This window comes from Spermophilus citellus (genome assembly GCF_964194105.1).
Source record: "Spermophilus citellus genome assembly, contig: SCAFFOLD_251, whole genome shotgun sequence".
Classification (NCBI taxonomy): Eukaryota; Metazoa; Chordata; class Mammalia; order Rodentia; family Sciuridae; genus Spermophilus; species Spermophilus citellus.
In genome coordinates, this window is record NW_027672798.1 from 192,993 (window position 1) to 265,081 (window position 72,089).

The window sequence follows — 72,089 nt, forward strand, 5'->3', positions numbered from 1 at the left end:
GAAATAAAAAGTGTAAAATATACAATATTATTAAAGAAAAAAAAACAACGAGGACTGAAAACCTACTAACAGATTTAAAAGTGTCATCGTCAACAATGCATTGTGACTTCAGATTATCATAAATGTGCTTGACACAAATTAGACAACTTACAGAAACTGGACCATTTCTTTGAGAGAGACAATCTCCTACAACTTACACACAAGGGGAAATACACAAAACAGATGAGCCCATGGCTGCTGAGAAAAACAGACTCAATAACTAATTACTTCCTAAAAAGGCAAGGCAAGGCTCTGACATCTCAAACAGGCTTCCATGAGACACATAAGAACTGCCACCAGTTTTCTACGTTTTTTCCAAAACATAAAAGCTGAGTTAACACCTCCTAAGTCTTCCTGAGGCATAAGTTACCATATTATCCAAATTAAATAGATGAAGAAAAGTATTAAATAGAAAAGACGACTATGAATGATGCTCATAATCATAAATGCAAAATTTAATCATAAATGCAAAAAACTGTACAATTAAGTCATCACACTCCAGGTGTCTACGCAAATGATGTGAAAATTATGAGCACAGGAACCCTCACTGCAGTGACTACAGCAGCCATATCCAGAACTGCCCAAAGCTAGATGCAAGGAAGATGCATCTTTCAATACTGAATGGACAAGCTGAAGTTAAACCACACCAAAGAGCATCACTCAGAAAATGAGCTCTGCAGCCTGGAAAGACAGCACCCTTAAAGGCAGACTGGTAAGTGAGAGAAGCCAGTTTGAAATGGCCAAGTGCAGCAAGATTCCAAGTCAAGAACATTCTGAAAAAGACAACATTATAGATGCAATAGCAGAACTGATGGGTGCCAGGTACTTAGGGAGCAGAGAGGGAGGAAGGAATGAGGAGGAGTGATGAACAGGTGGAACATTGGATTCCCAGAGCAGTGAAACTCTTCTGTATGACATTATCTTGTATATGATGTGACACACACAATCACATCAGAAGGAAGAGGAACCCTAAAGTAAAGGATGAACTTTGGCTTATCCTAAATGTTGCTTCATCCATTCTCTTTATCAAATGTTCAACACTGGTTTCGTAACTAACAAACACCCTACACCAATGCAATATGTTGAAAACAGTGGAGACTATCAGCTGGAGAGAAGGGGTATTTGATACTATGTGTAATGGCACATTTAATTGTCACCTTGATTGGATTAAAGGATGCCGATGATTAATGAGCTTCTGTGTGTGTCCATGAGGGTGTGTCTACAAATGATGGGCATATGGGATAGTGAGCCAAACTGGAGAACCTCCTTAAGCTAGGCAGCACCATCCAATAGGATGGTGTCTTGGGTGGAACAAAATTCTTCACTCTCCCAAAGTGGACTCTGCCAGTGATTCTCTAGTGAGTTTCCAGAATCTTTGGTCTGGACTAGGGCAGCACCATTGATCCCCCTTGTTCTGAGGCTTCAGCCTCTGGGACTCTGCAGCTACTACTTCTCAAGCTCTCCAGCCTGCAGATGGCCACTGTGGACATCCACCTTCGGGTCAAGTAGGCCAATCTAATGAATCCCCTTTGATAATCATACTTCCTCTTGATACTTTTCCTCTAGAGAACACTGACTAAAACTATGTAAGCCTAAAATTGCTCATAAAAACAAAGTTTATCTAATAAAGAAGTAAATAAACTACCAAGCCATGAAGTTTTAAAAATGTATACATAAGAAACAATATGATATGCTAAATAACTTTTTCATAATAATGCAAAAAATAAAGCAAAGAGGAAGAGTCATAGTTACAAATTTCAAAAGTATGAACAAAAACAAGAAAACTGATTTTCAATACTATTTTCATCTGGAAAGAAATTGGATGATAAGTCTTCAAAACTCATTCCAACTGCTGGTGTAGTGGTGTGCTCCTGTAATTTCAGCCACTAGGGAGGTCAAGGCAGGGAAATGGCAAAAGTTTGAGGCCTGTCTCAGCAACATAGCAAGACACTCAGAAATTTAGTGAGACTGGTCTTCATTAAAAATAAAAAGGGGATCTGGGACTGTAGCTGAGTGACAGACCACTTGCTAACATGTGTGAAGCACTGGGTATGATCCTCAGCATCACAGAAAAATAAATAAAATAAAGGTATTCTATCCATCTACAACTATACAAAATTTAAAAAAAAAGATAAATAAATAAATAAATAAGAAGGGCTGAGGATGTGCTCAGTGGTCAAGTGCCTGTAGGTTTATTCCCCAGTAAAACACCTGCCCACCTCCAGAACGTTGCTCAGAAATTGAAATTCATTTCTGGGAGCTAACTAAGCATGAGCAAGTCCATGGCATCAATTCCCAGCACTCAATAAGTAAGCAAATAAATAAACAACAGTCTACAATACTAATTCTCTTGGGCTGGAGAGTGGTGCTTGGTAAAATACATGTAATGAGAGATAAAAATGATTATAATACAAAAGGTACAGAATTAGAGGCATAAAAACACAACAATATCAGTGGAAAGACACCACACTTTCTCACAAAGAAGATTGAATGTTCCCATGATCTAAACTCTCTGAAAAAACACAGAGTGTTTCAGTAAATTCTGTGAAATTTAGGGCATGGTTTACTGTATTTTGGAGGTAAACTTAAGAAAAACTACATCTAAAAATGTAAATAGTTGGGTTGGGATTCTGGCTCAGCAGTAGAGTACTTGCCTAGCACATGAGAGGCCCTAGGTTTGATCCTCCGCACCACATAAAAATAAATAAATAGATATTGTGTCCAACTACAGCCACAACAAAAAATACTCTTCAAAAAATTGGAAAAGTAAACTGTATCTAAGACCAGCCAAAATGTTGTACAAGACAGAGAGAATAGAGAGAGCATTTATGTTACTCCCAAGTTTCATAAGATAAAAGGCTAGCTCCCAAAGTGGTGGCCCTATGAGGAGGCAGTTGGGAGGGAACAGGAATTAGGTGACATGGTGAGGGGATCAGCACCCTTATTTAGACACATGGATCTCTCTTTTGCAGAAAACAGGTGTCATTTACTCTTTCACTGATATTCAGTGATTAAATGATTACAGTTGGGTATTCAAGGTATTTCCAAAATTGTCCTTAAAATTTACAATGAGACAGGTGCGATGGTGCATACCTGTAACCCCAGCGGTTCAGGAGTCTGAGGCCCTAGAAGATGTAGCAAGACTCTGTCTCAAAACAAAGAATGTAAAAGGGGCTGGTGGTTAAGCACCTCTGGGTTCCATTCCTGATAACAAAAAACCACACAGTTAGCATGAACCTGCCAAGTTCAGACAACAATGGTGAAAAACTGTCGTCCTCTGTCAAATTCATCACCTTGTGAAGGACAGATACAAGTTTCATGAAATCACATTCATAAATTTATCCACCACTATTTTTGTAAAATTGGACTCAAATTCTGCAGCAATAATGCAAGACAGAGTTTCTCTGTATCTTATGTGGTATTTTGGAATCGAGGGTTGGATTTCAATTTGAAACCACTGAAAAGACAAATCTGAATCTTACAAACTTTCTAAACATACTCAGGGGTAGCAAAAGGTAAATTAGGCAATTAGATGTTTTCTTTTTCTTTATTTCTTTTTTGTTTGATGCCCCCGAGATTAAACCCAGAGATATTACTACTGAGCCACATCCCCAGTCATTTTTATATTTTATTTTGAGATGCAGTCTCACAAGGTTGCATAAGGCCTCGCTAAGTTGCTAAGGCTGTCCTCAAATTTGCAACACTCCTGTCTCAGCCTCTGGAGCAGGAAGGATCACAGGTGTGCACCACTGTACCTGGCTGTAAGCAGGGATTTTTAACAACAACAACCAAAAAAAAGGTGGATTTTAATCCGCCTCTCTCTTGCCTCTTTACTAATAAATGGCTCTGAATAAATAAACCTGGGCCTCAGATAAGTGAGCACATCATTTCAAAGTGATACACAGAAAGCTTTGGTGCTGAGGGAGCACAGATGTGTCAGGCTCAAGGGGCAGGGAAGGTCCCTGACAGCTGGGACATGCTTCCTCCTGGTCTTGCTCATGGAAAGCATCCAGGATCACCCTCCCAGGCACCTGGACCATGACTCCAGTCTATAAGGCTTTTCAGGTTTGCACAGCTCTGCACTGGGGTGGGTGGTCCTTATATTCTGGGAGAGGTTTTGCTCCTTCACACTGTGAGAGACTAAAAGGGCAGGAGTCACTGCTCACCTGGCCCCTTAGCACCAGCATCCACAGGCTGACTGTCCACCTGTCTCCAAGAAATGGGAACAGAGCTTCGGGAAAACTAGGTCCCAAGGAAGTAGCTGTTTAGATGAGGCCTTTTCCAGGATATTCCTCAGCCCAGGGCCCCTAGCAGCTTCCCTGAGAGGCTGTACCCCACACCTCAGGCTGTCCTCTGGGAGCAGCTGACCCAGGGCCTGAAATTCTGTTCACCCTGCAAGGCACAGGGCAGCTGTGGGCACTTTGTGGCAGCTCCAGGAGAGGACAGTGGCTGAGGACATGGGACTCTGTGAGGTGTCCAAAGGGAACCTCTGTCCAAGAAATTTGATATGGTGTCTACATCTAAAAAAGATAAAAGAAAAAGCACAAGATTTTTACAGCTGTGAACTCAAGTTCTCTATACAGTTGCATCTACATAAAAGAACCTTCAGAGTACTTGACTTTGGCTAACTAGACTACCATGAGGGTGGAAAGGCAGGGTTCTGTATGGAGAGCAAACATTATCTCGGGCTATCTTAAGCCCTTTAATAGTCAATCATCTTAATTTCTGTATCAGACCACAATCTCAAAACTTCTCAGAATATATCACTAACTGGACCAGATGTCTCCAAAATCCATCAAAGCTCAGAATGCAATAACAGACATACAGAAGAATTTTTTTTTTATTTTTTTTTTCTGTACCCCACCAATCTGATGTTCCTACCAATGCAGTGATACACAGTTTCTTTTATAAAAGTTCATGGAGGCCAGGCACAGTGGCACACAACTGTAATCCCAGCAGCTTGAGAGGCTAAGATAAGAGGATTGCTAAATTCAAAGCCAGACTCAGCAACTTAGTGAGACCATCATGAACTTAGTGACATGATGTCTGAAAATACAATATAAAAAGGACTTGGAATGTGGATCAGTGTTTACGTGCCCCTGGGTTCAATCCCTGGTATATTTAAGAAAGAAAGAAAGAAAGAAAGAAAGAAAGAAAGAAAGAAAGGGAGGAAGGAAGGAAGGAAGGAAGGAAGGAAGGAAGGAAGGAAAGAAGAAAGAAGTGATGCAATCTCTTCCAAGCAGGGTCACACACATCATTCAGGGTAACTTGAATCCATGTTTCTTAGTATGATAATTAATATTTGGGTTAAAATGAACTATTTTCTGTAGCTGGGGTTGTTGATGCCTTTAAACCCAACAGATTGGGAAGCTGAGGCAGGAGGATCACAACTTTCAGGCCAGGCTGGGCACCATAGCCAGATCCTTTCTGAAAATCATACTGAAAAAAGCTAGGGATGAAGGACAGTCAATGAATCAGACATTATGGTAGTGGCATCCCCTTTTTTCACAGAAAATTGTAACTGGGTTTCTCCAGAAATCTTCACCATGGCTAATTTTAGGACTGTCAACAAAAGAGTGTCCACAAAAAAGTTCAGTGTAGATAAACTTCCTATTTTTGTGTTGCCCTATTTTACTGGGCTGCTAGTCTGGAAGAAATCAACACTCCTGGGCTGGGGATGTGGCTCAAGTGGTAGCGCGTTCTCCTGGCATGCGTGCGGCCCGGGTTTGATCCTCAGCACCACATACAAACAAAGATGTTGTGTCTGCCGAGAATTAAAAAATAAATATTAAAAAAAATCTCTCTCTCTCTCTCTCTCTCTCTCTCTCTCTAAAACAAAAATTAAAAAAAAAAAAAAGAAATCAGCACTCCAGGTGCTGGACTCCCCCTTACTAATTTTTTACACACTTGTATCCAGTATAGTAGTTTGTAGAAATGTGCAAACAAGGCCTCTGGCCTTGAGCTGGGTTTCAGAGAAGTCACCAACTGGGCTCCATGGTAACAGCTGGTGGGGGAGGAAAGAAAGGGGAGAAGCTCTCCCCTCCTCAGGTGCTGTCCTTGAAGGGTTAACTTGGCCAGAACAGAGAAAGAAAAAGCTGCTTTTATGTGTGTGATGTGACAACTTGACTATGGTGACTCCACTTTGTGAACTCAGCCATGACACTCAAAAAGCTCATGACTGGGGCAGTTTGTAATCTTTTGTTCATGAAAATTCCCCAAAAACACAGAATGATCTATGGGGCCAACTGGAGACTAACTGACCACAACTTTCAGGCTTGCTTATGTTGCCTGAACCCCCAAACTTCCCTTTTGTGGTTTTTGTGCTTAAATATGGAGCCAACTGAAGGCAGGGGCACCACTCTGACCATCTCATTCTTTCAAGAGCAGAGTGTCTGACACTGGCCAGCAATAAAGGCTTAACTGGAATGAGACTGTGTGGTCTGAGAGTTATTTGGGGGTCCCGGTATTACAATGTGAACTTCTGAGCCCCTCCCCTTACATGGTGGGTATAAAATTCTGAAACCACCTGAACTCGGGGTTCAGGGGATGGATGGATTGATTACAGCAAAACAGTGCCCTCTGAGATGGGCTGCAGCCAGATAAAACTGTTTCCAGCTACCTTCAGTGCCTTGCCTCCTTCATCCCTACATCATTATTACCCTGTGTGCTTACCTAACTACAGGACTGGTGTGACTCTACATCATGGACTCTCAGAAAATGTAGCACTTATACTCTATTGATGTAGCCCAGAATTCCATATCCCTGGGATCTATAAACAACCCCCTTATTCCCTTTAAAGCAGTTATTTTGACCAAACACAAGGAAGTGTTAAGTGATCATTCTTTCCCCTCAAGGATAATATTCACAAATAGAAAAAAAAATGCTTTCAAAAGTGTTCTTCTTGCCAGGGACATTGGCACAGGCCTGTAACCCCAGTTAAGCGGGAGGCTGAAGCAGGAGGATCACAAATTGGAGGCCAGCCCAGATTCCAACACAAGGGGAAGGGAGGAAGGGAGGGGAGAAGGGAGGGGGGAAGGGAGATTGATCGATTCTTTTCAATATTTCACTAAGCGATAATGACAATTAGCAGACGGTGTCTATTTGAAACGAGTGGGAAGAAGGAATGTCTGGCTGAGCTGTGAGGTGGAGGGAAGGTGGCCTTTTAGAAGGCAGGAGGCGCCTGCAATTTGGAGGACCTCCACTGGGTGGAGCTCCACTGAAAAAAGGAAGGTGCGTTTATGGTCCTGCTTCCTACACGTTGGGAAAAGTGAGTGTGGGCCACCGGTAGGGATCAAAGGGGACACCTGGGACCTGAGCCTCCCTTCCAAACCCAGGAAACCAGGGGATAAGGCCCAGGGATACCCGACAGCGGCAACTCCACGCGCCACTCAGCACCTCACCCGCGCGCCGGGCCCCAAGGCAGGTGCTGACCGCCTACCTTCAGCGAACTCACCATTTTTGGCTTCTCTGGTAACTTGGCGTCCTCTGGAGGAACCTCCGGGAACACGGGCAGCGCAGTCACCTGAGTCCCTGGAGCAGAGAACACGGGGCCAGGAGCAGGAGTAGCCCTGTCAGTGAGGAAGAAAACCCCCCGAAGTTGTGGAAGCCCACCCTTCCCCTCCCTCTGCGGAAGCCCACCCTTCCCCTCCCTCTGCGCACTGATTGGACAGTTCCGCCCAGCGACCCGGATGGATGGCCTCCAGGCCCGCCTCTGAATCGTGACTGACGGCTAACATCATCCAATCACTGGCTGAAATTGGGTAGAGTGACAGATTCTTGGCCCCAGCCCTTTTCAGGAGGAGCTTCCTGGCTGTGCTGGGAATGAATCCAGGTGGGAAGCCTTGGCTTAGCCTCTGCGACAGAAGTGACACCTGCCGCTGAGCTGGGCTTCAGCCATAGAGTGCTTTCTGAGCATGGTGAGGCCCTGGGTTTAACCTTAACACAAAAACAAAGCACAGCTTCTCCAGGAGGCAGAGGCTGGAGGAGCCCAAGGTCAGGTCTGCATCTGCAAACAGTGAGACCCTGTCTTAAAATAAAATGAAAAGGGTGGGGATGGAGCTCAGAGGACAGGGTCAAGCCCCTTTGGGTTTATTCCCCAGTACCTTAAAAAAGAAAGAACGATATTATATTCTATATTATATATAATATATATTTTATATATTTTTGTATATATAAAATATATATCATATATATTTTATAAAATATATATAATATATTATATATTTTTCTATAAAATATGTATTTTATATAATATAGTCTATGTATATAAAATATATATTTTATATATAAAATATATATTTTATATAATATATTCTATATATAAAATATATATTTTATATATTAAATATGTATTTTATATAATATATTCTATATATAAAATATATACTTTATATAATATATTTTATATATAAAATATATATTTATATATTTAAATACATATTTTTATATACTTAAAATATATAATATATATATTAAATATATATTTTTACATATATAAATATATATTTATATATATAATATATATATATATATATATTTCTCACACCAAGTACATCTAATCAGAATATTATATATAATATATATTATATATAATATATTATATATATAATATATATGTAAAATGTAAATATATTTTTCCCCCAGCTGATGTGACCTCAAGTGACTTAGAAAGACATGGTCTCCAAATTTTTGAAACACTTTTTAAAGATATCATATATATGACCCATATATAATATCTAAAAATGAAAACAATTTGAAAACTATTCAGTAATTCTCCTCACCTCCTGGCCTCTGTTGCTTTGAGGAGGCTCCTGATCTATGAAAGGAAGCAACTGGGGTTGGCTCTGATGCCCAAGGCTCCCTCCCCAGCAGAAAGGGTGGGGGAGGAAGGAAGGCGATCCTCTAGGGCAGCAATGTGCTGTGGAAATAAAATGGGTGCTTTGGGCTTAGTGTCGATGTTCTACTTCGACTGTTAGGAAGTCTTCTGCAGAGACGTGACTCTGTCAACCGCACAGGTCTGGTCAGGTGTTCACCCAAAACCAAACAGAAAAGGTTATGATTCAAAGCAGGAAAGAAACTTTGACCAGTGCAGCTACACCAGGAAGACAAGGAAACCCTGTCCTTACCCTGTCTTCAGATGCTGACAAGGACTTTGAGGTTTTGTAGAATGGGTAATCATAGGCATGTATGGATAGGGGAAATCGTATCTAGATTTAGTATTATCTGTAGGATTTAAGCTTCAGGCATCTGTGGTCTTATAACTTGTCTGTGAGCTCACACTCACTTGCCCCCTGGATGCATGTCACTCTATTGCAAAGACTGACCTCACTTTGTCAGGAGGAAGTCCCCCTCCAGTGTATTCTTTCCATGTCAAGGTTTTCAAGAAAAGCCACAAGCCCTAGGAAGCAACATACCCCCAGTAGCTGACCCAGCACTCTCAGCATCCTGGGTTTCAACTGATAGTCCAACCAGAAAGAAACCAAATCCCTGCTTCACTGGGCCCATTAACTCTGCATATAAACCATAAAAAATTGCCACTTGGGGCCAATACTGCCTGTCATGTCTATCCCCCTCTTGGAAATTAAGTACAACTTTATTCTCTACTCTTAAGTTGGGCTTTGTGAAGTCTTTCACATCCTGCTCACTGGCCCAAGTTCATTCTACCTAACAATATTGTCCAAGGCCAAGGGGGCTATTGGGTAAAAAGTCATATTTCCACAGGTGTGGAAAAGTGGACACATAGCTGCCCAGGGCTGAGAATTGAATTCCAGGTGCCTTTATTGTCCCCCATGGTAGAGATTGAATTGTGGGCAGGGGCACTTTGCCACTGAGCATCCCTTTTATTGTGATTCAAAGAAGGTAGGTGTGAGCATAACTGTAATGGGCCTGAGAGAATAACTCCAGATGGTGACTCCAACCTACTATCAATCCAATGAAGAAGTTGACAAATCAGAGGGTGAGACCAAGCATAGTTGTTCATGCCTGTAATCCCAGAGGCTCAGGAGGCCGAGACATGAGGATTGCTAGTTCGAATCTAGCCATCAGCAAAAATGAGGTGCTAAGCAACTCAATGAGAGCCTGACTCCAAATAAAATACCAAACATGGCTGGGTATGAGAATATAGAATTTTGCATTAAATGTACAATTGAGATGTAAGAAAGGCAACCTGAGGGCAAGGAAAGCAAAATGGAGAGTCACGTGTACAGCCCCAGACTGTGGATGTGGCAGATCCCGAGTCCGTGCACCTGAACCACCCTGGACCCACAGGAGGTCGGGGAGGGGTCATCCTGACCAAGAGAGAAAGAAACAGTGTTAATTCAGGTAAAGTCAGAAGTGTCTAGGTCCAAGATGCACTCAATACAAGAAGACTTTTCTGGCACAAAAGGACAAAGGGAGTTGGGGACAACTAAGGGTGTATTGCTTTATATACAAATATGTGGGTGTTTTGATACCAGGGATTTGACTGAGTGCTGCCTAACCACTGAGCCAAACTTCCAGCTCTTTTTTACTTTCACACAGGGTCTGGCTAAGTGGCTTAGGGCCTCCCTAAGCTGCAGAAGCTGGCTTCCAACTTGCAGTTTTCCTGCATTAACCTCCCAAACCACTGGGATTTCAGGCATGTGCCACTCTGCCCTGCAGCATGCTTCTTTAAACAGCCCAGTGGGACACAGTGAAACACAGGTGAAGATCTGAAAGATGGTGCACCCCATAGTACTTTGCCAAAGAGGAACTGGGGTGGGAAGTGGGCACCCTTGTGAACCAGAGGATAGAATGCTGACTGCAACTTGCCTGCTCACCCAGATATTCCATCCTGAAAGACTGTCAGCAAAAGCTGTGCTTTTTCTGTACCTGTGTCTCTTAGTCTTTTAGGGGACACATGCAAGAATGGTGGGAACAGACGGTTAAGACAATAATCCTGTAAAATGGGCCCACCGTGCTGACCTGAACTTGCATTCTTTTCCAAACAGCAATTTACCTGCAACTCTGCCTGGCCCAAGTGGACAGGAGATGTCACATTCCTCAGCAAACTACCTGTGATCTGCATGAGAAATGCAGGCAAGAAACCCCCTAAGAGAAACCTAAGTGACTATGCAGGGACAGACTTTGTGACTCTTTCCACAGACCAGATTTTGGAAGAAAGGATAATTCTTTGCATAAGGATCCAATTAGAATGGCTCAGCGTGGGCCAAGGTGACATAGAGTTGCCATGATCGTGGAGACTTGAAAGTATGATGTCACCCTGCTGTCAAAAGTCCAAAAGTGCACCTGGGCAGGACTCTCTGGAAATTTCCCAGGGACTCCAATAAAACTAGAGTGCAGAAGAGGCACAGGGTCCGTCTGCTTTCTGACAGGACCCACTCTCGCCCTTGAGGATGTCCCCTTCCCCTTCAAGAAGTTCATGCCTGTTACAGGGTGACATGTCTGAAAACTTTCTGATGCAATTGCAAAAATCAAGGGTTCAAGGGGGTCTTTTCACTGCCTCAGTTTCTCAGGAGGTCCCAGCTCTATAGTGAGTTCATTCTCTTAAAAAAAATCAGAAACCTTCATTAACAAACAGCAAAACAAAACAAACAAAAATAGATCAGTAACCTGCTAGAGCAGCCTCAGCAATTTAGCTTCACTGTTTCTCAAAATCAAACTTGCAATAGAGATGTAGTTCAGGGCATATAGTTCAGAGGGCCGGGCATGGTGTCGCACACTTCAAGTCACAGCAGCTTGTGAGGCTGAGGCAGGAGGACCGTGAGTTCAAAGCCAGCCTCAGCCATGGTGAGGTCCTAAGCAATTTGGCGAGACCCTTTCTCTAAATAAAATACAAAATAGGGCTGGGGATGGGGCTCAGTGGTTGAGTGCCCCTGTGTTCAATCCCCAGTCCTCACCCCCCTCAAAAAACACATAAGAAAATAGAATGTAAAAGGGCAGATATAAATCTAACGACATCAACATGGTTAGGGTGAAGCCCACAGTACATACAGGCTTGAAGAGTCAGAAAACTGGACAGGGACCATGTCTGCATCACTGGCTGCTGGTTCCTCACACTAAAACACTCAGGGTCACTCCAGGGGAACTGGGCTGCAGGAAATAACCACACAAGAGACACAGATACCTTTTTCTTTGGGTTCTGTAATGGCTCCTCTGACCTTAAGGGTTCACAGAAATTGAGAGAGAGAGAGAGAGAGAGAGAGAGAGAGAGAGAGAGAGAGAGAGAGAGAGAGAGAGAGAGAGAGAGAGAGTTTCAGGGGTTGATGTAGTGATCCGTCAGAGCCTCTTGCTTCAGGACTGGAAGGCGGGGGGTCATTCAGAGTGGCTCCCCACATATTTCCTCTTCCTTAATATTTGAAGGCAATTGGGAAATTGTATCTTTCAGTCACTGGATTCTTGGTCCGAGGTCATCATGATGTACTATAGAAACACAAAAGGCATTAGTAGAAAACATACTAACTCTGGGACATAACCAACTTGGAAGATCCAGGTTGTTGTTGTTGTTGTTGTTGTTATTATTATTATTATTATTATTATTATTATTATTATTCTGCCAAACACTCATCAGAAGATTCTTCATCTTTTTTCGATTTTATTGGGAAGACTTGCTCTTGGCAATGGTAACATAGACATTGTCATTTGGCATGGCGCTTCAGCCTCTCCACAAACCACGGAGCAGAGGGCTCAGTCACAATATTTATCACAGTGGCCTTTTAGAGCATTTTAACTCAGTTCTAATTTTTCCATCAGCATTTATCTGACTAGGAAACCTCTTGGAAGGAATTTAAGTCCAATGTTAAGAGAATCCCTATGTTGTAAGTTTGAAACAGAGCCATAAAGTCTGTGTCATAGAAGCAAGGAATAATATTTAAAGTAGTCACTTCAAAGATCCTGAGACCAGGAGCTGGCCTAGGTCTGGTTAACTGGCATGCACCTGTTTCAGACCTGAACCTTAACTTCAACAGAGTGTAGCTCTGAAATATCAGCTGATAATAACTAAGATGAGTTGTATTCATACAGGCTACAGGATAGTCATCATCCTTTCTCTTAATTCTCACATTTAAGGAATTAGGTCTGTCAGTGAGGTAGATATTCTGAAGGCAGAAGACAAACATCCTAACATCCTTTTGGATGCCATCTCATGAGGGTTAGAGTATTACCAATAAAACCTCCAGGTGACAGGCATCCTCCTGTAATTGTTCTTGTCCATTCTAGGAGACCAGCCTAAATGCATCCACTATTTCTAGACCTCTTGTGTGGTCGTGACTAGACATTTGCATAATACTTAGGAATACTCAGGAATAATACTTAGGAAAGGTGCCAATTTCTATTGTAGAATGATCAGGGCAACCCTACATTGGTGGATACCTTGTGTAAATAACTGGCCTGTAGAGAAAAATTCTATTTCAACAATCTTTCTATTTGGACAACTGTCCAGATAAGTAGTCTTAATTTCTAAGGGCAGCATGATTGTCTGGTTTAGGTTTCTCATATAGTGTCTATTCCTCAAATAGAATCCCAGACATCCTGTTTGCCATAGGATCAACATATAACTGACCACTACAGTCAGTAAGATTAATCTAGTTTCATGGGTGGGCTTTCCAGTCCACACTACAATGTACATTAAAAATGGATCTGAGGGCTGAGTTGGTGGCTCGGTGGTGGAGCGCTCACCTAGCACATGCGAGGCCCTGGGTTTGATCCTCAGCACCACATGAGAAAATAAACAAAATAAAGGTATTGTTTCCATCTACAAGTAAAAAAACAAATTTAAAAAAATAGATCTGAGAATGGGTCCATAGAAGTCTCTTCATAATTTTTACTTACCTGACAAGTTCATGAAGCTGTGTGGTTGTAAACTCTGCAGTTGGAAGATTTACCTTCCTGTGTCAGGTTTTTTGGTCATTTTCATGATGACAGGTTTAAATTCTATCTTTTCAAATCTGATTTAATTTACTGAATCATATTCAGCAGCAGTGAACATGATTCAGTAAATTCAGCAGAGGTCTCAATTTTTTTTTTTTTGATGGTGCTGGGGAATGAACCCAGGGCCTTGTGCATGTGAGCAAAGCACCCTACCAACTGGCCTATATCCCCTGAGATTATCAATATTACAATTAAGAAAAAAAATAAATATTTTGTAAGATCTACTGTGTGCCTCTGGGGTCCTGTGTTCCCCCGTTTCTTTATTTAATAAAATTGAGTAAAGTCTTGGCATAAGCCATAGTATCATCAGTTTAAGTTATGGATAGTAGTACAAGTATTTAAATGATCAGATTTACCTTGAATTGATTATTGTAATTTCCCAATATATACACTAGTTGATCCATCCTAACAATTTAAAAGGAATCCTCAATCTCTTTCTGAGAGAAGGTCTCAACATATCTTTATGTCTCAGAATATTATCCTTTAAATAGGTGTCTCTCAATTGTCTTTTTAAAAATATGACTAAGCAGTATACAAATCCTACCATATTTTTATGGATAATAGGTCCAGTCAGAGAACTTCTATAATGTCCATGAATTTTCAACAAGGTTTGCAACTTTTATTGCTCAAAACTAACATACAACTTTAATTTGGAGAACCTCAGTCCTAATAAAATTCCCAGATCTCAAAATGATTCAACAAACAAAACATGCAAGAATGGACAGTCTTTGAATCAATCAAATTTAGTCTCCAAGAAGAATTGTAAAAAGTAGAATATAAGTCAGCAGTTTAATGTATTTAGTGTTTAATCAAGGATGTGAATTTATTCACCCAAATTAATCCTTGCCTTAAACAATAAGAATCATTAGGCAATAAAGACCTTGCTTAAAGACATTAAACTTAATATTTTAATAGGTCTTTATCATGTCAAAATATGAACAAAAATATTAGCTCAGTGTCAGCATAGAGAATAAAATCAGGGAAATAGCCTGAAATATCCTTGAATTAATCAGTTAAAACTTTTAGTCAGTCCAGTACATATAAATCTGTTTTTACCTGTCTATATTATCTGTCTAATTAATAATATGAAAATATTTCTATTTAGGAAAAATATTTTTATCATAAAAATCTAGAATATAGGGCTGGGGATGTGGCTCAAGCGGTAGCGCGCTCGCCTGGCATGCATGCGGCCCGTGTTCGATCCTCAGCACCACATACAAAACAAAGATGTTGTGTACGCCGAAAACTAAAAAATTAAAAATATTTTTAAAAAATCTAGAATATAAAGATCTTGGTTTACCCAAAAATGATTTCTTTCTTCTTAGGACCTCCAATGTGTGCTTCTCCTCTGTTGAAATTCCTTTTAGAATTTTTCCTGGTTACACTTTGAAATAATTTCTGAAAATAATTTCTGAAAAATAATTATCTTTGTACCTTGAAAAAAAGAAATATCAATGAGGGCTGCGGTTGGGGCTCAGTGGTAGCACGCTTGCCTGGCATGCATGAGGCACTGGGTTTGATTATTGGCACCACGTACAAACAAATAAAAAAAGTAAAGGCCCATCAACAACTTACAAAATATATATTTAAAAAAAAGAAAAGAAATATCAATGAAAATATAGTTAAAATCCTTGGATATTTCTGTAGATAAGGGCATAACCTATAATTAATACAGTAGGATTGATTAACTTTATGTAACCACGTGGTTCTTAAGATATTTTGGATCCATTTCAATTTGTTTTTAACTAGGAGTGCACGCCTGCATGTGACATCACGCAATGTAGCTGATGATCCTTGTGTATACATTTATTTCTTTCTTGTAATTTATATAGTCAGGAACAAGAATAAGGATTTTGGGGGTCATCCCAGGAACATGGATGGCTTTGTTTCTGCGATAAGCAAATGCATCCCCGAGTTACAACCATCTGATCCAGTAGGAGGTTTAGAAAATACACACACACACACACACACACACACACACACACACACACACAGGCTGAACACTTTTATTGTTGAGAAGCCATTCAAATGAGGCCAGGGGTCAGGTTTCAGGGGGCTGAGTCTAGCTTCCTAATGTCTGCTGTCAGCAGGTTGACTGATATCTAGGAAGGCCACACCCAAGGACAAAGCAATAGAAGGGGACACACAAAGGTAGTTTCCATGGAACTTTCTATCCGAAATGGGGCAAAGGAGTAGGATTACAGAAGAATAGGTGAGTGTGGCTCCACCCCACGGGTGATGCGTCTACATCTGAAGACATATCTGAGTTCATGAGCTGGGATATGCCCATGTGATTGGTCAGACCCTCTTGCTTCAGGACTGGAAGGCGTGGGTCATTCAGAGTGACTCCCCACAAATGGCCCCTGTGATGAGTGGGTCTCCCAAGAGGCTTGGTTTGAGCTTTGGAGTTGTTCTGTATCCTCACTTGCAGGGAAAGCATGAATGAGAGTCAGACCCCATCATTCCTCTTCCAATTAAAAAGTCCTGCAGGAGAAGGGTGAAGTGTGTGGGAAGGGCGCCCCCTGCCTATCTCTTGCAGGAACACACGGCTGCAGAGTTCTTAGGGTCCCTGTTAGCCTCAGATTGTGTCACCTGAGCAGCAAGTGGAGACATACTCTAAGATCCCCCGGATTTCAGAGGTGGGGGTATTTGCACAGAGCATATCAATAACCTTTGGAAAAACAGGTGAGTTAAAATAACACTGAGGAACCCTGTTCTCATCCAGGACAGGGGCAGCCTTACGGTAGGATCATCCCCATACTCATGACCAAAGGTTGACAATCTTCATTTTGAACTTCATCCTCAGGGAACACTATCAAACCAATAGCCATATTCAGGGTTTCACGATTCTGAACTCATTTTTTAATTGATCAACTGCCATTTAATTATGAACTCACTAGAGTTTGCTATAATCTAGACACTAGAAAGAAACTAATCATATATGTAATTTGAAATAGTGTCTCCCTGTTCAGCAGCTTTTTTAAAAAAGTATTTTCACATTAGAATTATTTGTATAATTATAACTTAAAACATTCATTAGTGGAGGGGAGGGAGGATAGTAGGGGATAGGAATGGTAGCAGAATACAACAGTCACTAATATGCCATTATGTAAAAATGTGAGTGTGTAACCGATGTGATTCTGCAATTTGTATTTGGGGTAAAAATGGGAGTTCAAAACCCAATTGAGTCAAATGTATGAAAGATGATATATCATGAGCTCTGTAATGTTTTGAACAATCAATAAAAAAAAACATTCATTAGTAAAATGATGTTATATTGATGTATGCATAGATTTTGGAATGCTTCAATCTAGAGACTGTTTTCACATTCCTTATGGTGTTTGAAGAGAAAATTTTTATCAATTTGATGAGGTACTCTTTATCAAATTTTCTTTTCTTGCTGGTGTAGTGATTCATGCCTGTCATCCCAGCAGCTCAGGAGGCTGGCGCAGGAGGATTGTGAGTTTCAAACCAGCCTTGGCAACTTAGTGAGGCCTGAAGCAACTCAGTGAGATCCTGTCTCTAAATAAAATATAAAGAAGAGCTGGGCATGTGGATCAGTAGTTAAGTGCCCATAGATTCAATCCTCCATACCAAGAAAATAAAATAAAAAATAAAAAAATATTTAAAAGTGGTTTCTGATTGAAACTTCAGTCTAATTCTAAGACATCTTTCCTCTCTCAAGATCACCAAAATTCCCTCTTGTTTTTTGCCCTGATAATTCGAGTAATTTCAGTATTTGCATTTCTGTGTGTTCCATGACACTAGAGTATATTTGGACACTTTATACATGCATGGAGTGTAACTTATTCTGATTAGGATCCCAGTCTTTTGGTTGTACATTATGTGGAGTTACCCTGGTCTGTAGTTATATATGAACATAAAAATGTGTCCCATTCAATTTACTCTCTTTCCTTACCATTCCCCTCCCTTCCCATAATTTCCCTTTATCTAATCCAATAGACTTTTATTTTTCCCCTCCCCATTCTGTGTGTGTGTGTGTGTGTGTGTGTGTTTGTGTGTGTATCACATTTTCTTTCTCCATTCATCTGTTGAAGGGCAACTAGGCTGATTGCATAGTTGAGCTATTGTGAATTGAGTTGCTATAAACATTTTTGTGGCTGAGTCACTGTAGTGTGCTGATTTTTAAGTCCTTTGGATATAAATCAATAAGTGGCATAGCTGGGTCAAATGGTGGTTCCATTTCAAGTTTTCTAAGGAATCTCCATACTGCTTTCCAGAGTGGTTGCACCAATCTGCAGTCCCACCAACAGTGGGTGAGTGAACCTTTTCCTCACCTACTCGCCAAGATTTAATGATACTTGTATTCCTGAGAATTGCCCTCCTGACTGGAGTGAGAGGGAATAGATTTAACTTGCATTTCTCTAATTTCTAGAGATATTGAACTTTTTTTTCATATATGTTAACCATGGATAACTGTATGTTTAATGTGTGACTGGTGCTGGGGCTGCAGCTTCATCATTCTGCAGGACAACTTTTGAATTTTCCAGAATCATTTTAGAAACACTTCTATCCTCATTGAAGTTCTTAGTCCATTTATTATAATGAATTGTTCACAATTGTGTGCATCATTCCATCTTCAAATACTCCCATATGTTTATAAGAATCCAATCTCAGGCTAGAACTTTGTGGTTTGTTCACTGTAGTTTTTCAGTAAGAATTGATGTCACTGTGCTGAACCACAGAGTTTTGTCATGTATTTGAAAGAGTGGGTCATAGTTTTGGTTTTCTTCACAAATTCATGTGGGTTTTACGGAACTTGTCAATTTCTCTCCAAGTGAGGAGAATACAGTGAATCCTTTGTCAATTTGTGGTGTACTGTTTTCTTTTACTTATTTGGAAATTTAAAAATATATTTATAAAAATTTATTTGACTTTTACAAAACAATTATAGAATTCACAAAGATTTATCAAAATTCAAGCCCAATTATAATTTATTGCAATAATCTTTCCTAGACTTGTTAGGCTCGAATTCGGGACCCCCAAAAGACCACCAGAGACCAAGATCCATGTAAGCAGAAAAGAGGTGTTTATTGAGAGCTAGCTCGGTCCTGAATGTGCACCCAGCAACGGGTGATGCTGAGAGGCCCCTAGCCCAGGGTTTGCAGCAGTTTTATACACTCTTTGGGAAAGGCAGGGATCCCAACATACATCATAGCATCTCTTGGCAAATCATCACACACCGCGGGAAAATTATAAAACAACACTTAAACATGATTAGCACATTCACTGGTGGGAACTGGTGGGTAGGGGTGATTTATTAGTACAGAGGGGGATTCACTTGAACTGTTTGGTTTGGGCCACGGGGGTTGTAGGTGCTGAACTACATGGTTTCCCAACATGTCATCAACCACCATAAACTACAGGGAGGGTCATCTGGAATCCCAGGTATTTCCCTGTCTCATGCTGATTGGTGGCTGCTAGGGGGTTGCTATGGGTCCCCACCTAGACTGAGTCAGAGACACCTGGCACAGCAGATATCTCCTGTTATTTGCAGACAAACAACTCAGCAGGGTGGGTTTATGCCTAGGAGTGCTCTGTGGGTCTTTTCAAGGACAAGGGTCATGCCCCTTCCTTGGACAGGCTTTGCTCTGAGGTAGAGGCTCATCTTTCAGACTCAATGGCATTTTGTAACAAAGGTCGGAGGATCTCTGATCCCTGTGCCCTTCAACAGATGAATGGATAAAGAAATTTTGGTATATATATATATATATACAGAATGGAATACTATGCAGCCTAAAAGAAGAACAAAATGATGGCATTTACCAGCAAATAGATGGAAATAGAGAATATCATGGTAAGCAAAATAAGCCAGTCCCAAGAAATCAGAGGCCAAATGTCTTCTCAGATATGCAGATCTAATTCACAATAAGGGTGAGGTTCTTGGGAAGAATAGAGGAACTTTGGATTAGACAGAGGGAAGTGAAAAAAGGGGAGGGGTTATGGAGGTAGATTGAAAGTAAAATAAATCAGACGTCATTACCCTCTGTACATATACGACTTCATGACCAGTGAAACTCTATATCATGTGCAACCAGAATAATGAGTAGTTATAATCCACCTATGTAAAATGTGACAAAATGCATTCAGCTGTCCTGTGTAACTAATTAGAATCCATAAAAAATATTTTCAAAAGTTTATTGTACATTTTTGTATAAAAACAGTATCAAGTACTTGGGAAATAATTCCCAAGTATTTAAATGAAATCATGAAGATTCATAGAAGGACATTTAGCAAGCAGAAAGCAGTTAAGATTATAATGTGTGTCTTTAATCAGTCATCACTCCTAGCAAATTAAATGTAGAAAACAATAATAACAGAAAGAAAATAATTCAGAATCCAAGTAGGAAATAGGAGTCACATCCTGAATGTGAACTTGGACTCTGGGAGTTCAGCTTTCCGTCAAAGCACTGCCTCACCCTGCCCAGCCACAGGGTGCATTTGTGAATGGGATGAAAACTCTTCTTATTTTCTGTGTTTCCCAGGATTTCTGCTGAATGCTGTGACTAACATTTAACCACTTGTCCTCAAATTCCACTTCAGATCTATTTCTGAAGAAAACGTTTCTCCTCCCACATGAAGAATGATATAAACATTTCAATGGCTTAAATATGTTTAATTACCCCCACACTCAAATCTCACTGCCTTGCTAACCCGTGTCCAATGAACAAGTCACTTTCTGGGCTTTTTTAAACTTCTTGACTCTTGCAAGCACATGTACCTCTTCCTTGCTCCTCTTCATCCTCACATTGTAGGAAACTCCGTGGAGACTTGGGACAGTCTCCCTTCGCCTGTGGGCTAAGGCCAATGATTTGCTTGTATTCATGAGGGTGTCTCTGGGACCTGGACCAAGGAGACCTCATCAGTGACACAAAACAGCCCAGGCCCAGGTTGAGGAGTGAGGTTCAGCATGATATTGAACTGTTTTCAAGACATGTCAAGGGGCGACATGGTGCACGGAGAAACAATCATATTCACTGAGATTGTCTCAGTATATTACTCTTGAAAGGGTAAAGCTTCTAAACTGCAAAGCATGGGTTAAATTCCTGAGGCAGTTAGGACAAGACCCCACTGGCCATTTAGTTGAATTATGGCCTGGAGTCCTGTGCAATTCCTCACGTAGATATTCAGGGTCCGAACCAACCAGTTTAAATGTAACCCCCTCCTTAGGAATGACCTATTACTCCAGCCAGCCCTGTTCCCGCCAATGAATGTACTAATCAAGTCTAAAAATTATTGTTTGATTTTCCCGCGGTGTAAGGTGATTTGTTAAAGGAGGCTGTGATGTATGCAAAGCCCACCCTCCCCCGTCCTCCCCAAAAGGTGTACTTAAGCATTGTTCAACCCCTGCTCTGGGCTCTGGGCTGCTCTCCCTGAACCCCCTTTTGCCAATTGCATGGAGCTAGTCTCTTGTGGTCTCTTCCTCTGACGTTCGCCAGTCCCTTACACTCTGTCCCTATTTTTTTTTAAGAGAGAGAGAGAGAGAGAGAGAGAGAGAGAGAGAGAGAGAGAAAGAGAGATAATTTTTTTAATATTTATTTTTTAGTTTTTGGCAGACACAAAATCTTTGTTTGTATGTGGTGCTGAGGATGGAACCCGGGCCGCACGCATGCCAGGCAAGTGCGCTACAGCTTGAGCCACATCCCCAGCCTGTCCCTATTTTTTAATTTTTAAAAAATTTTTAGGTGTAGTTGGCCACAATACCTTTATTTAATTTTTATTTATTTTTATGTGGTGCTGAAGGACAGCAGGTTGCAAGTTCTGAGCAGCCTTCAAAAGGAATCTACTGCCCTTAGGGGGGCCTTTATTTTTATATCATTTTTGCAGATATCTTTCCAGGTAGTTAATAAATAGTCTCAAAGCCCCAAACTTATTTGATGTCCATACTTTTCAAGAGTCACAACCTTTTCTGACATATTGATTACCTGAGATATATTGAGGACATGGTTTAGAATATTTTCCTGTAACCTTTGCCAATCATGATTAAGCTTTTACATTATCACCTTAATCACTAGGTGCACACTGTTGTTTGTCAGGTCACTCAGAAAACACACCAATTCCCAGTTCTGTCCAAATGGACAGAATTTAGCTGGCCAGCCAGGGACAGCTCCCTGCAGGACCCATAACTGTCTCTACAAGGAATAGCCCCAAGCCTGAGCAGGAGAGAAGCATTTCTTACATGATGTTAAGTCTCAGGATAAAATGGAGTCTGCTTGGTCATTGCCCATACAACCTGGCCCATAACACTATACTACACAACTTGACTACATGTCTCCTGTTCTATTATTAACTTTTAACTTTAAATCATACATATCAATTATTTCATTAACCTTTAACTTTAAAGCACACCTATAATTATTAGTAAGCTTTCTTACTTTTAATCTAAAGTGACAGTAAAACACACTTAAAATAGTGAAAGCCTATTATTCCGAAGTGACTCTAAAATATATCTATATTAATTTTACATTATTCTATTTTTAATTTCCATTTTTTTTATATGACTTATTTTACTGCTCTCTTAAAGTTTCCTTGATCCTTGGTCAAAGCAGATCACATCTTGTGTCTTTTTAATCTTTTAACTAAAGGGCAGGTTCTGCACCTCAACCCATTTGCCATTAATATTAACTATGTGTTTTCCACTTTCGTCATGAATTCCTGTGTGAGGCAGAGGAGGGTGTGTTAATGGGGGGAATGTATTTTTATTAGCCTCTTGTCTTCCAGGGGAATACTATAATCTTCCTTTAATTAATCAAGTTACATAGGGTGGTCCTTGTACAGTTGGCACAACTATTGTTTTTCTGTAACTAGGCTATTGCACAGGTTGTGGCTTTAGAAGGGAGGGGAACATTAGTGTACATTGTTAACCCTGGGATAAACATTTCTTGTGTATTAGGCTTTTCTTGGGAACTTTGATTGGTAATCATTTTCCTGTGAATTTCTTAAGGAATAACACTATTTTTTGTCTCCTGAGAGATATTGAAACACACCTTGGGGCCTGTCTCAATTGTGTCCTTGGTCTCATTCTGGAAAATTTCCTGCATTCTCAGGGAACACGTACTTTTATTATTTATTGATAGATGCTCTGTTCTCCATATCATGAGGATCATAAAAAAAAAAAACTTAACATTCCCCATGTTTTCAGATTCCAGATGGTGTGGCCCTGCCACAGCATCTCCCACACTGTGACCCTGTCAGACAGCAGATTACAGGAACCCCTTCACCAACTCCTGATTGTGAAAAACCCCAGGAAAAAAGGAGAAATTTAATTTAAAAAAAAAAAAAAGAACTGGGAAGTAGCTTCAGCAGAACCCAACATGCCTGCTCTGTACTGAACAGGTGATTGATAGCTTCCTAGGCAGGGAAGCCCTTCACCCCAATCTTGAAGAGTGGCAGCTGCACTAACTGCACTTAAGCATTAAGAGCTCCGTAGGACCTCCAAATATGATACCATGGTTACTGGTGAGGAGTTCTGCTTTCCCACATGTTGAAGTTTGAACATTAGAGAAGCACACCTAAGCAAGCATATAAAGCAGGGTTTATTTTAAAAAGGGGAACACAAACTTCTGGAAGGGAGAAGAGGCCAAGGCTGGTTTCCTGGTATCCCAAGAAGCAAAGTGTTCTGCCCTTTTTATATGTCCTAGGCTTCCTTGGGTCTCCAGCCCTCTTCCCCTTATCTCTCTCCTTCCTGCAAACGTGACTAGGCACAGGATGCTCCCAAGCTGGTCAAAAGGTGGGAACCAGAAGAGCTGAAGGGGGAAGGACAGGATGGAGCAGCCAAGGACACATTAATCAAAAACCTTGTAGCTCCCTGCAGGGAGGGGCAATTCCTGGGACATGCTATTTTAACAGCAGATTGGCTCAAGGGCAGATTGGCTCAAGGGTGGAGGAAGGGTTCTGAAGGAACTGACATTTCAATCTCTCAGGGAACAGTCTCCAACTTGCCAGACTCATCAAAATTGTTCTCACTCCATTTCCCTGCCGGTTTAATTCTGGCTTCAACCCAGGCCCTGCGTGCACAAAGGAGCAAGAGTCCAGCACCCTAGAGATTCCCAAAGCGGAGCCTGGTGGAGCTGAATTTGCACCAATTCTATGAGAGGGGTTGGGCTGTCCCAAGACCCTTGGAAGGAATAAAAAAAAAAATCCCTAAACTGCCTTGGCTGCCTGGGGAGTCACCCTGCTTGTGCCCCATCCAGATTAAGCAGATGCAGAAGCCCCAGCTTCACTGGTGGTGGGGACCTGGGAGAACTTGTTTCCAGGAGCCACTCCCTAGGCCTAGAGTAGGAAGGTTAATGGGATTAAGTGAGCCACCTGGGTCCAGGAGCAGCCTGGTGGGCGGAGACACCAGCCCCGGCAGGATGGCGCCCAGATCTGGGGTCAAGGTACTTCCCTGGCGCCAGTGCGCAGCCATGGAATCCACGCCGAGGTGCACTCACAGGCCCAGGGGACGCGCCTCGGCCACCGTCAGGTGCGCGGGATCCCGGGACTCGCAGCCACTCAGGCCTGGGGAGGGGAAGAACCCGAGACCCTGGAAAGGAAGGTGAGGTGCTAGGAAATGGTGAGTCACCGAAACCCAGTCCCAGGCTCATTCTCTGCGGGGGCCCAGAGAGCAGCGCTGGGGTGGGGGCAGAGGGAGGTGGGGGCATCCCCCCCCCGAGCAGGAGGGGGGGCTGGGTTGAGCCGCAGAAATTGCTCCCGCAACGCTTGCGGGGCCGCTCCAGGATCGAGAGGGATGACACTCTTCACCTCAATGCCTCGGAGACTCGACTCCCCACTCTCCCCACTCTCGGGTCTCCGAACCCCTCCAAGACCTGCCCCCTGCCCCCTCATGGCCTGTGTCCCCCACATCAGGTCGGCACAGATGCGGTGGAGTTTCCCCCCACTAAGACCCGCTCTGCCCCTCCCATTCGGAGCCGGGACCCCTCCCCAGGGCCAAGTCCTACAATCTCTATAAGGCACGTCCCCTGCCCCACCCTGACACGGCTGTGACACCCTCCACACTCATTTTTTTTAAGACTTGCAGGCCGTTGCCCGAGTTCTCCCCAATAAACTCGAAGCCCTTCATGTCCCATCCTGGTCCCCACACGCAGCCATGGCCTGTCACACATTCTAAGTCACAATCCTGTCCCACCCCCAACACGGTCTTGACCCCAGCTGATCCTCCTGTGCGGTCCTCTCCCCATATGGCCTTCTCACCCTATCACTTCCCTAAAACCACCTGGTCCCGACTTGGGGCCCTGCATGAGTGCCCCCCCCCCGCACACCCCGCGCCCCCTCCCTGCTGCTGCTGGGGAGTCCCCAGGAACAGTCTAAGCCACTGCTGTCCCTCCCCCGGGGCCTCTCTCCCCTCCCCCCCAGCACTGAGGGTCCCTCCAACACTAGGGCCGCCACTGGACCCCTGCGCCGCCCCTTCCCCTCCTAAGTCACTCCCCAGTTCGCTCCTGGGACCAAGTGTCCACTCTGGGGCAGCTCCGCAGTGCCCAACACTAAGGCCCGCCCCTGTCCCGCCCCCAGCATGTCCAGCCCCCCATCCTAAGGCAGGCACCTTTCACCACCCCACCTTAAGGCCTAGTCTCCCCCTAGACAGGCCCTGGTGGGTTCCTGGGAGTGTCCCCTTCCAGCCTCAGCTGTGTGTTGCTGCTCACACTGAGGCACGCCCCTTGCCTCACCCCCAGCACATCCCCCCTCTAGGATACGCCCCTTGCTCAGCCTCCTGAAGTCCATTGCGCACTTTAGAACACGCCCTTGCATTGCCCTCCACCCTGTGTCCCCCTAGGAAGGCCCCATCCAGCTCCTGGGCACGTCCCCCTCGCAGCCCCAGCTCCGCAGTGCCCAATAATCAGGCCTGTCCCTGGCCCACCTCCAGCACACCCACACCCCCCACTCTAGGAGACGCCCCGCCCTGCTCCTGGCCCCCAAGTCCCCCATCCTGCCCCAGCGCAGCTGTGCACAGCCTTATGACCTCCCCCCCACACACACACACCGCTCACTAAAAACCGCAGGGTGCAGACCCTTGACTTTTCCTCCATCCCCGCCCCGCCGCCACAGCTGGGTCCTCCTCCCAGCGCTAGGACACCCCAGTCCGCTCTGGGTCCTCCAGTCTGCCCACTGTGCCTTCTGGTGTCCCTGTCCCTCCAGCAGTAGGATCATCCTCCAGTCCCCCACCTTCAGGGCGCACAAGATCTATACCAGTCCCCGCCCCTTCCCTCCAGCTACCCTCCCCCCACACTGTGACTCCGCCCACCTGCCCTCCCTGGTTGCCCCACCCCCAGCACATCTTGGACAGCTGAGTACCTCTGGGTCCTGGGGCAGGTGGAGCCCAGGACACCACTGAAGCTCCTAGTAGCCTCTAGGGCAGTGGGGCGCCTGGCCCCCTGTTCAGATGCTCAGGGACTCTCTCCTCTGCCTGCTGTTGTGTCTCTGGGGTTGCTTTGAATCCCCCATCTGTGGTTTAAAATCCTAGTGTCCCTGCAGGTCTGGTCCTCCTAGTGCCCTGTCTGATGCTTGGCGCAGCCTTGGAGCACCTCGCACTGTGGACCAAGGCGCCTGCCAACCATCAGCCACCTCCTGACCCGCTGAGGACCCCAAGTGGCAGGCCTCAGGCTCTGGACCCCACGTTCGCCCCCGCTTTACTGAGAGTTGAGCTCAAATGACCTTAACCCAGAGGACCCATTTAGTGACAAAACAAATTCAAAGAGACCATGACTTGCACAACAAGAAAGGGTGTTTCCAGGGTCACCCTGGGATGTTGGTAGCGACAAATGTCACCACAAATGCACTCAGAAATCTCCCAGGATTCAGTTGCCCGATGTCCAAAAATAAACAAGGAAAAAAACAGAAAGTGAAAAACTTGTAAGTCAGGCATTTGTCACAGCACATTGTTACAACTGTTTTGTTATCATTTGCCACCGTTAATCCTTTGCTATGCCTAGATTATAAATTATACATTATGACAGGCATCTATATATACTGAAAAAGTATAGTCTATATAGGGTTAGGTACTAGCTGAACTTTCAACATCCTCTGAGATTTTTGGAATGTGTCCCCAGAGGATAAAGAGGGGACCTCTGTGCTGTTCGCATGGGGTTAAAGTGGAGGGAACTTTCTTATGAGGGCTCAGTTTCTGATTGCTTGCTGAGAATCTCCAGTTTGGGTGCAGGGAGAAAATGGGCCTCTCTCAGCATTAGTCTTGATTGGCCATTAGCAGTAGGGATTCCACCCTGGTTATTTTGGGCTGTTGGACTCCATGCAAAACCAGAGGTTTCCCACAGCTGGATAATTCTCTTGGGGCTCAGTTGGCATTATAGGAGTTCAGTTCAAGCCCTCACCAGAAGCCTGACATCTACATATGCATGGTGTAAACTTTGCATGCCAAATCCTGTACATTTATTTCCTCTGCAGAGACTGTGCTGCTTTTGCTCCTTGTATGTTGGCTTCTGCAGACCTGTGAGCAGAAACCACCTAACGCTTCCAAGCCAAACATCCTGCTGATCTTGGCAGATGATCTGGGCATCTGGGATGTTTGTTGCTATGGGAACCTTACACTGAGGTAGAGTGTAGTTTGGGTGGTGGGGTTGTGCCTTGTGTGCAGTTTAGTGGAATAATTCACTTAAAATTGACCAGTGCAAATGAAATTTCTTAGTGCTGCAGAATTCAGCACCAAAAATGATTATTCTCCAAGAGTAAAAATGGGGTCTTAGCCCTCTCAAACAACTTGATGCCCTGCTGAGTTTATAAGGGTTTTTCTGCGGCTGCTGTAATAAATAACCATAAACACAGAGACTTAAATGTAATCCAGGAACCACCACCTCTCCCCCAGCCCTGGAGGGCAGAAGCTGAGACCAGAGTCCCAGGCTGAGCTCCCTCCATGGGCTCCAGGGAGGCTCCTCCTGACTCTCCAGCTCCTGGGGCTCCAGGTGGTCTTTTGCAGAACAATATAGTGGCCCCTCAAAAGCTTAAGATTGAATCATGATATGACCCAGCAATGCCACAACTGGGTTCAGACCCAAAGGATTTGAAAGCAGTGATTCCAAAAGATACTGGCATATCCTGTGTTCACAGATATGGATGGATGGTTGGCTGCATCAGAAGCCCTGATCCCCAGTATGACTGGAGACTAGGGCAAAAAGCATATCTTAGTGGGGTGGGGGGGAGCTAGGGCCAAAAATGGGGCCAAGGAAAAGGTCTGAATGGGGGTCTTTGGAGGCCAGAGGATCTTAGAGAGTGTGGGATATTTTCTTATTTTGGCTAAACTGTGTAGAGGATTTCACACAGGCTTGTAAAATTGTACTCTGTTCTGAGTCCTTTATTCTCAGAATTAGCAAATCACTAGAATTTTACCCCAAATCCATCATTTATGTATCCATTTATGAATGAGCCATTCCTCCACCCACCCATCTGTCCATGTTTTCATCCAGGCATCATCCATTTGTCTATCTGCCCATCCATCCATGGTGGATGGATAGATGGATGGGTAGGTAGATAGATGGATGAATAGATGGGTAGATGGATAGATGGTGGCCTGGATGGATGGATAGATGGTTGCCTGGATGGATGCATAAATGGGTGGATGGGTGGATAGGTGGGTGGGTGGATGGATGGATAGATCGATGGATGAGTGGATGGATGGACGGATGGGTGGGTGGGTTGATGGATAGATGGATGGATGGATGGATAGATGGTTGCCTGGATGGATGGGTGGATGGGTGGGTGGATGGATGGATGGGTGGGCAGATGGGTGGTTGGCAAATTGGTATATGGGTGGATGGATGGATGGGTGGGTAGATGTGTGGGCAGATAGGTGGTTGGCAAATTGGTAGATGGGTGGATGGGTGGATCGATGGAAGGGTGGGTGGGTGGATGGGCAGACAGATGTTTGGGTGAATGGGCAAATGGGTAAATGGGTGAATGAATGAATGGATGGATGGATGGTTGAATGGTGGATGAATGGGTGGGTGGGTGAGTGGATGGATGAATGGATGGATGGATGGGCAGATGGATGGTTGGCTGGATGGGTGCATGGGTGGTGGGCTGGCTGGCTGGCTGGAAGGACTGACAAGGTTCTTTAACCTTGGTCCTACTGGTACACTGGCCCAGATCACTCTGTGATGGGCCCATCCTGTGCTTTGTAGGATGTTGAACAACATTTCTGGTCTCCACCTGCTGCTCACCAATAGCACCACATCCCAAAGTGGGACACCTCCAGTGTCTCTGCACTTTTCCAGTTGTCCTCAGGGAAGCAAAACTTTTCTTACGGGGGGCCACTGAGGTGGTCAGCTTTAGGCGCATGAAGAACAAGGTCTGAGCTTTTATAGCTTAGCTTCCACCAGATGCAGCCTCCTCCAAGGGAGAAGGGAAGAGACTAGCACCTGTCATCTGACAGTCCATGGGGAATTCCGTGAGCTCTAGGGGCTGGGTCACTGCCTTTGGGATGCCTATCTATAGTGAGATTCTCAATCTATTTTTGCACGTCTGACTGCAAAAGATCTTAGGTGAAGTGTTTCATCTTCTCTTTGAATTTTGCACCTGAGAAACCTGGTAGGAAACTCAGGGTGCACCCTTCGTGGATGCTGGTGGGATATTTAAGGCACACAAGCCCCCTGGGTTGCATACCCCCCCCGAAAAAATAAGAAAAAGCCAAAAATGTAATTTTGTTGGGGTCCATCTTCCTCTAAGAAGCCCTGTGATGTAACCACAGAGTTATTGTGACAAGAGGTTCCCATAACCCACCCTAAGAGGAGAATGTCACTACGCAGATGTGCATTTCATACCCCGAACCCACCCAAGGTCCTGAATGAGCCCAGACTGCCTGGGCTCAGAACCCACGGCATTCCCCAGCTGGACAAAAGCTTCTCTCACAGCCCGTGTTTATACTCACTGTGCAACATCATCACCCCCAGAAAGTGAAACGGGCAAGGTGTCTGTGTGCCAGCCCCCCAGGCCAAAGCCAAAATTCAAAATCTGGGGTGCCCTTTGTAGCTTTGGCAACAGCTGAGGTGGGGGGAGGGCTGTAGGAGGAACCACCCAGGGTGAGCCTCATCTGTCCTTTGCAAACTTAGAGAAGTGGGCGCACTAAGACAGGTGCCACGCAGCCCCAGGAAGTTCCATGCAGGCCTCGTCTGAGGCCCAGAGCATTCCCAACCCTTTCCCAAGTGATATTCATCTAATTTTCTCAGGACCCCCAATATCGACCGGCTGGTGGAGGAGGGCATAAGACTCACCCAGCACCTGGCGGCCCCCCGTTCTGCACCCCGAGCAGAGCCACTCGGATCAGGTGGGTGTTGTGGGGACCCTGTACAGCAGCTCCCGGCTGCAGCCTGGACCCTATCGCCACTCTAGCTGGGTAGTGATCCCGCAGAGACTGGGAAATTGAAAGCTAATGTGCCCTCCTGTCACCTTCCTGCAGTGTGTGCTCCGAACAGGGCCTCGTATGCCCTCACCCCTCAGGACCCTTAGCCCCGTGGGTGTTAAAACCCACGCACAATGCCGGACGCGGTGGCGCACGCCTGTCATCCCAGCGGTTGGGAGGCTGAGGCAGGAGGATCACGAGTTCAAAGCCAGCCTCTGCCAAAAGGAGGCCCTAAGCAACTCAGTGAGACCCTGTCTCTAGGTAAAATGCAAAATAGGGCTACAGATGGGGCTCAGGGGTTAGGTACCCCTGGGTTAATCAAATGGGAGTCACAGATAACCACACACCTCTTCCTGAGGTCAAAATCATCCCTAGCTGATCTGGGACACAGCACGCTGCAGATTCTGCGTGAATCGTGCTGATACTCAGAGAAAAAAAATTGCTCAGGGAAAAAACACTCAACACAAATGTCTGTGCACGTCTGGTACTAGAGAAACGTTCTTTTCCTTCTGGTATTTTCCACATACCAGCTCTTGTCTCATCAAATTGCCAGGTAGGTGCCCTTGGTAGGCTGTGTGGAGGGAGCCTTCTGGGACGGGATGACCACCATCATTGGTGGATGAGAAGCAGAAATACAGTCATTGACAGGTGAGATACAATGCTCCATAGATGATGATGGTGATACTGTCAATGAAGGAAGATGGATTAATGATGCTCAATTGATAGCAATCCTGTCAATAGATAATAGAGGAACAGGTGATAGCTAATGATGGGTTATAGAGGTATATAAAGGTGACAGATGCATAATGCACATACAGGTGACAGATAAATGATGTGTGGATAGAAAGGGGATAGATGCAACATAATGGTACCTGGAAGATAGGTAATGATTGATAGATAGATAGATAGATTGATAGATAGATAGATATATTGAGTTGGTCCTCATGATAGGCAAGGTGTGTCCAACTTATGCAGCTGACATTGGGGCAGATGATTCTCAGTGGTGGGGTCATGCTGTGCACAATAGCACATTTAACAACCTCTCTGATCTGCACCCACTCCCTACCCAGAGCACCACCTCCCCACCTTCCCCAAGTGCTGACAGCCAGATTCTTGCCCACTGTCCCCTGGTGCCCAGAATCCCTTTGCTAAGACCTGTTCCTGGCAAAGGGAACATGAACCTTGCTCTGCTGTGGGATCCGCAGGAATGGACAACGATGAGTACCTGGTCCTCTACTGGAACGCAGGCTCAGGCGGGCTTCCTGCCAACGAAACCACTTTTGCAAAAATCCCAAAGGAGCAAGGCTATACCACCAGCCTTGTAGGTATTCGAACACCTGATTCCCCTCCCATCCAATTGTCAAGGGACCAATTTCCTCTGGAGGAAAAAAAAAAAACTTTCATCCTTCTCCACCTCCCGAGTTGGTATCTGGTTCCACTCCGGCCCTCTCAGATGGTTTTCAGTTCAGAAGTTCTCCTCATTGCAGAGGTTTGGGGTTCTTTGATATATATTTTGCCTTCTTTCCTTCTATGAACCTGTCTATCTTCTTCAGCCCCAAGGAATCAGAAAGCTCTTCAGAGCCTGGCTCCACCACCTGTAATTCCAGTAGCTTGGGAGGCTGAGGCAGGAGGACCGCAAGTTAGAGGCCCACCTCAGCAGTTTAGCAAGGCCCCAAGTAACTCAGCGAGACTCTGTCTCTAAATAAAACACAAAAAGGGCCGGGGATGGGGCTCGGGGGTCGAGTGGCCCTGAGTTCAATCCCTGGTACCCCAAACCAAAAGCAAGTCTTGGTTGAGGTCACTCATAGCCTCTGCTGATTCAGGATCTGCTCTTTGGAGGTTTTCTTTCCCCTGACCACATCCAAATGGCCCCGGGGTTCTTTGTCCCAGGCAACAGCGTGTGCCCTTGGTGTGGCTGACCACCCACCCCCACTTGCAGGAAAGTGGCACCAGGGCGTGAGCTGCGCGTCCCGCGGGGACCACTGCCACCACCCACTGAACCACAGCTTCCACTACTTCTACGGACTGCCCTTCACCCTGATCAACGACTGCGACCCTGACAGGCCCCCAGAGCTGGGGGTCACAGTGGCTGCCCGGTTCAGCCGCTACACCCGCATCCTGGCTCTGGGCGTCCTCACGCTCACGGCTGCCAAACTCAGTGGCCTCCTCTCGGATCCCTGGACCGCAGTCGGGTGCAGGGCCAGCCTCGTCTTCACCACGTGGTTCTCCAGCTGTGGGTTCCTGTGACTCTGGAAAACTGTGTGCTCATGCGGAACCACCAGGTCACCAAGCAGCCCATTGATGTGGGAAGCACCACCAGACGGATGCTGCAGGAAGCCACGGCCTACATTCAAAGGTGGGGACCCTCACGATCTGGGGTGGGGGGCAGGTTCTGAGCCGTGAGCTACCCTGGGGTCCCATAGCAGCAGGTGCATTGAAAAGGTCCAAATTCACACTTCATTCACAAATGAAAGGAAGCTATCCTTCTTCATCGCTACATAGTATTCCACAGTGTATTTGCGGAAGGATTTCTTTATGGAGTCACTTTGCCCACGTCTGTCATCCTAGCAGGTGGGGAGGCTGAGGCAGGAGGATGGCAAGTAGGAGGCTAGCCTCAGCAACTGAGAGAGGCCATAAGAGACTCAGTGAGACTCTGTCTGTAAATAAAATATCAAAAGGACTGGGGAAGTGACTCAGTGGTGAAGCACCCCTGGATTCCATCTCTGGTGCTAAAAAAAAAGAAGAAAAAGGAAAGGCCCAACCTCTTCATATGAATTGGTTTCCACACTCGGATCTCTGCTTTGAGTTACCGGGTTGCACTGGAAAGTATCCAAGTAGTGGTCGTGCATCAGGGACTCCTTCCAAGGCCCAGGGAATGCCTGAGACCCCAGAGAGTACCCAACCATTTATATATAAGTAATAAATAAATATTCATACATTTACTACAATATATAGCTATTTCCCTATGCGTACATACCTATGAAGATATTTAATTTATAAATTAGGGAAAGCCAGAAATTAGCAGCACCTAATAATAAAATAATAATGATGGCAATGTTCTGTAACACAGGGTACATGGGTGGGGTGTCCCGTCCCTCCCTCTCAAAATATCTTCCTGTACTATACTGACCATGGATGTTGTTTTACTCAGACAAAATTGCCACTGTGACCAAAAGTCCCAAGAAGAACATTTGGAGGAGGAAGAGTTTATTTGGGGCTCATGGTTTCCAAGGTTCAGTCCATGGTTGGCCGACTGACTCCATGGCTCTGGCTCAAGGGGAACAGAACAAAATGGCAGAAGGGTCTGGAGGAGGAGAGCAGCTCAGGACAGGGCACCAGGAGGCAGAGAGAGCTCTGCTCAGCAGGGAAAGGATAGAGACCCCAAAGGCACAGCCCAGGGATCCCCTCCTCCAGCCACACCCTACCTGCTACAGTCACCACCCAGTGAGTTCATCCAAGTGGATTAATCCACTTCTAGGTCACACCTCTCAAAATCTAATCATTTTACCTGTGAACTTTCTTGCATGGTCTCACTCATGAGTTTTTTTGGGGAACCCTCACAGTGAAATCCCAGCAGGTGAACCCAGGTCATGGACGCAGCACATTCAAGGTCCACTGTGGACACCATCATCTGCCGTCCATAATTCCAGTGGTTTTCTAATTTCACAAACAAGGACAGGCCCTTTCTCCTCTTTGTGTCCCAGCTGCACGTCCACAATCCTCTGGTGACCTTGAAAGCCTTCCTCAGGAGAAGCTGCCATGGTTTTTATAGAGACAACCTGGAGGAGATGGAGTGGTTTGTAGGTAAGTCAAGATCAAGAACGGGGGAGAGTACACCCCACTGGTGTCATTTGTTTGTTCATTTCTTCCCAGTGATAGTCTAATTTTGCACAAAACCAATCATTTCATTAGCAATCAATTTTGTGAGAAGCTGTCATTCAGCATCACCCTTAGTGGTTACAGGAAGCAGAGAGACAACGTTAGCTTTCAGCATCGTGGAGGAAAAGGGCTCTGCTTTCGGGGCTTTGGGACACGCTAGAGAGAAGCAAGAACTTGCAGACTCTTCCATCTGCGAGGGTTTCCTGGAGACGTGGAAGCCCTCGCAGGTCAGGTGACATGTTCTTGCATGAATATCCTGACATCTGAACTACGTGAGAGGCAGATGTCCCCAAGGAGGACAGCAGCTCACATCCCTCGTGAATTGGTCTCTGTGCCTTCAGGGGTAGGAAGGACTGCTGGTCTCCACGGTGCAGGGAGATACTGCTGGGTATGCAGGTGTCCCCTGCTCTGCTGATAATGGCCATCATAAATTTTACTGCTATTTGTTGTGGTTCCTTCCATGTGGGCTGGAATCTGTCATTGCTTTACCCCGCCCCGGGGCACCCTCTCACCCTTTTATTAGGGCACTTGACCCCACCGGCACTGCACATAAAAACCATGCCTGATGACAATGTCCTGGATATTTCTTTACAAATCTCTCCTGGTTTTCGAGGTGACGCGGTGCTAAGCAGACCTGGGCACGACAGTCTCAGCACAGTGATCTCACATGTCCCTGTGGTCTCTTGGCAGGGGGCTCTTTCTGTGACGGTCCAGTACAAGGTGGCTTGTGCATAGAATGGGAAGCGCATGCCCCCAGCTGAGACCCGTGTGGGCACTCTCTCTGACACCTTCTACCTTCTCCACAGTTAAAGCCCTCCATGCCCTTGATTAGAACCATCTGAAGAACTCCACAATCACCTATTAGGACTCCGATCATGGAGGGTTACTGGAGGCCACAGATGAACACCAGCAGCTGGGGAGGTGCAACCCGATCTACAGAGGTGAGGGGCTAGCCATGGGGAGGAACAGAGACAGGGAGCCAAAGGAGTCTGCATTGGAGGTCCCAGAGCAAGGAGACTATGGAGGAGGAGGGGGGATGATGCTGAAGAGGAGGAGGAGAAAGAGACAGAGGTGGAGGAGGAGAATGAGGAAAAGAAAATGGAGGAGGAGGAGGAGGAGACAGAAGAGGAGGAAAGGAGATGAAAAAGAAAGACAAGGAGGAGGAGTAGGTGGAGAGATGATGATGTTGATGATGAGGAGAAAGAGGAGAGATGAGGAGGAGGAGAGGAAGGAGAAGGAGGAGGAGATGGAGGAGGAGGAGAAGGAGGGAAAAAAGGATGGAAAAGAGGAAGAGGATGAGAAAAAGGAGGAGGAGAAAGAGGAAGAGAATGTGGAGGAGGAGGTGGTAGGGGAGAGGAGAAGGAGGGGGAGAAGGAGGAGGAAGAAGAAGAGGAGGAATAAAAGGAGGAGGAGATGAAGGAAGAGGAGATGTAGGAGAGATGAGGAGGAGAAGGAGGAGGAGGAAGAGGGGAGATGAGGAGGAGGAGAGGGAGGAGAAGAAGAAAAAGGAGATGGAAGAGCAGGAAAAGGAGGCTGAGGAGGAGGAGGAGGAGAAGGAGGTGGAGGAGAAGGAGGAATAGGAGGAGAAAAAGATGGAGAAGTAGGGGGAGGAGAAGGAGGAGGATTAGGAGGAAAAAAATGGTGGTGGTGGTGGAGGAGGAGGAGGAGGAGGAGGAGGAGGAGGAGGAGGAGGAGAAGGAGATGGAGAATAGATGATGATGATGATGATGCAGAGGAGGAGGAAATATGAGGAGGAGAAGAGGGAGGAGAAGGAGAAAGAAGACGAAGTGACAGAGGAGGCAGAGAAGAAGGAGGAGGTGAAGGAAAAGGAGATAGAGGAGAGATAATGATGAAAAGGAGGAGTAGGAGAGATGAGGAAGAGGGAAAGGAGAATGAGGAGGAGATGGAGGAGAAGATAGAGAAGGGGGAGAAGAGGGGGAGGAGGAGGAGGATGAGAAGGAGAGAGATAAGAAAGAGGAGGAAAGGAGGAGGAGATGGAGAAGGAGGATGAAAGGGAGAAAGAGCAGGAGGAGGAGGAGAAAGAGAAGGAGGAGGAGGAGGAGATGGAGGAAGAGGAGTAGAAGAAGGAGGAGTAAGAGATGGAGAAGGAGGGGAGGGAAAAGATGAGCAGGAGAAGAAGAAGGAGGAGCAGGAGGAGGAGGAGATGTAGGAGGAGAAGAAGAAGCAGGAGGAGGAGGAGAAGGGGGCAAAGGATGAGGAGGAGGAGGAGATGGAGGAAAGATGATGATGATGATGATGAGGAGGAGGAGGAGGGATGAGGAGAAATTGGAGGAGATGGAGATGGAAGAGAAGGAGAAGAGATGTTGAGGAAGAGGAGAAGGAAGAGGAGAGATGAGGAGGAGGAGAAGAGGGAGATGAGGAGGAGGAAGAATAGAGAGAGAAGGAGGAGGAGGAAATGAAGAGGGAGAAGGAGGAGATGGAGGAGGAGGAGGAGATGCAGGAGGAAAAGAAGGAAGGGTGGAGGAGGAAGAGAAGGAGAGGGAGGAGAAGGAAGAGGATATGGAGGAGGAGAAAGAGGAGATGGGTGAGGGGGAGAAGAAGAGAAAGGAGGAGGAGGAAAAAAAAGAAGCAGGAGTATAAAGAGATAGAGGACATGGAGAATGAGGAAGAGATGGAGGAAAAGGAGGAGGATGAGATGGAGGAGGAGGAAGAGGAGAATAGGGAGTAGAAGAAGGAGGAGAAGGAGGAGGAGAAGATGGAGAAGGAGGAGGAGGAGAAGATGGAGAAGAAGGAGGAGGAGAAGAGAAAAAGGAGGAAGTGGAGGAGGAGGAGAAGGAAGAGGAGGAGGAGAAGAGGGAGGAGAAATAGAAGAAAAAAGGAGCGGAAATGATGATGAGGAGGACAAAAAGGAGAGATGAGGAGGTGGAAAAAGACAGGGAGGAGAAGGAGGAGATGGAGGATAAGGACAAGGAGGTGGAGGAGGAGGAGAAGGAGTGTGAATGGGAGGAGGAGGAGAAGGAAGGGGAGGAGTAGGAGGATGAGAAGGAGGAGGAGGAATAGGAAGAGGAGGAGAGATGAGGTGGAGGAGGAGAGATGATGAGAAGGAGAATATAAAGGAGGAGGATGAGGAGGTAATGAGGAGGAGATGGAGGAGGAATCGGAGAAGGAAACGGTTGAGGAGGAGGAGATGGAAGATGGGGAGAGGGAGATGAAGGAGGAGGAGGAAGAGGGAGATAGATAAGCAGAAGAAGGACAAGGAGGAGGAGATGGAGGAGAAGGAGGAGGAGATTTAGAAAAGATGATGATGTTGATGAGGAGGAGGAGAAAGAGAAATGAGAAGGAGGAGAGAGAGAAGAAGGAGGAAGAAATGGAGGAGGAGGTGATGGAGAAGGAGCAAGAGAAAAGGGGGAGGGGAAGAAGGAGAAAAGATGATGAGGAGGAGGAGAAGAAAGAGGGGAAAAGAAGGAGAAATGATAATGATAAGAAGGAAAAGAGATGAGGGGGAGGAGGAGAGAAAAGGAGGAGGAGGATAGGAAGGAGAAGGAGAAGGATATGGAGGAGGAGAAGAAGGAAGAGGAGGAGGAGGAGGAGGAGATGAGGAGGAGGAGATGGAAGAAGAGGAGAGGAGATGAAGGAGGAGGAGAAAGAGGAGAGAGATGAGCAGGAGGAGGACAAGGAGTAGGAGGAGAAGGAGGAGGAGATGGAGGAGGAGGAGGAGGAGATTTAGGAAAGATGATGATGTTGATGATGAGGAGAAGAATGAGTAATGAAAAGGAGGAGAGAGAAGAAGAAGGAAGAGATAGAGGAGGTGATGGAGGAGGAAGAGAAAAAGGGGGAGGAGGAGAAGGAGAATAGAGGAGAAAGAAGAGGAGAGGAAGTAGAAGAGGAGGAGTTGGATGAGAAGTAGGAGATGAAGGAGGAGTAGAAAGACTGTGAGGGGGAGGAGAAGGAGAAGGAGGAGAAGGAGGAGGAGGAGAAGGAAGAGGAGGAGAAGAAGGAGGGGGAGGAAGAGTTGGACCAAGAGAGGGAGGAAGGAGGAGATAAAGGAGGAGGAAGAGGAAAGGGAGGAGGAGGAGAAGTGGGAGGAAGAGGAGGAAGAGGAGGAGAAGAAGAGGGAGAAGAAGAAGGAGGAGATGAAGAAGGAGATGGAGGAGGAGGAGGAGGAGATGGAGGAGAGAAGATGATGTTGATTATGAGGAGGAGAAGGAGAGATGAGAAGGAGGAGAAGGAGAAGAGGGAAGAGATGAAGGAGGATGAGATGGTAAAGGAGGAGGGGAAGTATATGGAGGAGGATGAGGAGGTGATAGAGGAAGAGAAAGGAAAAGATGGAGGAGGAGGTTAACCAAGAGGAAAAGAGACATAAGGAGGAGGAGGCAAAGAAGGAGGAGATGCAGAAGGAGGAGAGAGATGAGGAGGAGAAGGAGGAAGAGGAGGAGAAGGAGGAAGAGGAGGAACAGGAGGAAGAGGAGGAACAGGAGGAAGAGGAATAAGAGGAGGAGGCAGAAAATGGAGATTGAGGAGAGATGATGTTTTTGAGGACAGGGTGAAGGAGGAAGAGGAGAAGGAGATGGAGGTGGAGAAGTAGGAGAAAGAGCAGGAGGAGGAGGAGATGGAGGAGGAGAAGGAGATGGAGAAGGAGGAGAAAGAGCAGGAGGAGGAGGAGATGGAGGAGGAGAAGGAGATGGAGAAGGAGGAGGGAGATAAACAAGAGGAGGAGAAGAAGGAGCAGGAGAAGGAGGAATAAGAGGAGGAGGAGATGGATGAGGAAGAAGAAGAGGAGGAGTAGGAGGAGAGAGATGAGCAAAAGGAAGAGAAGGAGGAGCAGGAAGAGGAGGAGGAGAAAAATGATATAAATGAGCAGATGGAGGAGAAGGAGGAGGTGAGATGAGCAGGAGGAGAAGAAGAAGGAAAAAGGAGGAGCAAGAGATGTAGGATGATGATGAGGAGGAGATGGAGGAGAGATGATGATGATGAGGAGGAGGAGGGATGAGTCGGAGGAGGAGGAGGAGGAGAGGGAGGTAGAGGAGAAGGGAAAGGAAGAGGAGAAGGAGGAGAGAAAGGAAAAGGAGGAGGAGGAGGAGAGATGATGATGAGGAGGAGAGATGGAAGAGAAGAGGGAGAAGAAGGAAGACATAGAGGAAAAGAAGGAGGAGATAGAAGAAGAGGATGAGATGAAGAAGGAGGAGAAGGATGGGGAGGAGTAGGAGGAGGAGGGGAGGAGAAGGAAGAGAAGATGGAGAAAAAGGAAGAGGAGATGGAAGAGGAAGAGGAGATGGAAGAGGAAGAGGAGATGGAAGAGGAGGAGAAGATGGAAGAGGAAGAGATGATGGAGGATGAAGAGGAGAGAGATGGGGAGGAGAAGAAGGAGCATGAGTAGGAAAAGGAGATGGAGTAGGAGCATGAGATATAGAAGGAAGAAGATATGAAGGAGGAAGAGGAGAAGAGCAAGGAGGAGGAAAAGATGGAGGAGGAGGAGATGGAGGTGGAGAAGGAGAAGGAGAAGAAGGAGAAGAATGAGGAGAAGATGTAGGAGGAAGAGGAGAAAAAGAAGAGCAGGAGGAGGCAGAGGAGGCGGAGAAGAAGGAGGAACAGGAGGAGAAGGAGAGAGATGAGCTCAGGAGGAGGAGAAAAAGGAGGAGAAGGAGGAGGAGATAGAGGAAGAAGGAGGAGGAGGAGGTGGAGGAGGAGTTGGAAAAGAGATGATGATGTTGAGGGAAAAAAGGAGAGATAAGGAGGAGGAGGAGGAGATGCAGGAGGAGGAGGAGGAGAGATAATTTTGATGAGATAGAGTAGGAGGAGAGATGAAGAGGAGGAAGAGAAGAGGGAGAATAAGAAGGAGGAGACAGAGGAAAAAGAGAGAAAGATGGAGTAAAAAAGGGACAAGGAGGAGGAGGAGAAAGTGGGAGAAAGAGGAGGATGAGGAGGAGAAGGAGAAGGAGGAGGATAGGGAGGAGAAGAGGAGGAGACAGAGGAGGAGGAAGAAAAGATGAGGAGGAGGAGGAGAGATGAGGAGGAGGCAAAGGAGAGGAAGGAAAGGAGGAGATGGAGGAGGAGGAAGAGATGGAGCAGGAGGAGAGATGATAATATTGATGAGGAGGAAGAGGAGGAGACATGAGGAGGAGGAGAAGAAGGAGAATAGGGAGGAATAAAAGGAAGAGATGGAGGAGGAGAGAATGCAGGAAGAGGAGGAGAAGTAGTAAGAATAGGAGAAGGAGATGAAGAGGAGAAATGATGATGATGACGAGGAGGAGAGATGAGGAGAAGGAAAACGAGAGGGAGGAAAAGGAGGAGGGTTGAAGGATAAGGAGGAGATGGAGGAGGAGGAAGAGGAGGACAAGAAGGAAATTGAGAAGGAGGAAAAGATGGAAGAGGAGGAGGAGACAGGAGAGAAGGAGAGGAGATGAAGGAGAAGGAGGAAGAGGAGATATATGAGCCTGAGGAGGGGAAAGAGCAGGAGGAGAAGGAAGAGGAGGATGAAGAGGAGGAAGAGGAGGAGGAGGAGCATTAGGAGATGAAAGTGAAGGAGAAGATGGAGAAGGAGGAGGAGGAGAAGGAGAGATGATGATGATGACTATGAGGAGGAAGACATATGAAGGGAAGGAGGGGAGGAGAAACAGGAGAAGATAGAGGAGAAAGAGAAGAATGGGGAGAAGGAGGAGCAGAAGGAGAGATAAGAGGAAGAGGAGGAGGAGAGATGATGTTGAGGGGGAGGACGAGAGGGAGGAGAAGGAGAAGGAGATGTAGGAGGTGGAAATACAGGAACAGAAGAAGAAAGAGGGAGACGAGGTGGAGGAGGAGGAGGAGAAGGAGAGATGATGAGGAGGAGGAAGAGGAGGAGAGATGAGGAGGAGGAGGAAGAGGAGGAGAGATGAGGAGGAGGAAAAGGACAGGGAGGAGAAGGAGGAGGAGATGGAGGAGGAGGAAGAGAAGGAGGAGAAGAAGGAGGGGAGATGATGATGTTGATGAGAATGAAGGGGAGGAGGGATGATGATGAGGAGGAGGAGTGGTAGGAGAAGGAGGAGGAGATGGAGGAAGAGGAAATGCAGTAAAAGGAGGAGAAGGCGGGGAAGGAGGAATAGGAGGTGTAGGAGAAGGAGGTGGAGGAGGAGAGATGATGGTGATGATGATGAAGAGGAAGATGGGAAAGAGGAAAAGAAGAGGGAGGAGAAGGAGGATGACATGGAGGAGGAGGAGGAGATGTGAGAGGAGGAAGAGATGGGAGAGGAGGAGAGGAGTTGAAGGAGAAGGAGGAAGATGAAAGAGATGAGCCAGAGGAGGAGAGGAAAGAGCAGGAGTAAGTGGTGGAAGAGATGGAGGAGAAGGAAAAAGAGGAAGAGGAGGAGGAAGAGGAGGAGGAGGAGGAGGAGATGGAGGAGAGATGATGATGTTAATGAGGAGGAGGAGGAGGATGAAGAGGAGATGGAGGAGGAGGAGATGGAAGAGGTGGAGGAGACTGAACAAGAGGAGGAGAGGAGATAGAGGATGAGGAGATGGAGGAGTAAGAGGAGATGGAAGAAGAGGAGAGAAGATGAAGGAGGAGGAGAAGTAGAAGGAGGATGAGGTGAGGAGGAGGAGAGATGTTGATGTTGATGATGAGGAGGAATAGGAGGAGAGATAAGGAGGAGGAGAGGGCAAAACAGTAGAAGGAGAGTGAGAATGAGGGGGGGAGGAGGAAGATTAGGAGAAAAACGAGGCCGAGGAAGAGGAAGAGTAGAAGGAGGATGAGGAGATAGGCAGAAGGAGAAGGAGGGGAGAATGAGGAGGAACAGGAGAAAGGACAAGGAGAGGGAGTAGAAAGAAGGGGAGGAGGAGATGGAGGAGGAGGAGAGGAGCAGGAGGCGATGGAGGAGGAGGAGAGGAGTAGGAGGAGATGGAGGAGGAGGAGAGATGAAGATGAGAAAGAGGAGTAAGAAGAGGAAAATAAGAGAGAGGAGAAGTAGGAGATGGAAGAGGAAAAGGAGGGGGAGGAGGAGGAGAAGGATGTGGAATAAGGAGGATTAAAAGGGGGGAAAAGATGGAGGAGTAGGGGGAGGAGAAGGAGGGGGACAAGGAATGATGGAGGATGAGGAGAAAAAGGAGGATATGGAGGAGAGATGATGATGATGCATAGGAGGAGGAGAGATTAGGTGGAGTAGGAAGAGGAGGTGATAGAGGAGGTGCAAGAGGAGAAGGAGTAGGAGGTGGAGGAGGAGGCAGAGACAGAGGAGAGATGATGATGAGGAGGAGAAAGGAGATTTGAGGAGGAGGAATGGGAGGAGAAAAAGGAGAAGATAGAGGAGGAGGAGAAGGAGGGAGAGAAGAAGGAGGAAAAGGAGAGAGACAAGGAAGTGGAGGAGAAGAGTGACGAGAAGGAGGAGGAGAAGGCGGAGGAGGAGGATACAGAGGAGGAGGAAGAGATGGAGAAGGAGAAGGAGATGGAAGAGGAGGAGAAGAAGGAGCAGGAGGAGGAGGAGATGGAGGAGGAGTATGAAGATGAAGAGGAGGAGATGGAGGAGACATGATGATGATGATGAGAGACGATGTGATGATGATGAGGAGGAGATGGAGGTATGAGGAGTAGGAGCAAAGATTAGGAGGAGCAAGAGGAGGAGAGAAGAGAAGGAGGAGGAGATCGAGGAGGATGACAAGGAGATAGAGGAGGAGGGGGAGGAGGAGGAGGAGGAGAAGGAGGAGGAGGAGGAGGAGGATATTGAGGAGAAGGAGGTGGAGTAGGAGGAGAAGTAAGAGGAGGAGTACAGATGATGAAGATGATGATGAAGGGGAGGAGGAGAATTGAAGAGGAAGAGGAGAGATGATGCTGATGATGAGGAGGAGAAAAGATGAGCAAAAGGAGTGATGAAGAGGACCAGGAGGAGGAGGAGAGGGAGGAGAAGGAGGAGATGGAGGAGGATGACAAAGAGATGGAGGAGGTGGAGGAGATGGAGGAGGAGAAGGTGGAGGAGGAGGAACTGGAAGAGGAGGAGAGGAGATGAAGGAGGAGGAGAAGCAACAGGAGGAGATGGAGGAGGAGGAGAAAAAGGAGAAGTAGAGGAGATGGAGAAAAACAGGGAGGAGGAGAGAGATGAGCAGGAGGAGTAGAAGATGGAGCAGGAGGTGGAGAAGGAACAGATGGAGGAGGAGATCAAGGAAGAAAAAGAGGACGAGGAGGAGAAGAGGGAAGAGACCGGAGGAGGAGATGGAAGAGGAGGAGGTGGAGGAGGAAGAGATGGAGGAGCAGGAGAGATGATAATGACGATGATGATGATGATAAGGAGGAGGAGGAGAGATGAGGAACAGTAGGAGAGATGATGAGGAGGAGGAGGAGAAGAAAAAGAGGAGAGATGAGGAAGAGGAGAGATGAGGAGGAGGAGGAGAGAGGAGGAGGAGGAGAAGAAGATGGAGCAGAAAGAAGAGGAGATGGAAGAGGAAGAGGAGATGGAGGAGGAGGAAAGAGAGATGAGGAGGAGTAGGAGAAGCAGCATAAATAGGAAGAGGAGATGGAGTAGGAGGATGAGATGGAGGAGGAAGAGGAGAAGAGAAAGGAGGAAAAGATGGAGGAGGAGGAGATGGAGGTGGAGAAGGAGGAGGAGAGGGAGATGAAGGAGAAAGAGGAGGAGAAGGAGAAGGAGCAGGAGGAGGCAAGGAGGAGGAGAGAAGGAGGAAGAGGAGTAGGTGAGGAGGAGGAGAGATAATGATGAGACAGAGTAGAAGAAGAGATAAGGAGGAGGAAGAGAAGATGGAGGATAAGAAGGAGGAGATGGAGGAGGAGATGGAGGAGATGGAGAAAAAAGGACAAGGAGGGACAGGGAGAAGGAGTGGGAGGAGGAGGAGGAGAAGAAGAAGGAGGGGAGGAGGAGGGGGAAGAAGAGGAAGAAGGAGGAGGATAGGGAGGAGAAGAGGAGGAGATGGAGGAGGAGGAAGAAAAGATGGAAGAGGGAGGAGAGATGACGGAGGAGGAAAGGAGAGAAAGGAAAAGGAGGAGGAGATGGAGGAGGAGGAAGAGAGATGAAGATGTTGATGAGGAGGAAGAGGAGGAGGCATGAGGAGAAGGAGATGGAGGAGAAGATGGAGGATGAGGAAGAGTTGGAAGAGGAGAAGAGGAGATGAAAGAGGAGAAGAGGGAGGGGTAGGAGGAGTAGGAGAGGGAGCAGAAAAAGGAGATGGAGGAGGAGTAGGAGAAGGAGGAGGAGGAGGAGATGCAGGAGGAGGAGGAGATGCAGGAGGAGGAGGAGATGCAGGGAGAAAGAGAAAAATGAGATGGAGGAGGAAGAGGAGAAGAGGGAGGAGGAGGAGGCTAGGAGGAGAATGAGTAGGAGATTGAGGAGAAGGAGCCCAAGAAGGAGCAGGATATGGAGGAGGAGGAGAGAAAGATTAGGAAAAGAAGGAGAAGCCAGAGGAGAAGGAGGAAGAGATGGAGGAGAGATGGTGATGTTGAAAAGGAGGAGGAGGACAAGGAGAAAGAGGAGGAAGAGATAGAGAAAAAGGAGGTGGAAGAGGAGAAGTAGGAGGGGGAGGAGGAGGAGGAGGAGAGTGAGGAGAAAGAGTAGGAGAGGTAGGAAGAGAAGGAGGGGGAGGAGAAGGGGGAGGAGAAGGGATGATGATGAGGAGGAGGAGGAGAGATGAGGAGGAGGAAGAAGAGAATGAGGGGAAGAGGGGATGGAGGTGAAAGGATGAGGTGGAGGAGGAAGAGACGGAGGAGGAGGAGAGAGAGGAGAATGAGGAGAAGATAGAGGACAAATAAGAGGAGATGGAGGAGAAAGAGGAGAAGTAGTGGGAGGAGGGAGAGAAGGAATAGGAGGAGGAGGAGGAGATGGAATAAAATGATGATGTTGAATATGATGAGGAGGAGAAGAGAAGGAGGAATAGGAGGAGATAGGGAGGAGAAGGAGGAATAGGAGGAGATAGGGAGGAGAAGGAGGAGGAGGAGGAGGAGAAGGAGGATCAGGAGATGGAGGAGGTGGAGGAAGAGGAGGAGGAGAAGGAGGATCAGGAGATGGAGGAGGTGGAGGAAGAGGAAGAGGATAACAAGGATAAGGAAGAGGAGAAGTAGAAGCAGGAGGAGTAGGAGGAGAAGGAGTAGGAGGAGATAAAGGAGGAGGAAGAGGTGAGATATTTGGAGGAGGAGGTAAAGGAGCAGGAGGAGGAGGAGATGATGTAGGAGGAAGTGGAGGGGAGGAGAAGGAAGAGATGGAGGAGGAGGAAGAGGAGAAGGAGGAGGAGGAGAGATGAAGGTGATGAGGAGGAGGAGAATGAGGAGAGGGCAGAGTGCGAGGAGAAGGAGGAGGAGCAGGAGGTGGAGATGGAGGAAAAAAAGATGGAGGAGGAGGAGGAGGAGGAGAACGAGGCATATTAACATGGCATGCTTGTTACAATCAATGAAGCATTACTAAATTTTGTCCATGGGTCACTCAGATTTCCTGAGTTCCACTGGTGTAGGATTCTGCTTCAGGACCACCCACCTCCACGAAGGTAGCATGTCCCCTTTGGCTCTTCTTCATTATGACAGTGCCTAGACTTCCTCATCTTTGATGACCTTGATAGCTTTTAGGAGCACTGGTCAGTTATGCTATAGGATCTACCTCTACTGGAATTTGTCTAAAGTTTTTCTAATTATCATCCTGGGGTCACTTGTTTCTGGTAGAAGATGACCAGAGTTAAAGGGAAATTTGCATCACACCATGGCAAGGGCACATGTCAGCATGACCTGTCACTATTGACCTTGACCTTGATCAGCTGGACAAGAAAGGGTTTGTAAATTTTCTCCAGTGTAAAGTTACCAGCATCAGATTTTTTTTGGGGGGGGGTACTGAAGATTGAACTCGGTGCATTCAACCACTGAGCACCATTCCCAGGCCTATTTTGTATTTTAAGACAGGACCTCACTGAGTTGCTTAGCACCTCAATTTTGCTGAGGCTGGCTTCAAATTTGTGATATCCAAGCCTCATCCTCCCAAGCCAGTGGGATTACAGCAGAGCACCAGCAGGGTTTTTTTGTTTGTTTCTTTTTCTTCTTTATTTTTATAATTTTATTTATCTATTTGTTTCTTTTTTGTGCTTAGTGATTTGAACCTGCATGCCAGGATAGCTCTAAGTCACATTCCCAGACCCCCAGCAGATATTTGAACTAATATTTTTCTTTCTTCACTCTAGTAAAATGGTCTTCATGTTCACTGAAAAATAAAATAAAATGAAACCAAAAGAAATAGAGCTGCTTCTCCTCGTCCTTCTCCTCCTCCTACTTCCCCTCCTCCTCCTCCTCTTTCTCTTCCTCCTTCTTTTTGAGACAATGTCTTGCTAAATTGCTTATGGCCTCACTAAGTTACTGAGGCTGGCCTCAAGTTTGCTATCCTCCATCCTCCACAGCCACTGGGATCACAGGTGTGTGCCACTGTGCCGTGCTTAGTAGCTGAGCATTGGAAAGCTTTCCCTCTGAATATCTGAGAAGAAAGCACTCTCCCCCTGAGCAGCACATCCCTGCTGGCTTTTTGGACCAGATCATTCCTGAAGCAGTAGATGAAGGGATTCAGTAGGGGTGACACTATGGTGTTGAAGAAAGCCACTCCTTTGTTGAGGGTCATGTGCCCAGTTTGCATAGGCTTCAGGTACATGATTATGCAGTAGCTGAGTGACACCACCAGCATGTGGGAGGAGCAGGTAGAGAGGACCTTGCTGCAGCCCCCAGATACGGGCAGGTGCAGAATAGTGCTGCAGTATGACAAAACCGTCACCAGCAGAGGGCTGACCAGGGTGCACAGGGCCACCAGGAAGCTGACCAGCTGCAGAATCCTGGTGTCATCACACACCAGCTCCAGCAAGGGGGTGCTGTCACAAAAGAAGTGGTTGAGGATGCGGGGACTGCAGAAGTGCAGGAACAACATCCAGGCACACAGCACCCCAAGGACCAAGACGATGGTGACCCAGCAGGCCAGCACCAGGCAGCAGCACACCTGGGGCTTCATGAGAGTGGGATAGTTCAGCAGGTGGCAGATGGTAGCGGTCACCAGACATAACAGCCAGCAGCAAGGACTCCACTGTGCCTAGGATGAAGAGGAGCCTTGTTTGCATAAAGCACCTGGCACGGGCAATGGTCCTATGACCGGAGAGGAGGTGTGACAGCCTCTGCACGGTGACCGTGGACGTGAATCCCACCTCCAGCAGGGAGAAATGGCGCAGGAAGTAGTACATAGGAGTGTGCAGGTGGTGGTCTGCCAAGGTCAGGGTGATAACGAGCAGGTTGCCCAGGAGGGTCAGCATGTAATGACCAGAAACACCATGAAGAGAAGGAGCTGGAGCCCTCGCATGTCTGTGACCCCTAAAAGCTCCAAATCCAGCACAGCAGTGAGGATGGGTTCATGAGGTGCCATTGCCCAGGCACCAGGCTGGGGGAGGCTGCTCTCCTAGCCTGGTCCCTGTCTTTGCTCCTGGCCTGTCTTTAGTCTCTTGGTCTATGTGGCTTTTTGGAAATGCAGAGACATTCAGTGCCTATCCTGCTGCTCTGTGGAGATGAGACAAGTGACATTTATTACAGTGCTGGTCATGGTGTGGACATAACAGGAATGCTGGCTTATGTAGCCCACAATGACATCACTTCAGGAAGTAATACTTACTTTCATCATGAGAATTAGCACCTGTTTCCTCCAAGAAGACTGCTCTCTGATGAGTGAAAACTGGGTGTGGTGCACACCTGTCATCCCAGGGACTCAGGAGGCTGAGGCAGGAGGATCACCAGTTCAAAGTCAGCCTCAGCAAAAGCAAGGCAGTAAGCAACTCAGTGAGACCCTGTTTCTAAATAAAATACATAATAGGGCTGGGGATGGGGTTCAGTCCTTGAGTGCTCCTGAATTCAATCCACAGCAACTCCCTGCAAAAAGAAAAAAAACACAAAAATAAGAGAGATATAATGTGGGACACAAACAGGAGACACATACATACTTGAGCACTGTGTGCCACGTCCAGCTAACAGAAGCCGGACACAGAAGCCGAGTCCGGCGATGGATGGTGGGGTTAAGAAATACACAGGACACCAAGGTTCTTCATCCAGGAGGAGGCGTGTGTGCGCTTTATTGCCAAATTTGTTCCCCTTATATATTTTTTGTAACAGCTGCGGGAAATTACTCAAAAGTGAGGAGGGAAGAGTAATAACTGCGTCCTTGGGTTACCGCCACTGTCATCATTCCCTATCAGGAGGCTCGAACAGGTCAAGATGTTCCCGAGAGACACATATGCTCCAGGCAGATAAACAGGAAACCACAAGCCCGCAGCATGGCCTTGTGAGCTGGCCACATTGACATGCAAAACAAAGAAGTGGGGGTTGAGTCCCCAGGGGCCAGGGCGGGCCTGCTACCAGCAAGTCCCCCTCTTTTGTTTTTTGCATGTCAATGGGAATCAAGTAGCCCCTGTCTTAGGTCGTCCACTGCCCCTGCACTGCTTACCTGTCTCTGGGGAGGCCTCATTCCCCTGGCTTAGATTGCAGTGCAAGCGTGGAAGTTGCCCATCACTGGGTACTACAAGATCAGCTCTTGTCCTACGTAAACGGACACTTTTTAGTTAGGATGTCATGGCCATCAGGACACAACTGTGGATCCCAGTCATCATCTTTGTCAGTGGGATAGTTATGACCAGGGAGCTTTCTGAACGTAAGGGTCTGGGATGACGGCACCAAGTCGGCAGGGTAATTAGGGACCTGGGCAAAAGCAGGCATACATAGGAGGGCTTGGGTGTTGGCTCCTGACAAGTTACATCTCATCTCCGGGTGGGTCGTAAGTACACCTCATGGGCGGAGTTGTCCATCTCCAGGCGTTGGTAGTGAACGTGTATTGGCTTGGAGGTTAAAATGTTAATTTGATCTTTAATGAATTGAATCAATCTGTTTGTGATACAAGGTCCTAAAGTGTCAATTAAAAGGAGACCCAGCAAGGGTCCCAAGAAAGGAAGGAGGTATGGTAGAAACCCATTAAGTCCAGTCCAGAGGGGGTTTTTAAATAATTTTTTTTCTAGGTCTTCCTGAAGCTGTTTGATCTTAGTGTGGACTATGCCCGATTTATTGGCATAGAAACAGCACCTTTTTCCTAAGGCTAAAGAGATTTCCCCCTGATTGGCAGTCAATAAGTCTAGGCCTCACCTATTTTGGAGGACCACTTTTGCCAAAGAGTCAATTTGGTCTTGTAGGTCCCTAATAGTGCCAGATAGGGTCTGCACATCATCTATAAGATGTTGAGATAAATGGCAATAAGAATGTATCGCTGTACCCAGTCCAGCTGTGCCTGTGCCCACAGCAGCCGTTATCCCCAGTGTGGTGACTAACACTAGAGCTTGTATAGCTCGCCTGTGTCTTCTCACTAGAGTGTCTAGGCTGGGGATGGGCAGGGGCTCATCCCCAGGGACAATGGTTATGTCAGGGAGGAGCAGGGTGAGAACACAGACACCTGTCCAATTTGTAGGGAGTCGAGGGAAGGCAGAATTTCCCCCACACATAAAAACAGTTCCATTAGGGGGACAGAGGGCTGGAGTGGGTGAGGAATAATCCGTCGAGCAGTTCCCAAAGGAGTTCACTTTAACATCCACATCGTAGGTATTGTTTTGCATCATACCCAGAAGGCATATTGTAAAGACACCCATGGGCTGGACCTTTAAAGGCAATCCAGGCTGGCAAGTATCATTACTATGTATGGTGACATTAATAGGGACCGCTATGGGCATAACCACCCCTGTTGTCATGCAGAGCCAGCAATCATTAGCAAGTGTGGGATTGGAGTCGTTAAGCAAGGAAAAGGTGGTCCTTAAGATATCTAACGTGTTAGCTTCCAGATCTGGGAGCTGTGACTTAGGCAGCACCAAGGGGTGGTATACAAGCTCAGGGATCTGCGGTTTTAAAAGCTTGATAACTTGAAGATGTTTAACAGAATCAGTAGGTCCCCCCCCCATCAGATATCCCTGTAGGGGCTACAGTGGGCCAACAGGAGGACTTACCAACCTCACCCTGGCACCCAGCCAACCGGAGTTTAGATTCAACTCCCCCTTGGCCAAAAAGAAACGGAGTAAAGTGATAGTTCACCCCCACTCCCTTTTCTGACTGAGTCTTGGTCGATCTGGCCTCAAAATATTGTTGTCCCTTGTACACACAAATCGAGGCCGTCTCATAGCAGGAGACATGAACTGCTGAAGTATAAGTACAAGTTGTGGAACAGTTACTGAGGGTTTTTTCAGGACCAGGGGGGTTAATCTTTGGTTTGTTCACGCATACCCACTTAGGGTGGTGAAATCTCCCAATTTGTTGATGAACTTCAGCCCGGAGGTAGGCTACCCTGGTTACACAATCGGTGGTCTGGATCCAGCTACTGGGGGCCTGATTCCAATTTCCTGAATCCCAAATTTAGATAGTTTTAGAATTTTGTACTTAGCATGTAAAAGGGGGGGGCTTAGAAGTTCACAGTCTGCAGAAGTTCACAAAAGGCAGTTTTTGTTGTTGTTGTTGTTGTTGTTGTTGTTGTTGTTGTTCTGGGCAAGTTAACCCTTCAAGGACACTTGAGAGGGGGAGAGCTTTTTCTTCTTCTTCTTTTTTTTTTTTGTCATCTGTTACCATGGAGTTCAGTTAGTAACTCCCTTATCTTAGAAATGTAGTCAGCACTGTGAAGCCCAGCTTAAGGCCAGAGGCCTTGTTTACATATTTTTGTGAAAAACTAGTAAGGGGGTGTCCAGCACCTGGAGTGCTGATTTTTTTAGACAGTGGCCAAGTAACACAGGGCAACATGAAAAGTGGAAGTTTATCTACCTTAAACTCTTTTGTAAAGATTTTTTGTTGTTGTTGTTTATACTTTGGAACAATTTTTGAAAACCTTAGAATTTATAAACTAATTATTACTTTGATAAGAAATATTAATGAAAATATAGTTAAAACCCTTAGATATTTTGTAGAAATAATAATAATTATTTATTATTTTATGAGTTTAAACAGTAACTTTGAGAGTTAGAAACTATTTGATTGTATTTTTACTTAAAAGTAAATTTATAGTAAACACATTTATCTCAAATATCTGTAACTGAAAAGGCAGAGTATCTGATAAATGTAAATATAAAACATAAATTATGGGTTTTTTGTTGAAGAAAAACAATTAGGCAAATACATATTAACTAATCAATTAGGCATGTGTTAATTAATTTATAGATTAACAAATATAGTTTATCTAAATATCTAAAAAATATATATTAAGAATAAGAACTTAACTTATAATTGTATTAACTTTATGTAACCATGTGGTCTTAAAATATTTGGATCTATTTTAATTTATTTTTAACTAGGAGTGTACTTTTTTATGTGACGTCATTTGATGTAACTGAAATAAGATCCTTGATTATACATTTTTATTTTTATAATTAGCAATGAGAATACAGATTTTTTGGTCATCACAGGAACTTTGCCGGCTTGTTCCTGTGGCAAGCAAATGCATCCTTATAACCTCCAAAATTAAAAGTAAAATATAAAGAAGTATATTTGATATGTCTCATCAATAAAACATTATTTAGTAACACAACTATAGAGAAAAGTCAGGTTATTTAACTTAGAACTAACTTAAATTTAGGACTGTAACATAGAAACCTGTGGAATTAAATTTTGTCTGAAAAAGATATCTTTTGTTAGCATTTACAGGTAGGCATTTTTAAAAATACAGGCTCTGAGCAGCTCCGGTAGAAATCTGAAACACAGTAGTACAGGTTAGTGGCTGGAAGGCGGGACTAGCGGTCCTGTCTGAGGGACTGTGGAAGAACCAATCGGAAGCCCGCAAAAGTATGGGAGGTGGGACCAGGAAGCCACTCTTCCAGCCAGGCACCCCATGGTTACCATGGTGATACAAACAACATGGAGTCCGCTGCCCATTTTCGGGGCAAAAGTTCCCCAAGTTTTCCTAGCCGATTGCATTTTGTTTGATTTTGTCTGCATTTTCCCCCGCCTGACCAAGATCTTACTGCGGTAGCAGCTTGTTCTGTCTCTGTGACCTAAGGTTGTAGCTCGTGTACATCCTGCACTTCCTGGCGTTCCCCTGGGGAGTCTACAGATAGAAAGGGGTTGGTCCGTGGGAGGTGATGAAGTTGCCCACTCCCCGGGGCACCATTCCATCCCTGGATTGCCCCATACACCTTGGCTTCCGGGGCCCGGGGAGGGCCCCTGTTCCCGTTTCCCGGCTGCTGTGGCTATCTGAGTATAGACCCCAGGATCATAATTAATTTGTTGATTTATAATAGCATATTGTCCCGAGCCTGTTAATATTTTGAGGTTATGCCGTGGGAAGCCGGCATCGTGATTGACTCGGGCTAGCTCGCAACACCTTTCTTGATTTTCACTTTTCCACAACAAAAAATCCCCTCCAGACAACACAGCCCTGCAAAGCTGTTGCCAGTCACTAGGTGTCAGTTGATTGGCAGAGAAAGACTCGAAGAGAGTCAACGTAAAGGGAGCATGGGGTCCATAATTAGTAACTGCCTCCTTTAGTTGTTTAATATCTTTAAAGGCTGAAGGACCGGCTCTGGCCGGTTGTCCATCGGCACCCAAGTTTTCAATCATCGGAAAAGTTTGGACTGTCTTAGGCTGCCACTGAACACCCCCGTGCCTTCTGGAGCTGCCCTCGTCCCAATTGGGATTATAAGGAGGGAGCGCAACAGTGATTGGGGCCATGGGTGCTTTAAATCTTAGCTTCCTCAATCGACCCTCCAGTTCCTCTATCTCCCTTTCCAGCTCCTCCTCCTTGGAGAGAGAGAGAATTAAGATCCTCATCACCTTTTTCTGAAGCGGGGACCTGAAGGCGCCTCTTTGCTTTACCATTTAGGTCTTCCGGGGGGGGGGCCTTCATCCTTTAAAGACGCAGCCATCTGCTCCTCCTGAACCTCACTAAGGGCTTGCTCTCACTCGGCAAGTTGTTCCTTAATCTTTACTTTGTCAGTTAAAAGAGCATCCTTAACCCATATCCATAGAGAAAAAGTAGCAATCAGGACTCTATCCGGACCCTGGTCTCTCAATAACTTTTGGAGGTCTTGCTTCACCAAGTCCCAATCATTGTTATTGAGAAAGCCTCCTGTCAGAAACCAAGGACAAGCCTGGGCTATAATTTCAACGAATTTGGTTGCTGTCTTGGTTTTTATTCCTGTTCCTTGTCTATTTAACAGCTCTTTAACCTCGCTGGCCAGATGAAGCTTCGCTGTTGAGTTACCCATGGTACGTACCCTGTCTCTTTAAATTGTCTTTAAACCAATCCTCCCCCTTCTTCCTTAGAAGGTGAGCCCCATCCGCTTACCCCTGCTTTCCGGATCTCGGTGGAACCTCCAGATGCCGCATCCGGTTAACAGAAGCCGAGTTCGGCGAGCGACAGTGGGATTAAGAAATACACAGGACACCAAGGTTCTTCATCCAGGAGGAGGCGTGTGTGCGCTTTATTGCCAAATTTGTTCCCCTTATATATCTTTTGTAACAGCTGTGGGAAATTACTCAAAAGCGAGGAGGGAAGAGTAATAACTGCGTCCTTGGGTTACCGCCACTGTCACCGTTCCCTATCAGGAGGCTCGAACAGGTCAAGATGTTCCCGAGAGACACATATGCTCCAGGCAGATAAACAGGAAACCACAAGCCCACTTCATGGCCTTGTGAGTTGGCCACATTGACATGCAGAACAAAGAAGTGGGGGTTGAGTCCGCAGGGGCCAGGGCGGGCCTGCTACCAACACTGTGTAGTAGTCACATTAAAAAAAAAAAAACAGGAAAGCCTGGGGCTAGAGCAAACTTCTGTCATCCCAGGAACTTGGGAGGCTGAGGCAGGAGGATCACAAATTTAAGGCCAGCCTCAGCAACTTAGCAAGACCCTGTCTCATAATAAAAATAAATTCATAAATAAATAAATAAAAATATTCAGAGGTGTAGCTCTGAATGGCCTGGCTGCCCGCTTCCTGGTCTTGGGGCTGCACATGTGGCTGGGATGGCTTCTGGTGATCTGTCAGGAGGAGGTGCTGTGGCCGGTGACAGAAGAGGCGGACCACCTCCAGGATAGGTCCAGGACTCTCCCGCCCTCGTGGACAGCTCGTGCTTCCCTTACAGACTATGGGGTGGGTGTATGTGAACTCGCTTCACCCTATGACCTTTATCTTGATTGGCTCCTGTGCAGTATATAAGCTGTGTGTACTTCCTCAATAAATGAGATCCTGCTTCGACTCATCTCCCTGATGCGTCTGATTGTCCTCCAGTGAGGGAGGGCTGGGTGCGGGCCGCCAGTCGAACTTTACCTTTCTTGGCTCGTCTTGGTCAGGGCGTGCTTTCCCATTTCTCCTGCCAGTCAGGAGGAGATGGGGGGCTAAAAACCCCGGCATCTGGCGCCTGAAAAAGGACACTGAACCTGGACACCAAACCCGGACACCAAGGAAGTATCGGCGAGCCAAGCCAAGGGAGTTTCAAGGTAAGGGTATCCCTGGAAAAGATGGGGCAATCTTATACTAAGTACAACGACCCTGACTGGAAAGCCATTGTTAAGGAGCCTCTTGGGTCACAGTGAGTTAGTCCTTTCACTGCCCAGGAGGAGAAAGATTTAAAAGCTCCCTCTGACAATGGCCTCTTAGATCCTTTTGATCCCTGGCCTGGTCCTCTGGGTTCCACACCAAGTGCCCCTGTCCTGGAAAATGTGATAGAGAGATGGGATGGGGAGTGACCTCCGCCATATTATCACCCCTCCCACCATGGAAATTCTCCGCCCTCTCGTGCAAACCCGGAAAAGCCGGGGAAGCAGCCATCTTGTATGGCTTTCCTGGTAAATGCTTACCCTGGGGGCCATAGACTGGCCTTATGGTATCCCTGGGAGGCCCAAGATTTGAAAGAACTCAAAAAGGCAGTCTCCAAGGATGTAACTAATTCATCCTGGGCCAAAACCCTCCTCCAGGGTCTGGCCCACCAACAGTGTACCACCCAAGACTGGAAAGACTTAACCAAGGCCAGGCTTCCTTGTCCCCTGTACCTGAAGTGGTGAGCTTTCTTTAATGAGGAGTGCTATGCTCAGGCTGAGTGGAATCAGGCTGTTAACCCCCTGGCTCCTGTAACTTATGGGATACCGTCGGGGTCCAGTGGTCAATTTTCCACAGGCCTTCCGCAGGCTGCTATCCCTGCCCCCTACCAGGAGCAGGTATGGGCTTTGGGGCTGGCGGCATGGAAGAAGTTGGAGGAAGGCCCCTCAGAGCCCCTGATAGCAGGAGTTACTCAGAAGGCTGCCAAGGATCTTGTCACCTTCATTGAGAGTATGGAAAAGACCCTCTAAAGGAAATTCCTCCCAGGGCCCCTTCGGGATCAATTTGTCAAGATGCTGGTCTGGGAGGGGATGACCACAGACCACAAGCTAGCCTGTGCAGGGATGAAAGACAGATCTATGGGGAGGTGGATAGTGGCCACTAAGGATGTTGGTACTCAGGCCCACCAATCACAGTCTTTGGTTGAGGCCTTGCAGGCCCAAACGGCTTTGCTTGCTGGGGCTCTTACTACAGCACTTCCCTCTTTCAGGGGCGCTGGGAGAGGGGTTTGTTATGGATGTGGTCAACAGGGCCACTTCAAGAGAGAGTGCCCTACAGGACGAATAAGACCTGGTGCCCCGCAGGGACGTCCCTCAGATTGGACCAAGGGGCAAACTCCGCTTTAGATGCCTTGCCCCCATGTAGAAAGGGATCCCATTGGCAGAGGGATTGTAAGTCCAAATTTGATTTTGAGGAGAAGCCTTTAAACTACTAACGGGGTGCCCTGCAGCCCTGTCACCCAAAGGAGGCACTTCGCGTACTGGCCCGCCTAGGGTCCACTGGACAGTCCCCATAATCCTGGGAATTAGGCCCAAAATGGACATCTTCATAGTAGATAAAAAGTTCTGCTGCTTGATTGACACTGGAGCAGACCGGACAGTATTAAGGAAAGAGGAGGTTCCCCCACTATGGAAGCTGATTCCCAGACCTCAGTTATTGGGGGTGGGGGGGGCGATACAATGTCTGGAGAAACCAAGGATTGGCTTACTTGGAAGGATGTAGATGGGAGTCAGGGAGGGGTACGCCCTCTGGTGGTGTCTGTCCTGACAGCTGATCTGAAGGGACAGGACATTTTGGGGGAAGCTGAGGTGATCATCACCACAGATCACAAAGGGAAATATGATGATATCCTAGAGGAAGAGGAGTGCCAACAACAGTTTGGCCCATCGGGTCCCCTTAGCGATGACCGGTGGGATCCACTTTTTGAGACATCGAGGCGGAACACTCCTGCACCCCATGTAAAGCCTCACCCCCAATCCTAGAGGCCACTGGTCCTACTGTCCCCGACATTCAATGGCTTCTGGGCCCTCCAGTGTGGGTGGCACAGTGGCCGCTTCCCCCAGATAGACTACAAAAGCTAAAGGCAATAATATCAGAACAACTGACCCCAGGGCATATTAGGCCCTCCCTGGGCCCTTGGACTAGTCCTGAATTTGTCATACAAAGGGCCACAGGGAAATGGAGAATGTTACAGGACCTAAGAAAGATTAGTGAGTGGCTGATTGCCATTGGTATCCCCTTGCGAGGGCTACCCTGGATCCCCTCCATCCCTTGGGATTTGGCTCTCATTGTGACTGACATCAAGGATTGCTTCTTTTCTATTCCCCTTGATCCCCAGGACTGTGAGAAGTTTGCCTTCTCTGTTTCCTCTGTTAATTTCCAGGGGCCAGACCAAAGATATGAGTGGGTGGTGTTACCCCAGGGCATGGCTAACTGTCCAGCCTTTTGTCACCATTATCTATCACAAGTCCTGCAACCTCTTCGGACGTGATTGGACATGATTCTATGTGTTCACATGGATATGACATCATTATTGGGACAGTGGATGCCAAAGCATTAGGCTCCACCTATAAGGAATTCCGAGCTCTCTTACAAAAAGGAGGATTACGTATATCTAATGACAAGGTCCAGACCTTACCCCCTTTTAAAATTCTAGGGGCTGAACTTAAGTTGGACTCTGTCCCATTGGTGGAATGACAGAAACTGTTGGGCAAACTCAACTGGTTAAGGCCTTGGCTTCACCTGCCTACAGAAGACCTGCTTCCACTTTTTGACTCTTTAAGAGATAAAGTCCGATTCGAGACCCAACATGGCAGCAGGTGGGGAGGCAGCGCTTTCAGTACCTCCTCGATAACGGGGTCAGAGAGACGCATTAATATGCTTAGATTCTACCTGCTGAGAAACTTCTAGCAAAATTCTGCTGAAGTGAGACCTGCCGGGATATAGTAGGATTATTGGAGGTGACAGTTTGCCCCAGACGAGTGAATCTCCACCATGAGGCATAGAGGTCCAGACCCGCCACCCACCGCCACTGCACATAAACCAGCCACTGCTGCGTGGCGACTGGAGGCTGCTGCGCAGTGACCAGCTTCCAAGGCGACTCAGCAGGTGTGGCACAGGGACCCTATGAAGAGGTCTCTAACAAAGCCTTCATGAAATAGCGAACCGGGAACCGAAACCAACCGAGATTGGGTCAGCCAAGAGACAGGCCAGTCCCACCGCTCTCTTCAGACACTCCGGCAAGGAACCTGGGGCCCGCCATAGCAGAGAGGTGACGTCACCAGAGTTAGGCCAACGAGATTCCTTCCCAGAAGAATCCGCTTTAGCAAGTGTGTGACTCCCACCCCCATCAGATACAAACAGCCGGGAAACCTCAAAAATCTCTCTGTGGGCATGACTGTAGAGGCTGAGGGACTCCCGACCTCCAACTCCCCCTACCGCAAGTGGTGTGGGCATGTCTGTAGAGGCCGAGGGAAGTAGAGGGGATTCTTGATCCCCAACTCCTCCTACCATCAGCAGCAACACCCAAGGTCTTAGCCGCCAGTTTCTGGGGGCGTGCCCACCAAAGTGGTCTGGAAAAATTAAACTGTTGGTTCCCAGATCACCGCTCCACAGCACTGGGGCTTGGATGAATGACAGAGAGAGTGCTCAGTTGTTCGGAAAATAGGGCATGCAGTGGGGCTGCAAGTGTAATAACCAGATCCTTGGGGGAACCACCTCTAGTGAGCAGGACCTGGCTGGCTGGCAGGAGGAAGGGGGGAGGGGCAGAAGAAGTGAAACGGCGCTGGACTAACAGGATTGAGAGACTCCCAGGAGCTGCCTTACAGGGATTGCTGTTGGCACATAGAGGGCAGAAGCTCGGCTTGGAGGGCACAGCTCCACCTACTGGAAGAGAAGAAAATGGATCTCTAAGAATTCAATTTTTTTAAAATTTCTATTTTATTAGTTTTTGTCTCACCTTTTCCTTCTTTCTTTCTTTCCCTATTCAAGTTTTATTGTTCTTTCAATTCTACTCTATTCTATCTCTCTCTCTCTCCTTCTTTCTTTTTAAGAGCACCTTCCTTCCCCTACCGCCCCCCCCCCAACTTTCATCCCAAACATTACGTCTTCCATTACGTGTAATTGTCTAAATGCAAATAGGTGAATGTTTCAAGGCTGTCTATAGGGCTCCTAAATACCTAGCTACTACCAACACCCTGATCCAATCGCCGGTTAGTATCCCCATTCAGTAGAGCAATCTTCGAAAGTAGCCAAGACATACTAATCCTCATACCATCATAGTACCTAACCTAAACATAAAGTCCTAAGAACAGACAACAAATCACTATATGCATACAGAATCTGGAAGCCTTTTATGAACTGAATGAATCACCTTTAAAGTACAATAAAGCCCAACATTTCTAGGCATAGTCTCCAATCACAAAGGAGAGACCAGAGATATACAAAACCAAAACAAATTTATAGGAGTAAACAGAAACACAGCAGTTAAACAGAGTTGGAAAGTAACGTGAACAACATGAAAAAACAAGGGAAAAAAGGATTACAAACAATGCAGGAAAACTTAAATCTACAGAAAAACCTACAGGCATCAGAAAAATGGACAGAGAAAGAACTCAAGGCATACCTGACTCAGATGGAATGGAATCTTAGAGAAGTCATTAGACAGCAAGTTGAAACAATAAAAAAAATACTTTGAAAACAAATTGCATAAGCAAATTCAAATTGCAAAGAAGGAACTCTACCAGGAGATAGAGATTTAAAAAAAAATCAAACAGTAATCCTAGAAATACAGGAAACCATAAACCAAATTAAAAACTCAAATGAGAATATTGCAAATAGACTAGATCAAATAGAAGTCAGAACATCACATAATGAAGACAAAGTTTATCAACTTGTAAAGAATATAGTCAACACAGAAATTATGTTAAGAAATCATGAACAATCTATCCAAGAGATATGGGATGTCATAAAAAAACAAACTTGAGAGTCATTGGGATAGAAGAAGGCATAGAGGTTCAAACCAAAGGAATGAAAAATATGTTGAATGAAATAATCTTAGAAAACTTCCCAGAAATGAAAGATGGAATGGATTGCCAAATCCTGGAAGCCTACAGGACCCCAAATATACAAAACCGTAATAGACCAACTCCAAGACACATAATTATGAAGATATACAACATACAGAACAATGAGAGAATATTAAAAGCTATGAGAGAAAGGAGGCAGATTACATTCAGGGGTAAACCAATTAGGTTAATGGCTGATTTTTCATCACAGATTTTGAAAGCAAGAAGATCCTGAAACAATGTATTTCAAAAGCTGGAAAATAATAAATTCCAACCAAGAATATTGTATTCAGCAAAATTAAGCTTCAGATTTTTTTTTAAAGAGAGTGTGGGACAGAGAGAGAGAGAGAGAGAGAGAGAGAGAGAGAGAGAGAGAGAGAGAGAATTTTTAATATTTATTTATTTTTTCTTAGTCCTCAGCGGACACAACATCTTTGTATGTGGTGCTGAGGATCGAACCCGGGCAGCATGCACGCCAGGCGAGCGCGCTACCGCTTGAGCCACATCCCCAGCCCTAAGCTTCAGATTTGACAATGAAATTAAAATATTTCACAATAAACAAAAGTTAAAAGAATTTGCAGCCAGAAAACCAGCACTGCAAGGCATTCTGAGCAAAACACTACAAGAAGAGAAATTGAAAAACAGCACCCAAAACTAACATTGGGAGGTAACCCAGTAAAGAGAAGGACAAAAAATATAACCCAAAAGGAAAAATGAGCCATATTAAAATAAATAAATAAATAAGCATGTCTGGAAGTACAAACAATATATCAATAGTAACCTTAAATGTTAATTGCTTAAATTCACCAATCAAGAGACAAAGGCTAGTACACTGCATTAAAAAAAAAAAATGAATCCAACAATATGCTGCCTTCAGGAGACTCATATGATAGGAAAAGACATACACAGGTTGAAAGTGAAAGGCTGGGAAAAATCATACCACTCACATGGTCCTTGGAAGCAAGCAGGAGTGGCCATACTCATATCGAATAAAATCAACTTCAAACCTAAGTTAATCAAAAGGGATAAAGAAGGCCACTATATACTGTTAAAAGGAACCATCCACCAACAAGACATAACAATTATCAATATGTATGCACCAAACAATGGTACTGCAATGTTCATAAAACAAACTCTCCTCAAGTTTAAGAGTCAAATAGACCACAACACAATAATTATCGGTGACTTCAACTCACTGCTCTCTCCATTGGACAGATCCACCAGACAAAAGCTGAATAAAGAAACTATAGAACTCAATAACACAATTAATAACCTAGACTTAACCAAAATATATAGACTATATCAACCATCATCAAATGGATACACATTCTTCTCAGCAGCATATGGATCCTTCAAAAAGATAGACCATATATTATGCCATAGGGCAACTCTTAGTATATATAAAGGGGTGGAGATAATACCATGCATCTTATCTGATCATAATGGAATGAAACTGGAAATCAATGATAAAAGAAGGAAGGAAAAATCCTGCATCACCTGGAAAATGAACAATATGTTACTGAATGATCAATGGGTTACAGAAGACATAAAGGAGGAAATAAAAAAAATTCTTATAGATAAATGAAAATACAGACACAACAAACCGGAATCTATGGGACACAATGAAAGCAGTTTTAAGAGGGAAATTCATTGCCTGGAGGTCATTCCTCAAAAAAATATAAAAACAACAAATAAAACACTTCATCTCAAAACCCTAGAAAAGGAAGAGCAAAACAACAGCAAATGTAGTAGAAAACAAGAAATAATTAAAATAAGAGCAGAAACCAACGAAATTGAAACAAAGAAAACATTGAAAAAATTGATAAAAATAAAAGATGGTTCTTCGAAGAAATAAATAAGATCAACAGACCCTTAGCCATGCTAACGAAGAGAAGAAGAGAGAGAATTCAAATTACTAACATATGGGATGAAAAAGGCAATATCACAACGGACACTACAGAAATACAGAAGATAATTAGAAAGCATTTTGAAATGCTATATTCCAATAAAATAGAAGATAGTGAAGATATCAGTAAATTTCTTAAGTCATATGATCTGCCCAGACAGAGTCAGGAGGATACACACAATTAAACAGACCAATGACAAAGGAGGAAATAGAAAAAGCCATCAAAAGACTACCAAACAAAAAAAGCCCAGGACCGGATGGGTATACAGAGTTGTTTTACAAAACCTTCAAAGAAGAATTAATACCAATACTTTTCAAGCTATTTCAAAAAATAGAAAAAGAAGGAGCTCTTCCAAATTCATTCTATGAGGTCAACATCACCCTGATCCTGAAACCAAAGACACTTCAAAGAAAGAAAACTACACACCAATATCTCTAATGAACGTAGATGCAAAAATCCTCAATAAAATCCTGGTGAATCAGATACAAAAGCATATCAAAAAAATTGTGCATCATGATCAAGTAGGATTCATCTCCAGGATGCAAGGCAGGTTCAACATATGGAAATCAATAAATGCTATTCACCACATCAATAGACTTAAAGATAAGAACCACATTATCATCTCGATAGATGAAGAAAAAGCATTCGAAAATGTTCAAAACATCCCTTTATGTTCAAAACACTAGAAAAACTAGGGATAATAGAAACTTACCTCAACATTGTAAAAGCTATCTATGCTAAGCCTCAGGCTAGCATCATCCTGAATGGAGAAAAACTGAAGGCATTCCCTCTAAAATCTGGAACAAGACAGGGATGCCCTTTCTCACCACTTCTATTCAATTTAGATCTTGAAATACAACCCAGAGCAATTAGACAGACAAAAGAAATTAAAGGCATAAAAGTAGGAAAAGTAGAACTTAAATTGTCACTATTTGCAGATGATATGATCCTATATCTAACAGACCCAAAAGGGTGTAGAAAGAAACTACTAGAGCTTATAAATGAATTCAGCAAAGTGGCAGGATATAAAATCAACACGCAAAAATCAAAGGCATTCCTGTGTGTCAGCGACAAATCTTCTGAAATGAAAACGAGGAAAACCACTCCATGAACAATATCCTAAAAAAATAAAATAAAATACGTGGGAATCAACCTAACAAAAGAGGTGAAAGATTTATACAATGAAAACTACAGAACCCTAAAGAGAGAAAGAGAAGAAGATGTGAGAAGATGGAAAAATATACCCTGTTCATGGATAGGCAGAACTAACATCATCAAAATGGCGATATTACCAAAAGTTCTCTATAGGTTTAATGCAATGCCAATCAAAATCCCAACGGCATTTCTTGTAGAAATAGATAAAGCAATCATGAAATTCATATGGAAAAATAAAAGACCCAGAATAGCAAAAGAAACTCTAAGCAGGAAGTGTAAATCAGGTGGTATAGCAATACCAGATTTCAAACTATATTACAGAGCAATAGTGACAAAAACAGCATGGTACTGGTACCAAAACAGGCAGGTGGACCAATGGTACAGAATAGAGAACACAGAGACTAATCCATAAAGTTACAACTATCTTATATTTGATAAAGGGGCTAAAAGCATGCAATGGAGGAAGGATAGCATCTTCAACAAATGGTGATGGGAAAACTGGAAATCCATATGCAACAAAATGAAACTGAATCCCCTCCTCTCGCCATGCACAAAAGTTAACTCAAAATGGATCAAGGAGCTTGATATCAAATCAGAGACTCTGTGTCTGATAGAAGAAAAAGTTGGCTCCAATCTACATATTGTGGTGTCGGGCTCCAAATTCATTAATAGGACACCCATAGCACAAGAGTTAATAACAAGAATCAACAAATGGGTCTTACTTAAACTAAAAAGTTTTTTCTCAGCAAGAGAAACAATAAGAGAGGTAAATAGGGAGCCTGCATTTGGGGAACATATTTTTACTCCCCACACTTCAGATAGAGCCCTAATATCCAGAGTATACAAAGAACTCAAAAAATTAGACAATAAGATAACAAATAACCCAAACAAAAAATGGGCCAAGGACCTGAACAGACATTTCTCAGAGGAGGACATACAATCAATCAACAAATACATGAAAAAATGCTCACCATCTCTAGAAGTCTGAGAAATGCAAATCAAAACCACCCTAAGATACTATCTCACTCCAGTAAGATTGGCAGCCATTATGAAGTCAAACAACAACAAGTGCTGGGGAGGATGTGGGGAAAAGGGTACACTTGTACATTGCTGGTGGGACTGCAAATTGGTGCAGCCAATTTTGAAAGCATTATGAAGATTCCTTGGAAAGCTGGGAATGGAACCACCATTTGACCCAGGTATTCCCCTTCTTGGACTATTCCCTAAAGTCCTTAAAAGAGCATATTATAAGGATACTCCTACAATGATGTTCATAGCAGCAAAATTCACAATAGCTAGACTGTGGAACCAACCCAGATACCATTCAATAGATGAATGGATGAAAAAATGTGGCATTTATACACAATGGAGTATTACTCTGCACTAAAAAATGACAAAATCATGGAATTTGCAGGGAAATGGATGGCACTAGAGCAGATTATGCTAAGTGAAGCTAACCAATCCCTAAAAAACAAATGCCAAATGTCATCTTTGATATAAGAAGAGCAAATAAGAACAGAATAGGGAGGAAGAGCATGAGAAGATCACCATAAAACAGTGATGAGGGGGGGGAGGGAAAGAGAGCGAGAAGGGAAATTGCATGGAAATGGAAGGAGACCCTCATGGTTATTCAAAATTACATACAAAAGGAAGGGAAAAAAAAACAAGAGGGAGAAATGAATTACAGTAGATGGGGTAGAGAGAGAAGATGGGAGGGGAAGGGGAGGGGAGGGGGGATAGTAGAGGATAGGAAAAGCAGCAGAATACAACAGACACTGGTATGACAATAGGTAAATCAGTGGATGTGTAACTGATGTGATTCTTCAATCTGTATATGGGGTAAAAATGGGAGTTCATAACCCACTTGAATCAAAGTGTGAAATATGATATGTCAGGAGCTTTGTAATGTTTTGAACAACCAACAATAAAATTTTTAAAAAAAGGGAGGGAAGAACAAACTATTTCAAGTTAAAAGGCAAAAATAAACCCAAATGACTGAAAATACAAATCATATCTGATTAACATCTTTGAATTCTGATAGGAATCAGCCAATTCTATGAGACTTTCAAAGAAGAACTAACACTAACACTTATCAAATCATTCCATTCAATAGAAGAGGAGGGAAAATTTTCAAACTCATTCTACAAGCTGGTATCACCCTGATACCAAAACCAGACAAAGACACATCAAGAAAAGAAACCTCAGACCAATAACCCTGATGACCTTAGATGCAAAACTTCTTAAAAAAATTCTGGCAAAATGCCTACAAAATCATTTTAAAAATCTAGTGCCCTATGATCAAGAGGGGTTCATCTAAAAAATGCAAGTTTGTTTCAACGTAATGGAAATCAATAAATGTAATACATCACATCAACAGACTTAGAGACAAGAATCATACTATCTGAATATATGCAGAAAAAAACTTTGATAAAGTACAGCAAGTATTCATGTTCAAAATTCTAGAAGAACCAGGGATATAAGGAACATGTATTGTAAAAGCTATATATGCTAAACCCTATGTCAACATCATCCTAAATGGAATAATTGAAAGCATATTCTCTTGAAATACTTGTACAAGATAAGGATGCCCTGTTTCACCACTTCTTATTCAACATCATCTGGAAACTCTAGCCAGGGCAAGTAAATAGAAGAAAGAAATTAAAGGGACATGAAGAGAAAAAGAAGAACTCAAACTATCCTTATGTGCTGATGACATGATTCTATATTTAGAGAAACCAAAAATCTCCACTAGAAAACTTCTAGAACTCACAAATGAATTTAGCAAAGTAGCGGGATGTAAAATCAACACCTATAATTCAATTGCATACTTATACATCAGTGATGAATTGACTGAAAAAGAAATTAGGAAAACTACCCCATTCACAGCAGCCTCAAAATATATATATATATATATATTTGGGAATCAATCAAACAAAAGAGATAAAAGACTTCTACAAGGAAAACACAGAACTCTAAAGAATAAAATTGAAGAAGACCTCAGGAGATGGAAAGATCTTCCATGATCTTAGAGAGGCAGAATTAACATTGTCAAAATGGCCATACTACCACAAGTGCTACACAGATTGAATGCAGTTCCTATTAAAATCCCAGTAACATTTTCCATAGGAATAGAAAAAGTCAGTCATAACATTAATTTGGAAAAACAAGAGGCCCAGAATAGCCAAGCCAATCCTTAGCAAGAAAAATAAACAGGAAACACCACAATACCAGACCTTACATTATACTACAGAGCTACAGTATCAAAAACTGCATGGTGTATGGGCACCAAGCAGACAGGTAGACCAATGGTAAGAACGGAAGACACAGAGAAGAATCCACAGAAATACAGTGACCTCATACTAGACAAAGGCACTGAAAACAAACATTGGAGAATTGATAACCTCTCACAAAAATGGAGTGGGGAAAACTGGAAATCCACATGTAGCCACATGCAATTAAACACTTGTCTCTAAACCTGCACAAAACCCAACTCTAAATGGATCAAGAACTTAGGCATTAGACCAGAGACCCAGAGACCCCAATCTACCTCATGTTGGCTTAGGAACCAACTTCCTCAATAAAACTGCTAAAGCACAAAATGTTCAATCATGAGTAAATAAATGGCATGAAACCAAACTCAAAAGCTTCTTTACAGCAAGAAAAATGATCAAGAATGGGGAGAGAGGGTTTACAGAATGGGAGAACATCTTTGCCACCCACATCTCAGACAGAGCACTAATCTCCAGTATATAACTCAAAAAACTGAACACCACAAAAACAAATAACCCAATCCATAAATGGGCAAAGAGGACTATCAGACACTTCATAGAGAGAGAAATACCAATGGTCAACAAATATAGGGAAAAATGCTCAATATTTCTTGAGTATTTTATTTTTTCTAGCAATTAGAGAAATGCAAACTAAAACTATACCGAGATTTCATCTCATGCAGGTAAGAAAGGCAATTATAAAGAATACAAGTCACAATAAGTGTTGGTGAGAATGTGGGGGAAATGTTGCTCTCATCCATGGCTGTGGGACTGCAAAGCGGTGCAACCACTCTGGAAATCAGGGTGGAGATTGCTCAGGAAACTAGGAATGAAACCACCACGTGGATTTAAAATCAGCATACTATAGTGATGCAGGCACATCAATGTTCACAGCAGCTCAATTCACAATAGCTCACTGTGGAACCAACACAGGTGTCCTTCACCAGATGAATGGGTGAAAAAAATGTGCTAAATACACACCATGGAATATACCCAAACACAGAGGAGTGATAGGCATTGCCAGTCAGTGGATGGAATGGGGGACTGTCATGCTAATGGGAGTTATTCAATCCCCCAAACTAAAGGCTAAATGCTTTCTCTAGTATGCGGATGCTATCTCACAATAAGTGGGGGGTAGGAAAGAATAGAAGTACATTGGATTTGTCAAAGGGGAATGAAGGAAAGGGAGGGCCAATCTGAATATAGAAGACAGTAGAATGAATGGGACTTTACTTTCCTATGTGCATATGAATAAATGACCCACACATAAAAATTGTGAAATTCAAAAAAGAACTCTTATTTGTTAGGGGTAGTGTTTGATGTCAGATCTTGGTTTGGCAACCAGTGTCACAGTCTGGCTCATGTACTCTCAAACTTCCTACATTTAAGTCCTAACTCTCAGACCTTGATACTGAGGTAACATTGGAAGGCAGAACCTTTACCATTATAGTTATGGTACGTTCACATGAGATCACAGGGCTTTGTCCTAAAATGGTGTGACTCACTTCCTTGTCAGATTTGGATTCAGACAGTGCTCAGAGGGGAGACCAGAAAAGGATACAGCCCCAAGTGGCCATCTGCAATTCAAGAAGAGAGGTCACAGGAGGAAGCAAATCTAAGAAACATCCATCATGAATTTCTGACCTTTTGAGCACTCAGTCTGTGGTATTCTGATCTTATAGCTCTAGCAATCCAATGCACACAGTAATGCTAAATGTGTAAAATAGAGGATGGATTTCTCCTTCCTAGGGGGAGGATATTTAGGAATTTCCTCTGCTGTTTTGGTAAATTTTATGTAAGTATAAAAGCATTCCTAAATAACCCTTTTATATTAAATACCTGAATGAATCCAGGTGGGGTGGTGAATAACTGTTATTCCAGAAGCATGGGAGACTGAGGCAGGAGGATCAAAAGTTGGAGGCCAGCCTCAGCAACTTAGTGAGGCCCTAGGCAACTCAGTGAGGCCTTGTCTCTAAAAAAAATGAAAAGGGCTGTGACTGGGGCTCAGAGGTTAAGCACCCCTGGGTTCCATACTAATGCCAAAAACAAAACAACAGAAAACCAACCAATGAATGAATATCCTGCAGCCAAAATCCCCCCTCCTCACTTTTTTTCCATTTCAGGTTTCTTTTAATGGATCAAGGACCTGGGAATAAAACCAGAGACCCTGCATCTAATAAAAAGAAAAAGTAGGCCCTAATCTCCATCATGTGAGATGAGGCTCCAACTTAGTTAATGCTATAGTATCCCTTGAAGTTTCTGGTAGGATTTCCCCTTCCTCTACTGTTTTCTCTTTGCTTTAAACTATACAAAGTCTAATCTGGGACAGAAAAGATCCATTCTTTATAGGACATATCAGGGCACATACAAGATTGCCTGGAGCCCTTAGTTTGGGCAATGAATTAGAGGATAAAACTACACATGACATACATATTTTCTCTACACTAGAAGAAGCTACAAATTGGATCCTTTGCGGTGATGCTCATTGGGGGACTTTTTTTGGCTCTGCCCACATGTCCCAGCCAATCGGCCTCAAGAGCAGGAGGAGTGGGGGAAGTTGAGAGGCTTGTGGGAAGCCGGTGGTGGCAGTTGGGCTCTGAGGGTTTTTCCTGAGGAGCTGTGTGGTGTGGTGCGTGTGTTCTAAAAATAAAGTTCGTTTCTTTTAACAAGTGGCTCCTGAATTGTGCCCAGCCAGACTGCGGCATTGAGGCTTGACAGTAGTGTGCTTGCTTAGCATGTGCAAGGCTCTGGGTTCAATCCTCAGCACCACATAAAAATAAATAAATAAAATAAAGATGATATTGTGTCCAACTTAAAAAAAATGTTAAAAAAATAAATCATATAAGAAACAAACATTTTGATTGTTCCTTCCAGAGGAAGACTGAGCCTTTTTCCTGTCTCCATTGATGAGGATGAACCTGAGGGATGATCACTCAGGTTCTCAACAGAGTGGAGTCCAGCACAGACTCTGCCTCACCTGAAAGTAGGTGCCACCTGCCTGCTGCTCCCTCAAGCCCAGCCTCCAGATCTGCCTCTATTTTTCTGTTTTGCTTCAAGAGCATTTTTATGTGATGCAGTGTGAATTCTGGAATTTTCTGTATGGAAATCATGGAGTACGTGAGCAGGAATGTCAGGAAACCAGGTGGCCCATGTGAAAATGGAATTAAATGGAGAGGATCTACAGAGCCTCAGGACAATCGAGGGACCTCTCATACCCAGAATCCTGACATCAAAACATGTGGAAAGGATACGGGCTAATTTTAACTTTGAAACTAAGTAAGAGAACTTGGAGTTGTTTACAAGATTGGAATGCACTTTTTTTTTTTTGTTCAGGGAACTCATAGGAAATTTTGAGCACCTCTCCCCAGGTGGTTGTTATCCAGAGTAGAATCAAATCAAGGGGACAAGCGAAATGTTCCACTGGGGACTCTATAGTTCTGTGCTCTCCAGTGGGATCTTGTCACCTTAGTAGAGACACTAAAATTGCAGGCTGCAGAGAAATGAGCTCACAGCACCCTTTCTCTTAGACCCATGCAGGTTATGCTCAGGTGCACCAAGTGCTCCGCATCCATCCAGGTAAGTGCCTCTCTGTTCCACAGAGATAGTTTGTGAGTACCTGGGGCTTGTAGGAGGAGGTTGAAAGGGGCTAACTGGGTCTAGGAGTGAGGTGTTTGGTAGCTTGAGACACCCAGCTCTCATGCCTATATTTAAGAAGACTAAGGTGCTCTGTGAAATGTGGGGAAGGAGATATTCTTAGGTTGCCTCATCCTTTGAGATGCAGAAAGTTAGGTGCTATTTTCAATAGGAAGTGCCAATTATCTCAGGTTTCTATTTAATTTTTTTTTCTAGCAACTACAGCAGTGCTCATGTTACATATGTGTTTCCCTGTTTCATATGCTATTTACTCCTAAACTAATAATCAGGGATGTAATAAGTCACCTGTCTGCTTTGTACAAAATACACGCAGGTTTCCTTCTCTCACCTTCTGGAACAAATAGAATATTACTGATCAGTGACTACTATACTCTGAGGAATTAAAAACCATAATTTTACATGGCCCAGAAGGTAATGAGGGCAACCTCACATGGCCACAGGCATCTATCGAACTTTCCCATATAATCTTCCTTGTAATACATTTAATCTCAAAATTTAAAAGTGAATAGTGGTACTCCATAGTGGGTGCTCTGCCCATGAGCAAATTTAAAGTGAGAGGACAGTGGTCCTGTGTCACCATCCCAGGAAAAGTCTAGTGAATTCGATTGTGGTGTCTTTCTCTTTGCCCCAATGACAAGATAACAGAATTGCCCATAGCTAGGTAAGAAGAATATTTGTGTCCATTAATCTTCTTTCTTTTCATTATTCACTTAAACATTCTCTTTGCCCTTTCTCTAATAATGAAAGTGTCTGAAAGGCCTTTGATTATATATGCACCATTTTTTTATCCATTCTTCCACTGAAGGGCATCTAGATTGGCTCCACAGTTTAGCTATTGTGAATTGTGCTGCTATAAATATGGATGTGGCTGTGTCCCTGTAGTATGCTCTTTTTAAGTCCTTTGGGTATAGACCGAGGAGTGGGATAGCTGGGTCAAATGGTGGTTCTATCCACAGTATTCCAAGGAATCTCCATACTGCTTTCCATATTGGCTGCACCAATTTGCAAGTCCCACCAGCAATGTATGAGTGTGCCTTTCCCTCCACATCCTAAACTCATTCTGTCCTGGTGTGTATTGTCAGGTCCTATTTCATGCAAATGCACTTACAGGAAAAAAAGTGAACCTATCTGCTTTTCTTCTTCCTAAAGCAAACTGGACGTGACTCATGTATCAGGGCAACAGATCCTCCTGCAGGTATGTTTGGGTTTCCCAGTGATGACAGCTTAGGGTCTGTGATGAATCTAATTTGCTGTTTCCTATTGTTGTTAGAAGACTAATTTTTCTTTTAATGATTCTGAATACAGACTTTAAAATATTCTTAGGGTCTATCTGTAAGTGTGAACCCTGAGCTGTACTTAAATCCTTCCAATTCACAGAAAAATGGATTATTTTTAGCCTTATTTTCTGGAAATAGCTGCCATTCATTCACCCAAATATTCTCCAGGATTTTCTCCTCCTTGATCCTGTGGCTTATATAAGTTACAGTGGCTCTGCACCCAGCAGGGCACCTGGTGTGGGTGGCTGTGCCCTCCCTGATGTGCAAGCTGTTTCTCCCTAGTGCTCTTCAGAGTTTCCCAGCTAGATCTCTGCCATAGAGAAGAACTTCCTGCCCAATTTTTCCTGAGATTGAAACCAACTTAAAGCAGGATGAATCCCGCTCCCAGATTTCAATTGTCCATCTTACTTTAGCGATGGGAATCATGGTAAAGTTGAACTAGGTGGCAACCGTGAATCAAAGTGTGCTCCTTTGCTGCTGCTGGTATTATTATTTTATTTTGGTATCAGGGATGAAGCCCAGTGGAGTGCTTGACCCTTGAACCACAACCCTAGCACTTTTCACATTTTATTTAGAGACAGGGTCTCCCTAAGGTGCTTAGGGCCTCTTTAAGTTGCTGAGGCTGGCCTCAAACTTGTGATCCTTCTATCTCAGCCTCTCAAACTGCTGGCATTACAGGTGTGCACCACTGCACCTGGGCCACGTTACTTCCCCTGTGACTTATGTCCTTCTCTATGAAAGGTGCAGTCTTTCTAATGTAGTTTTCTTTGAACAGCGTGTTAACCAGATACCATCACATTGCTAAGAGTCACAGCTTAGGAGGCCCCTTCATTACACTGCAGGGAAGTATAAAGTTTCATCCTGGTCCTGAGCCTCTGGGCTCTTCTGTGATAGACAGGTGTGAGTGGCAGGTGCGATGGCTGGGAGAGGACATGCTGGACAATTTCTTTTAGCTCATTTTTATAAAGTGTTCTTATTCACCAGAACTCATTCTAATGTTAATGAGCTATTAACACAGATGTAGCTACATACTTTTTAAAGTCACTTACATATTGTATGATATTTAAGTGAATCAGTTTTCTGTATTGGATGTATGATTTGCTGATTCATTATGATGTGATCTGAAATTTAGATGGGGGATAGGCACAGGAATCCCAGGGTATCAGAGGCTGAGGCAGGAGGGTTGTGAATTCAAAGCCAACCTCAGGAAATTAGGAAGGCCCTGGGCAACTTAGTGAGACCCTGTCTCAAAATAAAAAAGAGGGGGGTGGCCTAGTGATGTGTATCAACGGTTGAGAAGTCCTGGGTTCAGATCCTGGT

General features: G+C 45.0%; 2 pseudogenes across 2 annotated transcripts; one reads left to right on the forward strand and one right to left on the reverse strand.

Annotated features, from left to right (window-relative positions):
- Window positions 1–24,320: 24,320 nt before the first annotated feature.
- Window positions 24,321–45,642, forward strand: LOC308640588 (arylsulfatase D-like; annotated as a pseudogene). The gene is made up of 8 exons: window positions 24,321–24,430; window positions 27,364–27,511; window positions 30,138–30,255; window positions 31,516–31,635; window positions 32,250–32,666; window positions 33,978–34,114; window positions 34,996–35,130; window positions 45,542–45,642. The product of its transcript is annotated as an arylsulfatase D-like (transcript).
- Window positions 45,643–45,742: 100 nt separating this feature from the next.
- On the reverse strand, window positions 45,743–47,493 carry LOC308640589 (olfactory receptor 6E1-like; annotated as a pseudogene). Its single transcript has 2 exons — window positions 46,582–47,493; window positions 45,743–45,763 (listed from the first exon to the last, which is right to left on the reverse strand). The product of its transcript is annotated as an olfactory receptor 6E1-like (transcript).
- Window positions 47,494–72,089: the final 24,596 nt, after the last annotated feature.